The 72,089-nt window shown below is 42.2% G+C and overlaps 2 protein-coding genes across 5 annotated transcripts in view; one reads left to right on the top strand and one right to left on the bottom strand.

The window, feature by feature from the left end:
* dnajc25 (DnaJ (Hsp40) homolog, subfamily C, member 25) overlaps positions 1 to 6,704 on the top strand; it is a 13,068-nt gene extending 6,364 nt beyond the window's left edge. The window contains exons 2-5 of one of the 2 annotated variants that reach the window (XR_004570531.1): positions 1,114 to 1,266; positions 2,142 to 2,609; positions 3,948 to 4,047; positions 5,616 to 6,704. Coding sequence is in view for 1 of the 2 variants with exons in the window: in XM_034231604.1 (XP_034087495.1) it covers positions 1,114 to 1,266; positions 2,239 to 2,609; positions 3,948 to 4,047; positions 5,616 to 5,738 (747 nt within the window). In the remaining variant the exon portion in view is untranslated. The remainder of the gene's footprint in view (positions 1 to 1,113; positions 1,267 to 2,141; positions 2,610 to 3,947; positions 4,048 to 5,615) is intronic. The other variant, XM_034231604.1, reaches the window with a different exon arrangement.
* A 17,528-nt stretch (positions 6,705 to 24,232) lies between these two features.
* LOC117556304 (spindlin-Z-like) lies at positions 24,233 to 40,821 on the bottom strand. 3 transcript variants are annotated; one of them, XM_034231606.1, is made up of 7 exons: positions 40,670 to 40,821; positions 33,139 to 33,237; positions 32,251 to 32,304; positions 31,968 to 32,097; positions 26,398 to 26,515; positions 25,703 to 25,939; positions 24,235 to 24,688 (listed from the first exon to the last, which is right to left on the bottom strand). In XM_034231606.1, exons 3-7 carry the CDS (start codon positions 32,262 to 32,264, stop codon positions 24,489 to 24,491), a joined length of 699 nt encoding a protein of 232 aa, XP_034087497.1. In that variant the 5' UTR covers positions 32,265 to 32,304; positions 33,139 to 33,237; positions 40,670 to 40,821; the 3' UTR covers positions 24,235 to 24,488. The 3 variants fall into 3 exon arrangements, with proteins under 3 accessions (XP_034087498.1, XP_034087497.1, XP_034087499.1); XM_034231608.1 differs by having other exon boundaries at positions 24,238 to 24,688; positions 25,703 to 25,936; XM_034231607.1 differs by lacking the exon at positions 33,139 to 33,237 and having other exon boundaries at positions 24,233 to 24,688; positions 40,670 to 40,799.
* Between the last annotated feature and the right edge of the window lie 31,268 nt (positions 40,822 to 72,089).

Genomic DNA, 72,089 nt, shown 5'->3' on the forward strand with positions numbered 1-72,089 from the left:
AAACATTAAGGTGCAGCTTTTCGATTAACTGAAATAATCTGTATTTGACCTGTACTGAACTAGCACCTAAGCAGCCAGTTTGACATTATGACTTGCTTGTCATTGTATTTCCATGTTTTTTTAAAGAAAAATGAACTTGTCCACATTGCTTGCCGACAGGGCAGATCTGCTGGCACTAACAATGTCTCCTGCTGTGGAGAACACCCTCTCTAGGGACAGGTAGCAGATACAGCCAGGTAGCGCTTTGCTAACATGGCAACATAAGGATATTTGGCGTTTGTAACAGCTTTGACTCGGTCTGAACTCTCTGCGAGTGGTGGAGGCTTAAATGCTAGTGGGAGTTGGGTTTGCACTTCTGTCTTTTTTCTTTTGGTACCGGTGATATTCACGTTCGTGATGCCTTTTCAAGAGTGTGCAAGTTTGATGTATTGCCAGCCGCGTAACCCATTTTAGTTGAACAATGCCGACAAACAGCTTTGGTTCGGTCCACCTGTCTTTGTCCGTCATCCTTGTACGTAACTGCGAAACCAAAATGTTCCCAAACCGGAGACTTCAATGATGCTGGAGGATTTTCGAGCTCAACTTTATCTGCGTTCGCCATTAATTTTCGACAGTTCCTCAAATTACTGACTACATTTGAACGCATCCCTCTGACCAGTATTAGTATGCCTCTCATCCAATGAAATGACTTGCTCGCTCTATGACGCGTTGAACCCAATGTGAGCAAATTACTCTGAATGCTGCGACGCAGCACCTGAGATTGCTTCCAAAAAGTTGTTCACGTTCTCAATTTTTTACGTTTAACGTTATATTCGTTCGGTACACTTCGGTACACACCTGTACCGAACCGAAGGGCCCGTACCGAATAATTTCGGTACGGGTACGTGTACCGTTACACCCCTAATATCTTGTAAATGATTACTTGTACATTTTCTTAATAAATGTAGAGGTTTTTTTGATTTGCCCAAATAGTTTGTTAAGCAACAAAAATAAAGCTGCAACATTTATTTCTGTGAATAAAGCTTTGAACCTTTCAGTAAAGACCTGCCTATGTCCTCATGCTGATGAGCCTTTATTAAAGATGAAAGTGATTGTGGGTGTGTGTGTGTGCAGGATGAGGACACTCGGCGGGACTACGACTACATGCTGGACCACCCAGAGGAGTACTACCAGCACTACTACACCTACTACAGGAGGCAGCTCACCCCCAAGGTGGACGTGAGGATCGTCATCCTGGTCACCATCTGCGCCATCTCCATCTTCCAGGTACTAATCTTTTTTTATTTATTGAAAACTGATGAGTTAGTTTGGAACAGTGATGAATTGCTTCAAAACATATACAACAAGTGGAATTAACAGCTTGGTATAGAGGCGCAAAAGAAAAACGTAAGGAATGTTAACAACTCGCTTATAAAATAATAACAAATGAGAATCTACGTTTAATTCAGTATAAATGACTGTATTATAGTGGGGACTATAAGTTACATCAGTTCCTTAGATTCAGGTTTAAAAAGTTGTACAGAGAGTGACTCCCTCATGTAGAGGAAACTTCTGTGTAGCATGTGCAGTGGAGTCACCGACTCAGGAAGGAGACACGGGAAGAGTCGGAGCTTTGATGTCAAACCACTGTGATTTATTTGGAGTTCCTGGCTTGAGTATTCACATCATCAGTCACGGTGAGACTGCACGGGTGGGTTGCCACGTCAATTCTGCAGAGCCTCTCTCTTGCTAGCCCATTTAACTGGTTCCACAGAGAGTCATCAACATGTTTTGATAAGATAGCTTTAGATAGTTTGGGCACACTAAGTTACCAGCTTCCACCACTTATGGCCTTGGATATGTCATGCCCTGGAGTCCTCAGACAACAGAGAAGGAAGTGTCCCAGTGTACCCACAATACAGACCATCTGTGACCTAGTGTTGACCGGTCACAGAATGGGAACAATAACATTATTGGCTGAAGCAGCCTGTGTCCTTAAAGGAGGTCAACAGACGTCAAGGTTTGTCCTGTATGTCACATCTTGGCGTCTATGATAATTATTTCCCTAACACCTCATACATGCCTTTCGGAATTGCTGCAAAATCAAAAACACTTGGGTGGATGTTCAATAACATGTAATTGTAAAATTATTTTTTCTCCAGCTGTCTGCCTCTTTCAAAATAGCCCGAAAAAAAGATACCCAACTGCATGGCAAATACTTTGTCCATGAGTGTATAAGAAGTAGATTTCCTCCTCCAGTTCTACAGCTGGCACAGCAGCTACAACGAGGCCATCAACTACCTGGTGACGGTGCCCAAGTACCGGATCCAGGCCACGGAGATCGCCAAGCAGCAGGGGCTCCTCAACCGCAGCAAGGAGAAGGGCAAGAACCGGCGCTCCAAGGAGGAGATCCGGGAGCAGGAGGAGGAGGTGATCCGGGACATCATCAAGACCAAGATCGACATCAAGGGAGGCTACCAGAAGCCCAACCTGTCCGACATCCTGCTCTGCCAGATGGTGCTCTTCCCCTACTACCTGACCACCTACCTGAGCTGGTACGCCTCATGGATCTACCGCTTCACCCTCTGCAGGGAGGAGTACGGAGAGGAGGAGAAGGTCTACCTCATCAGGTCAGTGCTGGAGCTTCACCTCACACAGGATACACAGGGGAGTGGGGAGAGGTACTCAGAGCTGGTACTTTAGTAAAAGAAGAAGTACTCATATCTTGTAATTAAGTAAAAGTAGAAGTACTCAGATCTTTTACTTGAGTAAAAGTAGAAGTACCAGAATGTAGGAATACTCTGTTACAAGTAAAAGTCCTGCATTCAAAATATTACTCAAGTAAAAGTATAAGATAAGATAAGATAGTACTTTATTGATCCCAATTTGGCAAACGTTTTTGTTGCAGCAGCATAAAAAGACATGGCATTGGCATAGAAAATATACATGTTGAATTATTTTATATAATAATTATTATCATCAAAATATAGTTAAAGTACCAAAAGTAGTCATTGTGCAGATTGGTCCATTTCAGAATAATATACAGTGGAGGAAATAAGTATTTGATCCCCTGCCGATTTTTTAAGTTTACCCACTTAAAAAGAAATGAACAGTCTGTAATTGTAATGGTAGGTTTATATAAACAGTGAGAGAGAATATCAAAAAGAATATCCAGAAATGTACATCATTTAAGAGATAAAAATGGATTTGCATTTAATTGTGGGAAATAAGTATTTGATCCCCTTGCAACTAACAAGGATTCTGGCTCCCTCAGACCGGTACATACGTCCATTTCCTTTAGGAAAGTATTCCTAACATCAACTAGTTACCTGTATAAAAGACACCTGTCCACAGAATCAACCAATCAGATTCCAACCTCTCTACCATGGGCCAGACTAAAGAGCTGTCTAAGGACCTCAGGGACCAGACTGTAGACCTCCACCAGGCTGGGACTGGCTACAAGACCATCAGAGAGCAGCTCGGTGAGGAGGAGACAACTGTTGGTGCCATTATTCAGGAATGGAAGAAATACAAAATGAGCATCAGTTTGCAGGGGATCAAATACTTAGTTCCTCCACTGTATATGATATGTTTTATAATGATTGATCATGAAAGTGTTCTCAAAGCTGGTAAAGGTGCAGCTAGTTTGAATGACTTTGTATACTGCAGGGTAGCTGGTGGATTTACTCCAGGTGGAACTAAAGTCTGATTTAACACTTGATTATATTTCACATCATTCATCCACATCTGAGAAGTAACTAAAGGTATTAAATACATGTAGAGCAGGAAAAGTACACCATTTACCTCTGAATTGCAGTGGGGTAGACGTACACAGTAACATAACATTGAAATAAAGTACAAGTACCTCCAAATTGTACTTGAGCACAGTGCTTGATTAAATCTACTTAGTTACTTTACACCATTGAGTATAGTTCAGTGCGTACTCAGCCCTCACCTGGTCTCCTCAGGAGGAACATGAAGATGTCTCAGTCTCAGTTTGACAGTCTGGAGGAAAGCTCCAAGCAGACGTTCCTGGAGAAGCGGCTGTGGATCAAAGACAACTACGAGGTGCGTATCTGAAAACTGTCTGTTAGATCCTCAGCATCCTTTCTCCTTTTCTTTTTCTCTTCCTGTTCTCCTCTAGATTCTTGCAAACCTGTCAGTAAGAGTTATTAAGAGTATTGATCCTTATAGCGGCAAAAACTTCAGGAAATAAAACTGAAAATGAACTCAAAAACCTGCCACTGAGGCACCAGTTAGTAAATCTCACACAGTCCAACAGGAACATCACTTCGTATATTGATTAGCATGATCCAATATCAACAAAGACACTTAACAATGTTTTCACCTTTTCTTGTCCTGTAGCCTTTCCTATGGCTTTACTTGTTTCACCCTAGTAAACAATCATATGCCTATACTGGTGTGCCAAGTAAAGCATAAAACAACTACCTCAATTAACTTGGATTACACCAAAATAAAGGTAAATGAACAATAAACAACTAATTGAATAACATAAATCAATATAGCTCCAACTATAGAACTGTTTCCTCTTCAGAATCCTGCCAATATGTGACCCGCTCTATCGAAATCAGTCGGAAGTCGCAACGGCTCATTTCAAAATAAACGTGGATTTGCGTAAGAAACCATTTTTTCGGGGTTCGGGTGTTTTGTTTGATTTTAAATAAACAAAGTCTTGGCTTTCAGAATATTAAACTTGTTTCGGCAAATTCAGATGATAAATACAACTTTGAAGCTTCGGCATAATTACAAGCGGAGAACGGAGTAACTTAACGTCACAGCAGGCATAACAACAGCCGGTGTTTCTCGTGAGTGTTTTCCCCGGGAAACAAACGCAATATACACAAACGCAAAATTACACAAACACACACACGTATACACACACACACACACTCGCGAGCTTCCCCCAGACCAGTAATCCAAACGAAAATATCTTCCCTCCGTAGTATTTTGATCATTTGCTAATAACCAATCAGATCGATGGATTCCAGAGAAGAGGAAACTTTAAAGGCCTTTTTCTCAAAATGATGACTCGGTGACAGTCATTATATAATGTGACATATTTTGCTTAATATTTGGATTACAACAACAATCCTGATATCATTAGAAAGCTCGGAATCTCCTCTTTCCAACAGTGTATACAACTCAAAATGTGTCTTCGGGTCAATGCGACTGATTTCAATAGAGCAGGTCACTTATGTCAGTAAGAGTTTTGATCGTCTTTGAGTCGGACACGATGTGATTCAGTGTCTCTCTGAGAGTGGTCACATGATGTTTAATGTTAGATTATGGAATGGACCCACGCCAGGGGAAGAATAAACAGCTCTTGGCTTTTTTTTAAGACTGCCACTTTATGATGCAACTTCCTTCTTTTTGTGTATATGAATGGTATGTTGTACTGTGTGGGGAGTTTTATTTTATCTGATTTGCCAAAGACACATTTCATTATGTTAATGTAATGGACAATAACGTTTTCTGAGTCACTGATGGAATTACATGTGAGCGATTAATGTGTGTTTCCATAGTGAGGGTTCGCCTCATTTGCAGCACTTTAAGTGTGTGTGTGTGTGTGTGTGTGTGTGTGTGTGTGTGTGTGTGTGTGTGTGTGTGTGTGTCAGGTGCACCAGAAGCAGCAGGAGGAAGAGATGAAAGTGAAGATGGCGACCGACCCGAGGATGAAGAGGTACCGGCGCTGGATGAAGAACGAGGGGCCGGGCCGGCTGACGTTCATTGACGACTGAAGCCCCCCCCCCCGCTCTGTCTGTCACATACACACTGCCTCAGTGCCAACACACACGGAGCACACACACCGTGTGGTGTGCAGAAAGATCACCTATGCCTGTTTATAGAGAGATATTTTCATAGCCACTTCTGAGTGGAATAAACTGTGTGGGGGGCTTCAGATTTATCATTTTTTTCATCCTGCAATTTCCCCCCCCCAAATTCAATGTTATTGACATCTTTTGTTTTTGTCCTGCTGGTAAAAGCAGACGATGGATGCATTTTTGTACGACGGCTTTCTGCTCACTGACATCAAACAGCTGCGAGACGATAAGAGCCAGAACCACGAGGAAACCCTCTGAATGCCACCTGCTCACTCTCAAAGGGAGAGCAGTAGCATTTATTTCTCACATGATGAATGCACCAGGGCCAGGGAGTATTCTTGAAAACAGTGATGTTTGGTTAAATCCTCACTTTGTATTCCCTGTGTACCTGGATCTTAGCTCTGTCCAAAGTGAGAAAACACACCTTCAACAACGGCAAAGCTTTGTGTGTGTCATGCTCTTAACCTGTACTGAACACGTGTTAAAAAAGGTAACATGACTTGCTACAAGATACAAGAAGGAAGTGGTGAAGAGATGAAATGATATCCATCTTCTCACGTTGTTGACCACAGCAACATGAGCTGCAGATCCTCTGTTGGAACGTTGCTATCAGAACAAAATGTCTTACTGTGTAATGGAAGCCAAAGTCATAGCTGCCTGTTTGTGTAAACTGTGAATGGCAGATATTTATCACAAGCACTTTGGTATTGTGCTTTCTGCTGTTTCTACAGAAGTCCAACAGTTGGTTTTAAATGATGTTATTTATTGCCTCACATTTCTCTGTTCATTTGGGGTCTTTGGTGAATCATTCTGTAACTACACCCTCATACAGTCTGTGGTTTGAACAAAATGTAGTTTTTTAATAAATACATTTAAAAACAGTTTAATTGTTGCTGACTCCATCTTCTGAACAGCATCAGTGGTTGGGCTTGGTTTCCGTGACAACTTCACTGCTATATAAAACTGCTCATAATAACAAGATCTGTGCATTATCTTAAGATGCCAGAGGCCTGTACTACGAAGCCGGATGTTCGTTAGCGGGCTAACTTCAGGGGAAACTCTGGGTTTCCGGTCCTACGATGCTGGTTCACTTCTTACTGGGCTATATCTCCATGGTAACTTATGCTGAACGGAGCAGGTTTGTTTCCAGGATAAGAGAACAAGTCATATTACAGGATAAAGGGAATACAGAAAAACTGCCGTTGCAGGAAAGACGGCCAGCAAAGATCTGTGTGAACGTGAAAATGAATAGAATATCACCTCCCATCTTCAGAGCAATCTGACTATTATAACATTAGCGTTAAGAAAGCTTACTTAAATATCTGCCACAACATAAGTAACCGGATCAGAGTAACAATACTTACAGTCCGCGGCACTGTGTGTCCCATTATCATTAATATCACATCATAATGTAGGCCTATCATATTGTAGCCTTTATTTATCCAGTTAAAAAATCCCATTGAGATCAACGATCTCTTTTACAAGGGAGACCTGCCACACATTGGTTACACACAGAAAACAAAAAGGACACATACAACATGACAGGGGTACAATTTACAAACGTATTCACAAAGACAATGTAAGAGTCGGGGAGGGCTGATAATTTATTCCGGGAAATAACTCTGACCTACTAATTGACCTGACCGAAGTTATTGAGTCTATGTAAGTTTACTGCTTGGCTCAGATCCACCAAGGTCAGCAAGATCTCACCTCTATTAACTCCTGAAGAACCAGGTTCAATTAACTGCTGTTTCAATTCAGACAACTCTCTTAAATCTGTTTAAGCGATCCCGAAGGATTTTGATATCAGTAAATGAGGTGTGTTCCTATCCTAAGTGTGAGTGTGGCAGGGTGCAATCTTACCTTTGAAGCAGGAGAGGAGAGCGCAGATGTATTTTAAGTTGTCCCAGTCCAAAAGGTGGGATCAGTTTATTTGAAGAAAAATAGGTCCAAACTAATACAGGGTTTTTACCTTCTCTCTTTACAACATTATAATCATACTAAACCTATCATGCTGTGATCATGTTCTAATATGAAACTTTAAATTAGTTTTACATTTATTACCATAATTTGTAACTTCAACTGCCCAATTCAGTTGTGATATTTAAAATCTCCCGATATAATTTAGAGGCATTTCCTCATAAATGACCGGTGATAATAAAAAGCACATTCAACTTTTCATTCACCAAATCAATTCACATCAATTCCATACCTTTTTTCCGACACAGGTGGCGGGTACTAACATCCACAAACACATACCTATCTCCCGCATGTATTCGGAGGAAGATCCTCACAGGTGGCGGTTACTAATACTCACAAACACACTCCTATCCGACACAGATGGCGGGTACCAACATCCACAAACACATACCTATCTCCCGCAGGTATTCGAAGGAAGATCCTCACAGGTGGCGGTTACTAATACCCACAAACACACTTCAATTAATTCCACTCATTCAACAAAGTAATTTACTCAGCATTCAACCAAGACATTTGAGATATGTACCAAGTCTGAAAGAACCTTGCCGAGAGCTATTAACCCAGCTCTGAGGGACAGAGCTTACCAAGAGAGATCATACCAGGGGAACCCCCCCTCTCTCTCTCGCTCTCTCCCAAAAAGCCGGTGTCTTAATGCTCAACAACAGGATATAAAAACCTAAGACACCTCCTCCACACCCATATTTGTAGAAACCTGGGCATGGCCTCTGATGTACAGGACTGGACATATTCTATTGGCTATGGCATAAGACACACCTTCCCATGTTTGTGTAAAAAGGACATGACCAGGCATATTCTATGGCTATGACATAACCACCTTTTTGAGGCCTCAATATACACTGAACAAAAATATAAATATAACACTTTTGTTTTTGCTCCCATTTTTCATGAGATGAACTCAAAGATCTAAAACATTTTCTATATACACAAAATAACCATTTCTCTCAAATATTGTTCACAAATCTGAAATAATCTGTGATAGTGAGCACTTCTCCTTTGCCGAGATAATCCATCCCACCTCACAAGTGTGGCATATCAAGATGCTGATTAGACAGCATGATTATTGCACAGGTGTACCTTAGGCTGGCCACAATAAAAGGCCACTCTGAAACGTGCAGTTTTGCTTTATTGGGGGGGTCTGGGGGGGTCCGAAAACCAGTCAGTATCTGGTGTGACCACCATTTGCCTCACGCAGTGCATCACATCTCCTTCGCATAGAGTTGATCAGGTTGTTGATTGTGGCCTGTGGAATGTTGGTCCACTCCTCTTCAATGGCTGTGCCAAGTTGCTGGATATTGGCAGGAACTGGAACACGCTGTCGTATACGCCGATCCAGAGCATCCCAAACATGCTCAATGGGTGACATGTCCGGTGAGTATGCTGGCCATGCAAGAACTGGGATGTTTTCAGCCTCCAGGAATTGTGTATAGATCCTTGCAACATGGGGCTGTGCATTATCATGCTGCAACATGAGGTGATGGTCGTGAATGAATGGCACAACAATGGGCCTCAGGATCTCGTCACGGTATCTCTGTGCATTCACAATGCCATCAATAAAATGCACCTGTGTCCGTCGTCCATAACATACGCCTGCCCATACCATAACCCCACCACCACCATGGGCCACTCGATTCACAACATTGACATCAGAAAACCGCTCACCCACACGACGCCACACACGCTGTCTGCCATCTGCCCTGAACAGTGAAAACCGGGATTCATCCGTGAAGAGAACACCTCTCCAACGTGCCAGACGCCATCGAATGTGAGCATTTGCCCACTCAAGTCGGTTACGACGACGAACCGGAGTCAGGTCGAGACCCCGATGAGCACGACGAGCATGCAGATGAGCTTCCCTGAGACGGTTTCTGACAGTTTGTGCAGAAATTCTTTGGTTATGCAAACCGATTGTTGCAGCAGCTGTCCGAGTGGCTGGTCTCAGACGATCTTGGAGGTGAACATGCTGGATGTGGAGGTCCTGGGCTGGTGTGGTTACACGTGGTCTGCGGTTGTGAGGCCGGTTGGATGTACTGCCAAATTCTCTGAAACGCCTTTGGAGACGGCTTATGGTAGAGAAATGAACATTCAATTCACGGGCAACAGCTCTGGTGGACATTCCTGCTGTCAGCATGCCAATTGCACGCTCCCTCAAAACTTGCGACATCTGTGGCATTGTGCTGTGTGATAAAACTGAACATTTCAGAGTGGCCTTTTATTGTGGCCAGCCTAAGGCACACCTGTGCAATAATCATGCTGTCTAATCAGCATCTTGATATGCCACACATGTGAGGTGGGATGGATTATCTCGGCAAAGGAGAAGTGCTCACTATCACAGATTTTTTCAAATTTGTGAACAATATTTGAGAGAAATGGTTATTTTGTGTATATAGAAAATGTTTTAGATCTTTGAGTTCATCTCATGAAAAATGGGAGCAAAAACAAAAGTGTTGCATTTATATTTGTGTTCAGTGTGTTTCTCCTTAAAGAGCCTGTGACACGAGTTTCCCCCATCATCCAAACCCATCAATTTGAGTAAATATTGTCCCCTTGAAAACCGTTACTGAACTGATTTTGGATATTTGTACTTTGATAACCATTAATCTGCCCTTCAATGTTGACCATTTCCTGGATCTGCTCGGGGATTCTTCAAATCCCGCCAAATTACGTGTGACGTCATTGCAGGCACAGCGCTCCAGCTGCACCGTTCAGGATCCCAGCATCTGCATGTAAACGCACAATGGTGCACACAGCAGCAAGCTCAGACAGCTCAGACAGTTTCATTTTGAACGTGTCTGAGAGCTCATATGAGGCTGAAGGGTCGGTTTATGTTGTATCTGTTAGAAGTTTAGGAATTAGGTGCGTCAATATGGGCGATCATACGGTCATGTAGCCAGTGGTGGAATGGGACTAAAAATCATCCCGGGACTCTCGACCGGCCCACTTCAGTACCGCTAGTAAATTGTCAACGGGGGGAGTGGGGGATGTCAGGGGCGGCGGGTGCTGTAGATAGTAAATGTAAATATGTAAATATTTGTGTCACTGCATCCTGGTAAAAATACAAATATAATGCAATGTCTGTGTCTTTGACATTAGCGCTGCCAGCCACCTGTGCCCTGTACTACGAAGCCAGTTCAACAGACCCTGGATATGTTTGAGTAACAAACAAACTAACAACAACAAACTAACAAACGAGATCTCGCTAAGCGGTCCTACGACGCTGGTTATCAACTCGGTAAATCAAGCCAGGGTTTCTCTCACCAGCTGAGAGCGCGTTCACGTCTAAGACACGAGTGGATCTGACTTTAATTACATTTGACTGAGTGTTTCGTCAACATAATGTGTTGCTAAAAATAATACTTCTGCATACAGTATGTGACACTGTAAGTGTTGCACGGCCAGACACGGCAGATAAGGAAATATATGATATATTATGATATTATATGATCGATGATCTGATTGATGATGTAATATGAATGATAAGTGCGACACGTCGGCGTCTTCTCTGCATAGACCTACGGCAGTTTAAACTGTATTTCCTTTATCCTGTAATATGACTTGAGAGATTTAAACTCCGCACACTGAGTTGATCTCTTTTCTATAGACGCCGGAGGCGGGCAGCGTCAGGTAAAAAAAGTTATTTAGCCTTCCCAAACCTGAGCCTCACGCGCCGCCTATGGGGGATGTGCTAGTGACTTATCCGACCGGCCCACTTCGGTACCGGCCCATCGGGATTCGTCCCGATGGCCAGTCCGCGACTGCACCCAGCCCACGTAAACTGTCAACGGGAGGAGCCTCGCTGCGGGGAAACGGTGGACCTAGTGTCCCGATCGGAGTGGGAATAATAATAATAATAATCCGTGCATTTTATCCATTAATTTCCCCAACATTGTGGTGAAAAAAACACACGTTTAATCCATGTTGGTGTACTACAACTACAAAAAGCATCGGTTTGTTTTCTCATCAGGAAATGCAGACCGGCTCAAACAAACGATTTTTAATCATCATTCTCACGATCATTTAATCTATCATATGTTCGCCGAATTGACATGAAAGCACTAATAAATGTAGTTTCATCCACTTGAGTTTACAACTACAAAAATAATCGATTTGTTTTTATATCACATCCTACGGGAGGAAATTCAGTAGCTCTCACTACCGATTTTTAATCCTAATGTAATCATCATCTTCACCACGATCATTTATGTTTATGTTCGCCGAATTGACATGAAAGCACTGACAAATATGAATATACTGTAGTCAACTTCATTAAAACGTTATTAACGTGCCTAAACTCAGTAATTCACCATTTCTACGCATGACAACACACTTTGTCCGTGTTTGGCTCTCTCGCCGCACAGTGAAGCGTTCCCGCATTGACGTCACTTCCGGCTTCCCCCAAAACTTCAAAATGAGTCGAAGGAATTTCCCCGCGATGTTCGAAATTATTGATATTTAACGGAACGGTATCGCTTTTTCTTTTTTAAACTGACGGTTCGAGATTACTAGTAGCCCAATATTTCATTGCACAACAGTTGTTGGGATGCTGTCACAGGCTCTTTAAGTCCGGAGCCCCCCTCCCTGTGTATTGCTGTGAGAGGAGAGGGAAGAAACTGCCTACTCTCTTATCAGTGACACCCATACATCATTATAGGCCTTACACTCAATTTAACAAACCACTTGTGTTTTGTTTATACTGTAAATATAGAAAACCTAAAATATGAAGCATTTTCATTGTGGGTTATACAAGAATATAATTGATTATATTATTTGATTACAACTAACTTTCGTTTTAAGTATTCAACATACTATGAAGATCTCAACAACAGGTCAAATATCATTTCATCCAGCTGTGCTTTAAAATGATGCAGGGGAACCAAAATGCTAATTTTCAAAATGTTTTGCAGAGTGTTCCAAGCTAGAGGAGCTGCACACATAAAAGCTTTAGTGCCTAAAACAGTCCTAGCACTTGGTACATGTAATAAAAACACATCCTGGGATCTCAGGCAATAGCTACTTGCGACTCTCTGTGATATCAGTGAGCAGATGTAAGGTGGTAGTTTACCCAACATGGCTTTATAGATGAACATGTACCAGTGACTGAGCCTCCGAACAGTAAGTGAAGGCAGACCTGCCCTGGCATGCAGGGTACAGTGATGAATAAGTGCTTTTTAATACCAAGGTATTTATACCAGGTAACCACTTCAAGTACTTTTCCTTGCGTAGTAACAATATTCAAAGTTGTCTCCGGTGTCTTTTTGGCTTTTGAAAATAGCATTACCTTGGTTTCATCCACATTTAAAAGAAGCTTAAGCTCCGTGAGCTGCCTCAGGATAATATTAAAAACAGCCTGTAATTTAACAACAGCCTCCTTAATGGAGGGACCTGCACAGTACATCACGGTATCATCAGCATAAAAATGTAAAGTAGCTTCATTCACATTTTCACCTAAACTGTTGGATGGAGAATAAAAGTGGACCTAAAATGCAATGTTTAACCACTCAGAAGACAGCCCATCAAAGTGAACACATTGGGACCTTTCAGAGAGGTAGTTCACAAACCACCCACTGCATGGCTGGATATGCCAATACTGACCAGCCTCTGCTTCAGAATATGATGGTCGACGGTATTGAAAGCTTTGGAAAGATCAATAAACAGAGCTGCACAACTCTGCTTATTGTCTAAGATACCCGCAATATCATTCACCACTTTGTGGCAGTGATGGTGCTATGTTGCTTTCTGAAGCCTGACTGATGTTTACATAGTAGGTCATTGTTACTTAAAAACACCTTTACCTGTTCACTCACTAGGCGTTCAAGAACCTTGGCCAGAACTGACAATTTAGAGATGGGCCTATAATTATTTAATAAAGTAGCCTCCTCACCTTTTAGTAGAGGAAGGACATAAGCGGACTTCCATATTTTTGGAATTGTGTTAGTGCTGAGGGAGAGGTTAAAAAGAGTAGTGAGAGGTGGAGCAATAAAATCTGCAGCTATCTTTAAAAAGAAAGGTTCTACGTTGTCCGGGCCAGCCGGTTTCTTAGGATCTAACTTGGTTAAGGCTTCATGAACGACTTCAATAGAAAAAGGAGAAACTGAAAGGGTTTTCCAAACCACGTTTTTCAGAGTCACAGATTGTGGTGTTCACAGAAGCAGAGTTAGTAACAGAATCAAACGGAGAGCCACAAAATGCTCATTAAAGCAATGTAACCTAGTGGCCCTGTCCGATATAGAGCCAGATGCTAAGGCAAGGAGGTAGCTCATTACGGATCTCACCGGTGGATATCGATTTTATGGCTTTCCAAAATGTTCCAGGATTATTCAGGTTTTCTGTGGTAACTGACAGATAATACTTAGACTTAGCACTTTTGACATTTGAAGTGAAACTATTTCTTAGCTGCCTAAAACGCAGCCATTCTACCTCTGAGCCTGATTTCCTAGCCTTTGCCCAGGCCTTGTTTCTCTCATGAAGGAGACTAGACAGTTCAGCAGAAAACCAAGGATTGTCTCGTCCCTTCACTCTAAATGTACGCAGGGGTGCATGTCTATCAATGATCTCCATAAAACCAAGATAAAAATAAAACCATGCAGTTTCTACATCAGCACAGATCGATTTTTCCCCAATCAAACCCAAACAGATCATGAACAAAACCCTGCTCCACAAAATGTTTTATGTCTCTCTTAATGATACCCTTTTGGACTTTTGTGTCCCTAATTGTGGCTACAACACAGTGGTCACTCACATCATTTGCAAATACTCCCACAGATGAGTATTTATAGGGAACATTAGTTAGAATGAGATCAATTAGGGAGGATTTATTAGGGGACTTAATGTTAGGGCGAGTAGGACTATCAACAATCTGAGTAACATTTAAAGAGATACAAAGGTTTTTTAAATCCTCTGACACTGTAGTTAACCAGTCCCAGTTAAAATATCCAAGTAGCACTTTTTCCTTGTAGTCTAGTTGCGATAAAAGATTTGCTAGCGAAGACAAGGAGTCCTTGACAGCTGAGGGGGGTCTGTAACAGCCCACCACCATGACCTGTTGACCCTTTGCCATGATATTTAAGGCTAAACATTTTAGTTGTTTACTAATTGATTTGTAAACTAATATGGTTACACTAAACTTATTCTTCACATAAATGGCAACGCCACCACCTTTATTAAGTTGGTCGGTACGATATATATTTCCTTATCTGAGTCAGCTTCCTTGAGCTTCTTGAGCCGTATCTGGCCGTGCAACACTCACAGTGTCACATACTGTATGCAGAAGTATTATTTTAAACACATTAAGTTGACGAAACACTTGAGACAAATGTAATTAAAGTCAGATCCACTCGTGTCTTAGACGGGTCAGTGATATCATAAACCTGTTAATGTACGCATTCAAACAATTTTTTTTTTACCAGCTGTATTCACCTTGCAGGTTTTTTATCCTGGATAAAGTGTTTAAGTCATGGATGGTTAAAGTTGAACTTCTTCATATTTGAAAACTTATCTTTCGATCCCATTTGAATTGTGCCATGAATTACACTTATGATGATTGTCAATCTTAAAAAATAATTTCCATGTCAAAAAAGTCAGTTTGTCGTAAAACTGTTGAAATATTATAAGACTAAAAATACGCAACTAGAAAGACTACAAATCCCAGAGTTGCGTCAGTGATGTCATAACTGATGTCACAATTGTTTTCCTACACTAAATAAAAGAGATAGCTAAGATAAGATAACTTTAACAAGATGCCTGTGTGCTTAGTACCAGGTTGTATTCATACAGCAATGGGTCTTGCTCGTTCTTTCGCTTCCCGTCTGATGAAAGGACCAGGAGTGGCTGGATCAAGTTAACTACCTAGCTAGTAGTTTCACTTTACGTTTTTTAATTTTTGTTTTGTAGGCAGACCATGCAGGCCAGCCCGATGGTCACCGAGGTTCATGTTTTAATAGCATTTTTACAAAAAAAGCCCAGGCGAGCCTAACATGTGAAAAAATGGCTTAGACCTCAGAGTTAAACTTAGGCCTGCAACCATAGTTTTACTGTATTTTGTTTTGAAAATCCACAGCGGAGATTTGTGTCGTACTACATGCGGTGTATTTTGCATATCTCTCAGTAGCCAACGATCTGTGAGTCTGTTGGATAGGACATACACTCCGTAATAAATGTAGTCTACATTTCATAAGAGGTAAAACCATAGGGTAAAACCTGTGAGCATTTTAAATCGCATTTGAACTAAATGCTTATATAATCTGTAGTTGTATTTGTATTGTTGATTTATTGTGTGAACGAGGCGATATAGAGAAGGTTAAAATGTCATTATTAGGCTGTTATGTACTGTTGGAGTGGTAAGCAGGCCTATTGTTTTTGGATATTTGTGGATATATGTGGATATAGGTGGCCTGTGAGTGTTTTTTATTGGTTAAGTGGTCCTTGGTATTGGGCTGCTCGATTATGGCAAAAATCATAATTCCGATTATTTGGGTCGATAATTGATATCACGATTATTATTATAATATAGGAGGTGTGTGGCGCAGTGGGTTGTGCATTGGTGTTCGGATCAGGGATCACAGGTTCAAACCCCACTGCAGTCAGCATGTCGTTGTGTCCCTGAGACACTTCACCCCAAATTGCTCCTGTGTGGATTGTCCACAGTATTGAGTATGTTGCTTTGGATAAAAGCATCTAACAAGCAGTGGCGACTGGTCATTAGGGGCAGGTGGTCAGCAGAAAGTATTAAAAATAATGATTAAAAAAAAATATATTTTAAGATCATGTTTAATCATCTGATTCGTCTGTACATTGCTGTTTTAGTCTGTGTTCTTCTAATTAGTGTCTACAGTGTGTGCCTATTGAGCTGTTTAGAGCCATGTGGGACAAAACCCGATCCTGCCCCTCCCTCTCACTGTCTAAGTGAACGGTGACTGTAACAACTACACTGCGCATGCTCAGAGCATTGTCCTATTTAATGTGTGTGGCAAAAAAATAATGACCATAGGGGCATAGTGCTGCCATCCCCACCATACGTCATCTCACATAATTCAGAGCTGATTGGCTGTAAGTACGTGTGCCGTGAAAAGTGTGGTGTGTGAAGAGGAGACGAGAGAGGTGCAGTGACGCATCCTAAAACCCGGAAGTAAGCTGCGCATTGGGTTCCCTCCACAAAAAAGCAATGAGATTTCTCCATAGGATTTTAGAAAATAGCTCCAAATAAGATCTGTGGGAAACGTACCTGTTAGATAAATGCACATTTTGTTCAGCCGGATAATATCCACATGTCTACCCTACTTTTATAATTTTTGAATCATAAATCTATCGATTAGATTTATGATAGACTTTTGAAACTACAAGAAGATAAGGAGGACTTTTACAAAAAAGTAATAGAGATTTTTGTCCAGAAGGATAGCATGGACTTCATCTTCAAGTCAAGGTAAGACCACCATTGTATTGAAAATGGGATCTTACTAAGAGAGAACATTTCAATATTTAAATGATAAAATTACCTTTTTTGGGTATCCTTTTGTTGAACTGTCTGTTTAAAATTAATCGAAGCATCAGACTAAAAAAGCTTTTGAAAATAATATTATACTTTGATTTAGGTCAAAATATAATATTTGTAAACCTGAAGAGTCAGAGCCAGCCATGAACCTTGCTGCAGAAGCTTATATATAGACATCTAAGTTTTTTGTGCCCCACCACTTTTGTACATTTAAAAACGACACTGCTAACAAGTAACATGTAATGTAATATTAAAAACGATTATCCATTTACTTTGAAAACGTCAATTTATTTGAACAGTATGTTTTTAACAGTTGATTACCCTGAACTTTAAGTATAATTCAACTGAAGAACCAAACAAAACAAAAAAAAATAGTTTTATTTTTATTATGTTGTTTTCATAATCGTTGCAAGCCGAAATCGTAATTGCGATTAAAATACGATTAATTGAGCAGCCCTACCTTGGTATGAAAACGTTTGAGAAACACTGAGCTAGTGGATTATCAACGGGGGGAGCCTCGCTGTGGGGAAATTATACAGATGGCCAGTCCGCCCCTGAAAAAGTTCTATGCACACGTTGTTATTATTAATAATAATCAAAAGAAATTGATAAAACATTTTTATTATTTTATTTTAATTCTTGTAATCATCTCGCGACCTCCACTCAGGGTCTCGCGACCCCCCCATTGTTCATTGTGTTGATAGTGAGGGTAGTGTTAGAAATTAAAATCAATGTTTTGATGGCATAATGTACCTTAAATGTACTTTTAGTTTAAATGCTGTTTTATACTGAAAAACCAGAAGTTCTTGTGCACAACCAGTTAGACTTTTATTCTGAAAATCCTTCACCTCCGGTTAGCATTTAGCATGAGGCTAATATACCATTTCCTATAGAGGTGAATTTAGCAGCGATATGATATGATGTTGCACACCGAAACCTACTGATTTCAACACTACAACTATAGACGTCGAGATATTATTATTGTTGGATATTAAATGAAGGTACAGTTTATTTGAGTACGTTATCGTTTACAGATATGGGTAGCATGTCACAACATTCGGAGCGACCGGAAATCGAATTGCTGTGAAGGATTTCCTGTATTTTTTGGAGTGTTGATTACAGCGTTTAGAATGTGTTGAATGGAAAGTCATGAAAGAGTTAAGGAGGAGAAAATAAGTGTTTAGATATATATTGAATGTACAATGTCTGTATACTGTGATATGTGTAACAACGGACATTAAATAGTCGGAGAGCCGGCCCCCAGGGAGGAGCCATGAGAGGCTATATAAACAACGAAACCTGAGGGGTTCGGCCTTTTTTCTCTGCTAGCGAGGGCCAGAGACAGCTGCTTTTCTGTCGGACAATATCCTGTTTGTGACTTTACCACGCTTTTTATTAATTAAAGTACCAATTTGAAAACATCTCAGAGACTCCATTTAGTCTCCTTTTTAAGCTTCTCTTTCCTGGACACGAGAATAACCATCACAGTTAACAGTAGTCAATCCCTTTTTTGGCAAGACAGTATTGACGGCCATCTTGGTGACGTGTGTTGTTGTGCGAGACCAGAGATGTAGTTCATTGAGCGGTCTTATTAGCGAGTTTTACACAGTTTTACGGCAAAATATTTTTTTTAAACTTGCAAAATTATCTTTTAAATCAACAAACATATGTGACCCGCTCTATCGAAATCAGTCGGAAGTCGCAACGGCTCATTTCAAAATAAACGTGGATTTACGTTAAAAACTATTTTTTCGGGGTTCGGGTGTTTTGTTTGATTTTAAACAAACAAAGTCTTGGCTTTCAGAATATGAAACTTTTATTTCCAAACTCACACGATAAATACATTTTTGAAGCTTGTAAAGGGACGAAGACAGGCACCTCTCACTCGCAATCTGCTCTTCCGCAGCGCCGCCCCCCCTCCCTCCGGCTGAAATTATTAATGTAAGAGTATAGTAATCATAAATAACACGGCAGGGTCCGTTACAATTTGTTTTCATCTGATTTCAATTAAACAAAGTCTTGGCTTTCAGAATATTAAACTTGTTTCGGCAAATTCAGATGATAAATACAACTTTGAAGCTTGTAACGGCATAATTACAAGCGGAGAACGGAGTAACTTAACGTCACAGCAGGCATAACAACAGCCGGTGTTTCTCGTGAGTATTTTCCCCGGGAAACAAACACAATATACACAAACGCAAAATTACACAAACACACACGCACATACACACACGTATACACACACACTCGCGAGCTTCCCCTCCAAACGAAAATATCTTCCCTCCGTAGTATTTTGATAATTTGCCAATAACCAATCAGATCGATGGATTCCAGAGAAGAGAACACTTTGAAGGCCTTTTTCTCAAAATGATGACTCGGTGACAGTCATTATATAATGTGACATATTTCGCTTAATATTTGGAGTACAACAACAATCCTGATATCATTAGAAAGCTAGAAATATCCTCTTTCCAACAGTGTATACAACTCAAAATGTGTCTTCGGGTCAATGCGACTGATTTCGATGGAGCAGGTCACATATGTGTAATTTGTGGCACAATTCAAACGGGATTGAAAGATAACTTTTCTCTCGCCATTGACTTCAATAAATCATTTTTCCGAAATAAGGTCCCATGGAGGTCCACCGGAAAGGGAGGGACTTCGCCTCTCCATAGTTCACTTTTCATTCAGGAAGTATAACGCTGCGCTGTCAGTACGCTTGTCCCTGTTTGTGATTGGTCAAATGTTGCTAACCCCGCCCCTTTCATGTTTCAACGCGCACTCAGCCGGACAGAGAAACCCTGGCTTGAGTCACCGAGTTGATAACCAGCGTCGTAGGACCGCTTAGCGAGAGCGCGTTTGTTTTGGGTTATGTAAGCCATATCCAAACATATCCAGGGTATGTTGAACTGGATTCGTAGTACAGGCCTCTGGTCATGGTTAAGAGACTTTTAATTTTTCAAATATATATTTTTGTCTTTGAGTACAGCAGGTTTCATTATCATGCAGAGCTCTCTGCACCCTGCCACTCATATCAAAGTTACTTTGTAAGGCAAGGTAAGGTTATTTATATAGCACTTTTCAGCACGCGACAATTCAAAGTGCTTTACAAAACAAATGTAAAAGACTTTTTAGGAATAAATACAACAGGCATTAAAAAGCAAAGATAATCAAATAAACACAACAGGTATACAATACATGTTTAAATGGCATACTGTAGCGTGAATATGAGCAGCTCAATTAAAAGCAGCGGCAAAGAGATATGTAACCAGTCTCGATTTCAAAATAGTAAGAGTTTCTGCAGACGTGCATGATTTGGGTAGTTGTTCCAGATTGTCGGGGCATAATAGCTAAACGCTGCCTCTCCATGTTTTGTTTTTACTCTCGGAACCGATAGCAGACCCGTCCCAGAAGACCTGAGGCACCTTGATGGTTCGTAATTATGTAGGAGATCAACAATATACTTTGGTCCATGTAATGAAAAAAAACCTAGCAATAGTACTTTAAAATCAATTATTTGGCCAACTGGAAGCCAATGTAAAGATTTCAGATCCGGACTGATGTGATCCACTCTTTTAGTGTTAGTGAGGACACGTGCAGCAGCGTTCTGAATCAGCTGCAGTTTTCTGATGGATTTTTTTGTCAGCCCTGTGAATACACTATTGCAGTAGTCATGTCTACTATAGATTAAAGCATGGACAAGTTTTTCTAAATCCAGTTGTGACATTAGTTTTTTTAATCCAAGATATGTTCTTCAGGTGATAGTATGCAGACTTAATGACAGTTGCAATGTGACTGTTAAAATTCAGGTCTGAGTCACACCTAGATTTCTAGCTTTACTAGTTGTTTTGTAGTCTGCCGACTGAAGCTCTGCGATTACTTTTAATCGGTCCTTCTTTGCTCCAAAAACAATGATCTCAGTTTTTTGTTTGTTCAGTTGGAGAAAGTTCTGAGTCATCCAGTCAGTGATGTGCTCAATGCACTTGCTCAGTGTTCTAATCGGAGAACAGTCTCCTGGTGTAATTTTTAAATAAATCTGGGTGTCGTCTGCATAGATATGATAGCTGAGATCGTTGTTTTTAATAATTTCAGCCAGAGGTAGCATATAAATATTGAAAAGCAAAGGTCCTAAGATGGAGCCTTGAGGAACCCCGCATGACATATTTGTCAAGGTTGATGTGTAGTTGCCTATTGAGACAACGTTTTTTCTGTCCTTTAAGTAGGAACTAAACCAATTTAGAGCTGTTGCTGAAACTCCCACCCAGTTTTCTAGACCAGTGGTTCTCAACTGGTGGGTCGCGGACCCGTTTCGAGTGGGTCGCAGATGTGAGTGAAGAAAAAAAAAAACTTTTTATTTTTGGGTGGAAAAAAGTCAAACTTTTATTTTGAAGGCCCGATTTTCTAACGCTGTGACGGAGCTTACACACGGTGGCGTGCGTTGAAGCTTGCCGGCGGGCATGTCTGAAGCTAGACCAACAACCAATCACCTGAATCTCCCGCCCCGGACACACAAGCAGCGGTTTGATTGGCAAGAGCTTGTACTGGCATATGATTCGATTGGCTGACGCTTCCGTCGAAGCTTCAAAAGTAGAACGCTTTGCTCCCACAATGCAGTTCGGCGAAGCGTGATGTCACCCCTTTCAAAGTGAATGGGCAGAGTCCAAGTCATCGCACACAAGAATTCACGAGTCCGAGTCCAGTGCCGCGGGAACATCAGCTGGATGGGCCGGATCATGGGTCGTGAAGCAGTTCTGAAGGTTTAGGCGAGGCGGTGAAGTCAATAACTTTTAACTTTTTAACTAATAACTTCAATAAGCTCCTGCGCACCACCTCAGACCACGACTGCTGATGGCGAGGTGTTGAGCAGTCGGAAGGCCTGTCCACGGACAGGTGGAAGGATCCCACAGAACTGTGTCATGTGTAGCTACTGTAGTAGAAAACAATATATAATATATTTTTAATAGATCCTTTCAAGAGACTGCATTATAATTGATAAACTCAGTTTATTTTATTGTGCAGAAACTAAATTGTACAATTTAGAGTTTTGTGGGAAGTGTACTGCAGGTTCCTCTGACTCGAGTGACATCACTTGAGGACATTTATCAAATTTAGGCCAATATAACTTTTTTTTTGTCATACTCCAAAGGAACTGTAAACAACATTGATGTGTTCACTCTGGTGGAGTTTGATTTAAACAAAGAGAATGATAGCAGTCTTCTAATTTCAGTGTTGAACTGCTCCTTTAGTCAGTATTAAAGCACGGCCTTGTGGAATGTTGAATCAATAATTTAATGCATTTATTTAGAGCGGGCTTGATGCTGGGTTATCAAAGACGATTTTTTGTTTTATAATATATTATCCATTGCAAATATTAATAAATACAATATGGACCTCACAGCCATTTTTGAAGGATCCCTTACATTAAAATAATTTGAAAATGATACTGAGATATGTATTTTACAATTGCAAACTCTCTGGCTGTACAGTTCTTAACCAGATGATTCCATCCTTAACCGCTGCATGTAACTGAAGTGCACATTGACAAAACACCTCTGAGATATTACCTGAGAAAGAACGGTGCCAAAAGAAGAGAAAGCATACCATGTCAGGGTTTCCATCAATAATAACACATTATTAACATACATTTAAAACATACAAATCAAAGGAAACAAGGCAGTGGGCCAACAGCAACACTGAAATGAACTGACGGAATGGAACCACGCCATGTGAAGACATATTATCTCATTCATTAAAACAGTGCTGTTGAGATGATCCCAATCATACCTGTCTTTGTAGAAAAACCCCAGGCAGACAGATATTTGACTCTCCTTTATTCCCCTGCCTTCATCTCAAACAGGCTGAAGGCTTCTCCTCTGTTCTGAACCTCAGGGAGCAGTGCATGACATTAATGATTTTGGGAGATGGCCCTGTGGGCCATCTAAGCTAATTTACAGATGGCCCTGAGCCCAATAGAGATTGCCCTGAAAAATGCGCTCACGAAGGGTTTGGGGGGCCTCCCCCTAGAACATTTAGATTTGTGCAGGTCTGGTGCATTCTCTAGACTGAATTATAAGATGAACACCACAATATTATATTGTTCAATTTTATTCTTCATTTCACTTGTTTGTTCTTGTTTGTGTTTGCTCGCTTGCATGCCCTGCAGCTATAAGAAATACTTAAGTTGTTGGTCAAGACACTTTCCATCTGATGAAGGCACTTCCCAGATGTAAAAAAGTAGAAAACATTACATTCAGTTATAACTGCCAAAACAAACATTATTTACACTATTATGGCCCCTGTTAAAAATGTTTGTAATGTTATCTACTGTAAGTTGGTCGAACGAATGCCTCCTCATCCGGAAGCTGACCGAGCAGACCCGAGCAGCAGTCGAGAGGAGCCGAGCGCATCCGCGAAGCACACAAAATGGCGACGTCAGAGTTCCCGTTAGCCGGCAAATCTAAATCTCTTCGGTCAAAAATAATTTCCTTTTAGCGCAATACCGCTTCAGTTGCGCCACTTATGTGACAGACAAGAATAGTCAATTCTAATGTCGAACACGTAATGTGGAGAAAGAGATGTCCTCATGGGTTGATTGTGCGTTGATCTGTTGGTAATGTGTCGGGGTTCCGGTGGGCATGTAAACAAATGCATAATGCTGAGCTATACTTTGTGGCCTCACCCGGTTGCATAGCGACACTTATTGTTTAGGTGTCTTTTAATAAGCAGGTATCATATCATTAGCTAGAACTAGCTGGATCTGATCGATATGGACATAAACGCGAGTGAAGTCTAATCTGACGGGAGAGAGAGATCAGCTGCTGCTGACGAGTCGACATGCAGCTCTGCATAATCACCTGCAGCGGTGAGCGGACAAAACACACACTTCAGGTTAGAATATCACACGTAGCTATTTTAATTACCTCTCAAACTACCTAAACTAGTTATACATGTTTAGTTTTACTGTCGGGTCACTCATTACTGGATCCGCGAGCTGCATGATACTGGCATAATAGATTGCCCGATCGTGCAACCAGCAGGTGAGGCTTCATTGCCCGAGCTAAATACTAGATGGCCCCGGGCCACCTTAGACTCAGTCCTTAATGTCGAGCCCTGGGGAGTGAAGCTCGGCTCCTCACACTTCATCCATTTTGGAATTAAAATGACGAGATGCCTGCAAAGTCTTACGAAGTTTTGAGCAGGTCGTAAACGTAGATAAGGAAGTCGTCATCAAACTTGATGAAGTAGACGGAGGGCTTGGCCTCCACCTGGTGGATGACCATGCCGGTCCGCTTGCCTCCGTCTTCCCTGGCGTACTCCACCTGTTTCCCCACCAGGCTCTCCTCCACCTCCCCAGGCTCCCGCTCCGAGGGGGCGCTGTCGTCTGCAGGCCCACACACACATTATTCATATTAACATCATCTTGCATGCTTCTGACTCTCCATGTGAAACTGGACAGATTAAAGCTTTCTGACTGAATTGATATTTCTATGCCATCTTACTTCTAAACTAAAACTAAAATGTAAACATAACATTTAAATAAATTATGTGAATGCATTAAATTGGCATAACCATTTTTAAGTTCATAATATAAAATAATACACATAGAATTATTATTTTTTACCACAGCACGCCTGCCTTTTAAGAGGAAGAAAGTAACTAAGTAGATTTACTCAAGTACTGCACTTAAAGGTGGGGGATGTAATTTTGGAGAAACCAGCTCGAGTGCGCTAGAATTTGAAAGTACACAACCGGAAAAAATCTGCCTCTGCCATCCAGTTATTTTAGCCGGGCCGGCTTGGTTAGGCCGGCTTGGTCTTGCTTTTTACAGTGCTACGGCTTCCACAGATGACATTTTTGTATGCATTTATCGTCAAAGCATTTAATATATTCATTGCTATCGGGATGTTAAGAGCATTCCATGGAATATAACAAAAAGTGTTTCTGAAATAAATGACATACCCCACCTTTAAGTAAAACATTGTCATATTTGTACTTTACTTTTTTCTTATTACTCACTACATTGATTTTACAGATTAAGTTACTTCTTCATTTGCAGATTTAGATTATCAATACAAAAAGTAAATCAACTAATACATAATCAATCATATATCATAATTAGTTAAGCTGCCCAGAAGTATATAAAGTAATTCAAAGGGTTAGGTTTAGGGTTAATGCGTCAATAATTATAACACAATAATTTAAAACATATGGATTACTTCTACTTGTAGCAGAGTACTTTTACACTGTAGTATTACTACTTTTACTTAAGTAAATCATCTGAGTATTTCTTCCACCTCTGAGGAATACTCATTCAGATATTATCCAAATGCAGGTGAAGGGCCCTCCTCTCTAAATCTCCACCTCAAACTGTGTAGAAGCAGCTTAGTGAACTCACTGGAGTCAGGCATAATGCGGAGGTCTCCCTCTTTGTAGTCCTCCAGCAGCTGGTACATGTAGAGGACTGGGTCCTTCTCGTAGGTGATGTAGAACCAGGTGGTAATGATGGGGGCCCGGGCCAGCACCATCCCCCTCCACTCCTCCTTTGGCCCCTCCTCTGTCTCGAACATGTGCTCTACAGCTCTCCCAATCATGGTGTCCGCCAGGCTGCCGTCTGAGGCACGGGACTTAGCTGCTGGGAGAACGGGAGCCGCTGTGACAAATTTCTGCTCTTTTCCTTTAGTAGGCAAAGTGAATAAAGCTCCCCCCCCCACCACCAAGAAGGACTTGAAAACAAAATGACTGGATGTGACCTGTCCGGCTCAGCTTGTCATTCAGCTTCACACTTTCATCATGCTAAGCTGGATGCCAATAAGTATATCCATAAGCAGGGGGCAATTATTGCTATATGTGTTAGCATCAATAATAAGCTAAATGTTCTGCGCCAGTTCCACTTATTTTCGGCGAGATGTGTCAACCAGTGAGGGGCCTCCAGGAAAATCCAGACATATTACACACAGACAAAGACTACAGGCAGCACTTTCAATTAGACATGTGAGAGTAAAAAGGGTATGGATAATAAACTGTTCACCGGCAACAAGAAGTGAAAAGACTGCTAAACTAGCACACTAACTGAGCAGCTTGGGGTCTTACCTAGTCTGTCGGGGAGCACCTCCAGGCCCTGAACCCTCTCGTCTTTATGGAGCTCCAGACCATAAACACAGTCGAAACCATCGTACTTTATCAGGAAGAGAGACGGGTTCACTGGCACCTGATGGACATACATTCAAATAATTAGTTCCTTGTCCCTGAGCTTCTTTCCACACACCCTATAGATCCTTTAGGTTGGTGTCTTTGCGTCAGCAGTGATAAACACTTTAAGGGTTTGGAAGCAGGTAGTCATTTTAAAGCTTCCATTACCAAATAAAGCTTTGAATGTCATATTGATCGTCATATGTTATGACGTCATCACCCTACATTACATGTATCTTTATCAATAAATGTGGACTTGCATCTCACACCGTATTTCCCTATACTGTGATCATGTGTGCACCAAAGCAGCTTCCATGCATAGCTGTGGGAACCAGGGGTCGGTCCCTGTACAACTTTAAACACCCATATGAAAAAGATCGGTTTACATTTTAATAACCAAATAAGTATGTGGACATAACCAATAACCCATAGCCAATAACAAATACATGTAACTTATTTTATTGTTGTTGTTCATTCATATCTTATTTTACCTAGTTAACATTTATTTATTTATGCATATTTTTTAATCCCTCCAGTTTTAAATATATTTTTGGTTTACTGTCCTATAGTATACATTGAAATGATTTCAAACCTGTTTTTATTCATCCTAATAATTATAAAGGTGTGCCTTGTGGAAATATTTGTTTAGCCTACAAACCGTTTGAGTTAGTTCACTTTAGTCTAAGTTATCTCAGAGTCCAACTTGGCGACTTTCTCGCTAAATCGGGCGACTTTCCAACCCCTCCGGCTACTTTTTTTTGTCAAAAGCGACTATGACAAATCCAGCTACTTTTTCTGGTGTTATTGGAGACTTTTCTGGTGTTTGGAGAATCTGACGTGATAGCACGTAATCGTTACGCAGTTACTTTCCTCAACGAGCAGCGGGTGCTGAGCCCCTCCGCCGTCCCATAGCACTCACAGGCAGCCTCGCTAAGCAGCTGCACTCGAGCATAGAGGTGGCAAAGTGACCCAAAAGAGACACACTACGCGTCCAGACCATAGGTCCAGACTGAATATTAATCGCGCATGCGCAAAGCCATTGCTGATCCCGCCCTGGCTTGCAGTGTGTCTCTTTTGGCTCACTTTGCCAGTCCCAAGCCCAGATAAAGAAGGAAGGTAGCAATTCCATCCAACATAACAATTATTTTTGATTAAATGTGACTAATGGGGATGTTGGCTTATCAGGCGCCCGCAGCTCACAGCCAAAGTGTGAGTGAGCGTGGGAGCGAGCACCGGTACCGGCGCTGTTGTTATTAGCATCTGGTGCTAGCTGCGCTAACGGATATAAGAAGAAGATGTTTCTACAATAATGTGGAGGGAGAGTCCTCTCCAGTCAGACTGAGAGGCTGATAACTACAGCTCAGGTGAGGTAAAGGACTCTGAGTGTTTAGATAGTTCACTTAGTCTAAGTTATCTCAGTGGGTTTCAAACGGTTTGGTCACCATTTATGTAAACACATATTTCCATTGGAGCCAGCCAGTGATTAGTAAAATATGCATGAATAAAAATTAAAAAAGTTAACTAGGTGAAAAAAGGTAAGATACACTTTTAAAAACTTGTTGAGAGCTAAAACTATCTTTGCTGCTGCCTCAAATAGGAGAAGGGAGAGGAGGGAGACAGGAGAGGCTGATTCAGGAGCCCAGACACACTCACAACTATAAATGAACCATAAATAAATAAATAAACAAGTTTCAGTGTTTTTTCATATTGGATATGGTATGTTATTGGTTATGGCCATGATTTTATGATTATTGAAATGTGTACAGTTCTGTTTCATATAGGTGTTCCCATAGATCTAGTCTCTTTATTTTCCCCTCAAAATGCACCAGATTGATGCATTTAACTTTTATTTAAAAATGCCCCCGGACCCCCCTAGAGGATTTGAGGTCCACCCCCACTTAAAATCACATGAATAGGTTCCTAAATACATTTACCATTGTTTTTAAATAGTAACCCATGTCCATATGTTTATTTGTGGGTGGTAGATTTAAACTATAGGGCTATCACTATGGGCCCTGCCTGTACCTGATCGCTCTGCCATGGCGTGAAGGGTCTGCTAACAAGCGACCAACTGAAAGGTTAATGTTAATGTTGTTGCACGTCACAAAGGCACGTTACCTCAAATCCCCCCGCTACCACCACCCCCCCAAGTATATTTCAGATCTGTGGGAAACACTGCTGTTACCCGTGCTACCCCTTGTCACTCCTGCAAAAAAAGCAACCTGGTCTCACCAGAATGCGTCTCCACCACGACTCCTTAACACCGCATTGCGTGGTGGAGTCACGCACTCTGCTACATTTACGTGTCTGCACCACGCAAAAAACCCCAATGTAAAGTGAATGAGGCTCCTTTGTCGTGGTGCACACCATACTTGCCAACCTCCCGATTTTCGCGGGAGACTCCCGATTTCATAGCCCTCTCCCGGTTTCCTCCCGGGGTCATATTTCTCCTGCATTTCTCCCGATTTCTGACTAAATCAGATTTACTCAGGACTGTTTCCACTCGGACTTTAATACAGCTACACCATTGTTTGGTTTCCATGGTAGCATGTCTCTTTAGTCACAGAAAACAGAACAAGAATCGACAAACATAAAACATATTTTAAATAACGTTAACTAAAGGGAACAATCTATTTAACACAGCTGAAGCTCTGGCCTTCCTTAAAAACTAACTAATTTAATAAAAATCACAGTTGCATTACACACAATGCACTGTTTTTTGAGAACAAAAATTCGTAACTAATGTAATTTTTACATTCTGACGAAAAATAAAAATTATTATGAATACAAATAAAATAAAAGAAGCCTCCCGTGAGTTACTACAAGCTATAAAGTAGATTTTAAAAACGTTTTATAGAATAAAAGCTCACTGCGGGACGTTGTAGAAATGCGTGTGTCTACCACGACAAAGGAGCCTCATTCACTTTGCATTGTTTTTTTTTGCGTGGTGCAGACACGTACATGTAGCAGAGTGCGTGACTCCACCACGCAATGCGGTGTTAAGGGCTGCAGTCAAATAGTCCATTTAGCTTAGGAACCTTCCTAACCGAGTGAAATGACCCGGAAGTCCCTCAGTGGCAGCCATGATAAGTGCCGTTCGAATTCTCTAGAATGATAGGAAAGGAGGTTTTCAAACTTCCTTTATAACCTCCTTTAGCTTAGGAACCACTGGACCTCCCTAACCGAAAGGAGAGGAGTAAATGCTGCCCCACAATGCCTTGTAGCCACAGCATTTCACGTCACACAACAGTCGGCCGTTCACAGACACAAACGATTATGACGGAGAAATTATATCATGAAAGTTACGGTGCTTATTAAGCATTTTAAAACGTATGTGGTAAGTTGCCAAAGTGCTTTGTTTTGAACGTTCATCAGTATTATAATCAAAAAGAGAAATATGAACGTTAGTTTTTACTGAAATGATCAAATAAAGTCAACATTTCACTGAGCTGTAGGGTTGCCAACTTCGGGACACATGCATGTGTCCCCCGTGCGTGTGCACGCGAAGATTTTTGGGTTTCTGGCGGATTTAGTTACTTTTTTTTGTTACTTTATTTCGGTTTTAGGGTTAGTGTTAGGTTAGGGTTATGTTATTTAATTATTTTGGGGGAGCCAGCCCCTAGGGTTCGAAAATGTTTTGGGGGGTCAAACCCCCCAAAACCCTCAAAATGCATAGAAAACTATGCATACCTATAACACATTACAAACACAATGATCTTACACCTGCATTAGGCTACTACATCACATTGTACATCAGCATGTTCAAATCGGATAGGTGGGCACTAGGGACATCTGGGCACCTCGATGTACAATTGGCTATTTTGTCCAAAATGTTAAAAAATTAAATATTTGAAAAATGGTATTAAGTAATGCAAAGTATACATGATGTGAACATGCACGGTACATCATTATTAGACTTAATGTTATCCTTCAACCAACCATTTTCCCATCAATCAGCTGACTGACTCTCTCTCACACACGTACACACACGCCACACAAACAATGATGCCGCGCCCACAGCCCACCAGGGTAAATCTCACACACACACACATACGTGCGAGCATTGTGCCTGCCCTGTCAACTGAGCGGTCCTAGCGCCCTTCGCATCCAGCACACAAACATACAGGCACGCAGCCAGACACACTGCATTGCGCGCAAACAAAAAAATATTTTTTATTTTTCCCTTTAGTCCGGGACAAACAAAGTCCCGTACGGGACACGCCCCTTTTGGCTCAAATACGGGGCGTCCCGGCTAATACGGGGCGTCCCGGCTAATACGGGGCGTCCCGGCTAATACGGGACGGTTGGCAACCCTACTGAGCTGTGTGGGGTTTGTTCAACTTCTAAAAGATGTTTGAATGGTGATATACACAGTGATAGATGTTAAAGACTAACGTTTATAATAAATACATTTGTATTGATTTTAAGATCTTTTCATAGTTCATACAATCATACGTATTGGGATCATTTGTATTAATGTGGACCGGAGGGAGAGGGTGACGAGCATAAGTTTCACTTTTTTATTTCAATTCCAACTTTGGTCATGAAGAATATGTTTCTCTGTTGTTCATAAAGCATAAAGCAACAGCATCAGAGCACGGTGCAGTCTCTAGATGAGTCCGTCGTTCTTATTAAACATCCATGTTGTAGTCCGCTGTATAGAAAACTGTAGTTTCCATAGTTCCCCCACAGCAGCAGACGCACAAAATGACGTCCGCTGGCGCATCATAAACACGTCGGATAGTGAAAGTGCATTCGGATTCTCTAAAGTACCGCAGTCTCTTCTCCTAAGTCCTTTTGAATTCTCCTATCCACTATCCCTTAACTATGGGCTCAGAACAGTCTCATAATACACACATGCACACAGAAGGATTCACACTTGTATTTCCGGATCCATACTTGTGTTTTTCAATGCACACACAAATGTATTCCGTTTCATATACATGTAAATAAAATCCAAATACAGAAAAAAGTTTTACATATGTCTTTTTGATCCTCACTTATTAGTTTCCCGTTTAAATCCCCTGAACCTGCAAACACAAACCACTCTCTGTGCACGGATCGCTGTGCATTCGTGTGTGGGTTTTTTGAGACTCCCCTGACGGTCAGCCGATTCGTACTTGTAATTTTTTCTATCTATAGCCAATCAGATGTCTCCTTCATTCTAAGCCAATCACATGAGCGCGCCCATTACTACATTACTAAAATAAGACTAAAATGCTCAGACTTTTAGTCGACTAAATCTTGACTAAAATGTTTACTGTTTTAGTCGACTAAAATAAGACTAAAATGCTCAGACTTTTAGTCGACTAAAACTTGACTAAATAAAAACAGGATGAAGGTGACTAAATATGACTAAAACTAAAAAGGAAATTTAACACAGGACTAAGACTAAAACTAAATAAAAAAATAGCTGACGAAATTAACACTAGTGCTGACACACATGGAGATACACTGGACTCTTTCCTCACCTGGTCCAGCACGGTTCCTTTCCACATCACATGCCCCCCCCTTTCCTTCCACACGTGCTGGATCCTGCAGCCCACGATGTTACGCTGCATCAGGACCTTGGAGTTGGGACTCAAACTGCTCTTGTGATTCCTTCAGGGACAAATGGAACAAACATTCAACACTGCTGTCATGTTTACTGTTCCCACTGATTGCATCTGTTGAACTCCATCATTTGGGAACAGACACATTATTTCAGATTACTAGTTTGAGTCTAATTAGTTTTACAGAAATATCTCAACTTACTTATGGGGACTCATTGGGGATAATTCATCATATTATCAGAAACACCTGCATGCCCTGAGGAGAAAAATAAATCACAGCAGATTCACCAAACACTGTTCAAAGTGACAACGTCCTGCTGTCTGTTAAAAGTTAAGTTAGAGTCATGCTGTCAAGCAGTTGTGAGCATAGGCGGAGATTAAACTGTATATGGACGTGTTCATTGACACTCAAACATCCACATTTTTGGGAAATATCAAAAAACGTGAACACACTGTGCTGTGTACAAATCAACCCAAAAGACAGTATTGCACACTGTTCAAACGCGGGCAGGGTGAGAGGTGTGTGCATGTAGCAATAGAGTGGCATAGAGTCAGCATTTTACCACTTCCCGGTACCTTGTTTCAAAATCTAAGTTTTTCCCAAATCTTTTTTGGTTGTTAGCCTGAAACAAAGTCTGTGGTAAACACAAGCTGAAGAGATTTTGTTCTACGACATAAAATACAGAGATTATTTTCAGCCATAATCCATGAAACAATTAAGAATCCCATAGCTTTTTGTAGAGGGAGCTTGCAATGCTAACTTCTGGGTCGGTCTACAAAAATACTTCATCACTGCACCACTCTATTTGGTGCATTTAACTTGGTTTCAGCAGCCAACTCAAATCGTATATGTTGTTGTGTCCTTAACCTCTGCCTCCTCTCGGTCTGCCTCCCCACATGATGATTACCCATCTTTGATAACAAAGATCACAGCCGTAGTGAATAAACTAAATCTCTGCAGGTTGATTTTAATACAAATGCCCTAAATCCAACAGAAATTGTTGGAAAACAAAGACCACATTCATGGAGTGTGTGTGAATTATGTGTTAGTGTTATGACTGTGTGTTCTGGCAGTGGGATGACCTCTGACCTGCATCAGCTGTGTCCCGGAGAGCTCTTCATTCATCAGGAGGCAGCAGGCAGCCAGGCTGCCCGACACACAGCTATAACACACACCTGTCCGCTCACACTGCAGGAGGGGAACACACACATCTCCTGTGAGGTACAACAAAATGACTACTGGCCAAAAGACATCCCCTCTACTGATGTCTGCTGGTGAAAATCAGGAACAACAACAACAACAACATCAACAGTAATTAAGACTGCGGTCGCAGATGTGCGCGCAGTGATGAGCGGGCCCTTGCGTCCGTGCGCCTGTCGGGGAGAGCAGCCGGTCGTCCCGGCGTCAAGCAGACGCGCGCGAGTCCTGGGAAATGAGCCATTTCTCATTTCTATAATTTTTGCGTCCCAGACTCCCAGGTCCTCCGGCAGCGACCCGGAAACGGATGTCGGCGCGCCGCCTCAAAGGAAAACAAATTTCTCTAAAGGCTCGTTGAGGATCGATTATCGAGGAGGCTGTCTGGAGGAGCCGTAACCGAGGATACACTGATTTAGAGGAGAGAGAAGTGTCTCTAGAGGAGCTATAACCGAGGGTACACTGAAGTATTCTCCGGAGATTAATTTCGGCCAACAGTGATGTTTAAAAGAGGCGTGACGCATGGCTGGATTTATGTCAACAAAGCACAGCTCTGCAAACTGTTTCCATTGTGAATATAAGTTATTTAAGATGATGAAATGTGCATCAGACTTTCTGCCCTTTACCGTTTGTTTACTCACTAATCACATCTCCCCTGGATGTTAGGCTATTTTTTTGCATACAACTAGTTTCATTCAGACACGATGTTTACAGTGAGAACAGCAATAATATATGTAACAGGCCTACATTACACACTTTATTTGTATGCTTTAGTAGATATCTACAAGTAAACAGTAGATATTTTTTATGAAACCATATAGTGCTTCACATAATAAAATATACAAGGGCTGTAGCCTGATATACATTATATGCTTTAGGAGCTGTATGTGTGTGTTGTACAGTCAGTAGGTGTGTGTTGTGGAGTGTATAGATGTCTGTTGTAATTGAATTTGCCGCCAGCAGAGCCGGTGTGTGTGTGGGTTAGGGGTAACCCCCTAATTAAAAAAAGTGTATAGGCCACGCCCACATTATGCATTTGTTGCGACACTTTAAATCTCAGTTCGTAGTCACCCCCAGAGTATGTGTAAAAATAAAAAATAAACATTCGTCCAACCGTTCTTGAGTTATAAATTGGTGGTGTTTTTGGCGCTCCCTATTGTCCAAAATGAAAATGCTTTGGTGTGCCTATTCCCGAAGACAGACTGAACCTATCCACCAAAATATGTGATGTTTGGATACATTGTTAATGAGTTATGAGTATTTCTTTCTAAGCCCCGCCTTTTTGCGAGTACGTTTTGATTAATGGCGGCAATATGTATCGTCTGAACATGCTAATTTTCTACGGTAATGTGTCTGACCCTCCACCGATGCTGTATACGAAGTTTGGTGTTGAAAATCTGAAAATTGAAATTTTAGTGAATATTTAACTGTTTATGTAAATTATGCTAATTAAAATGTAGGCGGAGCTTAGGGTTCCAAGAGGATTATTTGTAGAACAGGTCCACCCGGATATGTGTGCAAAATGTCATGTCATTCGGAGTTATGACTTATGACTTTGTAAATGTATTCCGAAATGGGATTTTGACAGGTGGCGCTAGTATCAATATCTCAATATGGACTAGGGCAGGGGTTCCCAACCTTTTTTCCCAAGAGCCCCCCCAAATGACTCCTGTTGGAAGTTGCGCGCCCCCCCCCCCCCCCCTGGTGCTAGCTAGCTGCGCTAACGGATATAAGGAGCTGTTTAAATGAAAATAGACGAGCGACATTTCGCCGACAACTGCGCCGAGCACTTGACTTTATGCATGAAGCCAGTCAGTGGGACATTGTACGAAAAGTCAGCACACTCAGCACGGATAGTGCGAGCAACATGATTGCAGCGTCAATGTTCGAGCATATGCCTTGAGTTGCACATAGCTCCAACGATCCATCACAGTGTCTACACACACACACACACACACACACACACACACACACACACACACACACACACACACACACACACACACACACACACACACACACACACACACACACACACACACACACACACACACACACACACACACACACACACACACACACACACACACACACACACACACACACACACACACACACACACACACACACACACACACACACACACACACACACACACACACACACACACACACACACACACACACACACACACACACACCACTTCAGGGGATATTACATTGACTTACATGTATTTCCTGGAGACTTATCCTAACCTTAACCATAACCAACACATGCCTAACCCTAACCCTAACCCTAAACCTAACCAAGTCTTCACCCTAAAATTAATGATTCCCCTTATGGGGACCTCCAATTTGTCCCCATAAGGGAGGCGAGTCCCCACACGTGACTGTGTAAACAGATTTAGGTCCCCACAAGTATAGTAATGCTAGGCCACACACACACACATCACTTCAGGGGACATTACATTGACTTACATGCATTTCCTGGAGACTTATCCTAACCTTAACCATAACCAACACATGCCTAACCCTAACCCTTACCCTAATCCTAACCAAGTCTTCACCCTAAAATGAATGATTCCCCTCATGGGGACCTCAAATGTGTCCCCATAAGGGAGGCGAGTCCCCACACGTGACTGTGTAAACAGATTTAGGTCCTCACAAGTATAGTAATGCTAGGCCACACATACATACATACATACACTGTATTATTGTATTGTATGAGAGAGGTACCAGGTTGAATTGAGGGGGATATTTTTAATGTTCAGAGGTTGTTATGTTTAATATTCATGAGAATATTTGTCATTGATAAAATGATAATAAACAAACATTTGCATAAAGCATATGTCCACTCATATGTTGATAAGAGTATTAAAAACTTGAAAAATATCCCTCTAAGGAACATTTAGAACAGATAAAAAATGTGCGATTAATTTGCGATTAATCGCGATTAACTATTTTAATCGACTGACAGCCCTAGTTATTATACAGGACCGCCCAGTGGCATCGCCTAAAGCTCTGAATGTTTTTTCTGTAATATAATACATTAACCGTGCTTTACCTGAACCTCATCATGAGAGGACGGCAGAATTGTAATTTCCCGTGTTCAGTGAATGCAACAGAGGCAAGACACCAGACCAACCAGAGAGTTGAATGGAAATAAACATCTGTCTTATTGGCTGACAGGTACCTATCCTGTGAGCTGGGACAATGTTTAAACTGTCAGTCGGACTCAAGAGTTTTTGAAGATGGACATAAGAACATTTTTTCTTAAAAAAGACGACAATTCTCAAGTGGTGGCTCACACAACAACCCCAGAGTCACCACTTGAGCCAGATAAACAAGGAATGTAAATGTCAGTAAACTTCCAAGTTATGCGAACATGTAAGCAAAGCATACATTACAGCTACGTTGACGTTACTTTGAATCGCGGGGGGTACGCTAAATCGTTAGCAAGTAGCTATAGCTAGCCAGATATATTAAATAAACACTTTGTCATACAATCTAAATGTAATGTTTTTTAGCGTTACCTGGTGATTTCAAAGAAAGCTCTCTGGGAAATGTTGACTTACTGTTCGACATGAAGCTAGAAGCTACCTTACAGTTCACAGTTGATCCGGAGTCCTGTCAGTTAAAGTGTTTCATAGTTATCTTAGCTAAGCATCAACCTAGCACTGAAATATATGGATGTTATGTGACAGTATTTCTGAGAAAAAGTCAGCTGAAATGGTGGCATAGTTGCCACTGCTTTACGTGTCGACAGCATGTTTGCATGTATTTACAGCAGTAAATGTGGCTGTTTGTTCACTGACGTTGCCATAACAACACCTGAATGTAAATGTGCAACCTCTTTTTGCGACAGATTTTTGCATTAAATTATAATTCTTCTGAATGATATTCCTATTGCCAGTGAACATTGTGAGATGGACAGCCAGAGAGAATAAACAGTTGTGAAATACTATATGACAGTAAAACAAGAATAGCCTACAGTTTAAAAGGGGAGTGATTTGTAAAATATAAGAAAAATAAAATCTGCTTACAGTTCTGTTTCATATGGGTGCTGAGTAGGGGTGTAACGGTTCACAAACATTTCGGTTCGGTACGTACCTCGGTTTTTTGGTCACGGTTCGGTTCGGTACGTTTTCGGTACAGCAGAATTTTTTTTCACAAAACAAAACATATATATATATATATATATATATATATATATATATATATTTTTTATTATTATTAAACTGTGAATAATGTATTCACTCAAATAAATACAAAATATAATAAAATAAACATTAAGGTGCAGCATTTCGATTAACTGAAATAATCTGTATTTGAACTTTACTGTAGGCTACTAGTACTCACAAAACATAAACTATTCGTTTTGGGTTTTTAATTATTATTAAACTGTGAATATTCACTCAAATAAATACAAAATATAATAAAATAAACATTAAGGTGCAGCTTTTCGATGAACTGAAATAATCTGTATTTGAACTGTACTGTACTAGTTCCTAAGCAGCCAGCTTGACATTATGACTTGCTTGTCATTGTATTTTCATGTTTTTTTAAAGACAAATTAACTTGTCCACATTGCTTGCCGAAAGGGCAGATCTGCTGGCACTAACAATGTCTCCTGCTGTGGAGAACACTCTCTCGCTAGGGACAGAGGTAGCAGATACAGCCAGGTAGCGCTTTGCTAACATGGCAACATAAGGATATTTGGCGTTTGTAATAGCTTTGGCTCGGTCTGAACTCTTTGCGAGTGGTGGAGGCTTACACGCTAGTGGGAGTTGGGTTTGCACTTCAGTCTTTTTTCTTTTGGTACCGGTGATATTCACGTTCGGGTGATGCCTTTTCATATGAGTGCAAGTTTCATGTATTGCCAGCCGCGTAACCAATTTTAGTTGAACATTGCCGACAAACAGCTTTGGTTCGGTCCACCTGTCTTTGTCCGTCATCCTTGTACGTAACTGCAAAACCAAAATGTTCCCAAACCGGAGACTTCAATGATGCTGGAGGATTTTCGAGCTCAACTTTATCTGCGTTCGCCATTAATTTTCGACAGTTCCTCAAATTACTGACTACATTTGAACGCATCCCTCTGACCAGCTCTCATAGTATGCCTCTCATCCAATGAAATGACTTGCTCGCTCTATGACGCGTTGAACCCAATGTGACCAAATTACTCTGAATGCTGCGACGCAGCACCTGAGATTACTTCCAAAAAGTTGTTCACGTTCTCATTTTTTTACGTTTAACGTTATATTCGTTCGGTACACTTCGGTACACACCTGTACCGAACCGAAGGGCCCGTACCGAATAATTTCGGTACGGGTACGTGTACCGTTACACCCCTAGTGCTGAGAGATGTATCCATAGATCTCTTCATTTTGCTCTCAAAGTGCACCAGATTGATGCTTTCAACTTCAATATTAAAAAAAATACATTTTGTAGAATTCATCTGAGTATTAAACAATTGCGTGAGTGTGAGAGTATTCAAATAAATTGGTCAGTAAGTCAGGGATGTGCAACTATATTTAACTTTTTGTTTTACATTTTTTTTTATAAATGAGTGCCCTTTTTCTCACTTGAGCTCCCGCCCCCCACAATGTCTGTGCACGTCCCTGACTGTAATGTTTTCTGCTGTAATCCTCAGAGGCTGCTCAGCAGAGATAGATAAAATGTGCAAGATAACGTTTATGTAGCATTTCTTTATTGTCGAAATGATGACATTTCATAATGGGATCAAATCAAAGTGAATGGCCTGCTGCTGCTGAATGCATGGGGCAAGTGACTGGAAAAAGTTTTAAAAGTTATTACATCGTTTCAGATAATAATAATAATAATAATAATAATAATACTACATAATAATGATAATTCATTCTATTTAGGGGCGCCTTTCAAAGCACCCAAGGACACATTACAATTCATAACATATTCCAAGGAAAGGTTTTAAGACAGTACAAAGAATGCAGTCCGGGTGATGTTTTTTTACAAATGTGTATTAACTATACAGTCATCATTTAGACTGAAAAAAAGAGCCAGCAGGTTGTGCAGGGCCAGTGGCAGCCATGTTGCCGCCTTTATACTGTACAGGCCCAGGAGGTTAAGGGATAGTGGACAACCGAGGGACTATCTAACAGCATTTCTGCGGGAAAGGCAGAGGTCTCCCCGGCAGAGAGACAGCACATCAGGCTCGGGGCCCATTCCAATAGTCCATTTAGCTTAGGAACCTTCCTAACCAAGTGAAATGACCCGGAAGTACGTCACTGGCAGCCATGATAAGTGCCGTTTCAATTCTCCAAATGAAAGGAAAGGAAGTTTCAAACTTCCTTTATAACCTCCTTTAGCTTAGGAACCACTGGACCTCCCTAACCGAAAGGAGAGGAGAAAATGCTGCCCCACAATGCATTGCAGCCGCAGCATTTGCGGTCACTCAACAGTCGGCCGTTCACGGACACAAACGATAATGGGAGAAATTATATCATGAAAGTTACGGTGCTTATTACGCATTTTAAAACGTATGTGGTAAGTTGCCAAAGTGCTTTTTTCTGAACGTTCATCAGTATTATAATCAAAAAGAGAAATATGAACGTTAGTTTTTACTGAAATGATCAAATAAAGTCAACATTGCACAGTCTTTACTGAGCTGTGTGGGGTTTGTTCAACTTTTAAAAGATGTTTGAATGGTGATATACACAGTGATAGATGTTAAGGACTAACGTTTATAATAAATACATTTGTATTTATTTTAAGATCTTTTAATAGTTCATACAATCATACGTATTGGGATCATTTGTATTAATGTGGACCGGAGGGAGAGGGTGACGAGCATAAGTTTCACTTTCCTTTTTTATTTCAATTCCAACTTTGGTCATGAAGAATATGTTTCTCTGTTGTCCACGTTCATAAAGCATAAAGCAACAGCGTCAGAGCACGGTGCAGAGTCTCTAGATGAGTTTACAGTAGTCCCTCGTTCTTATTAAACATCCATGTTGTAGTCCGCTGTATAGAAAACTGTAGTTTCCATAGTTTCCCCACAGCAGCAGACGCACATTCATGACGTCCGCTGGCGCATCATAAACACGTCGGATAGTGAAAGTGCAGTCGGATTCTCTAAAGTACCGCAGTCTCTTCTCCTAAATCCTTTTGAATTCTCCTATCCACTATCCCTTAACCCCGTGACGTTTCACTCAGAGGTCAAGGAATAGGAGTTAGGGTTAGAATTTAGGAGCTAATTTTTGGATTATCGGAACGCAACCCCAGTCTCGCTGTCTGAGGCGGGCTGCCTCCCCCGCCCCCACCCACCAGACCAACCGTCGGCGGGAGACCGCCACCGACAAAACGAGCGCTCAGTGTGTCACCTGTGGCTGTTCACCTGAGAACGGACTGCTAGCTAACAGACAGGTGCATGTTTGTTTCTGTCTTACCGTTATTATTATTTTTTAAATGGAGGTCTCAGCAGCACACTGCGGCAGGTTCTCTCCTGCTGTCTGTCCACAGAGCCCGTTTGACTTCAGGAACCAGCAGAGACGCCACAGCCATGATATCACTACAGAGAGTTAAGATACACATAACACACTACACCCATCCGGTTGAGTCTTTCACAATAAAAGCGCTAGTGACTAAGGCAATGATAAGGTAAAAATGAATATGAAGTGTTTAGCCTAGTTTAGGCGCACAAAGCCTGAGAACAGGGTAAAGCTAGGTTTGTTGTTTAACCCTAGTATCTGGTGGAATTTTTCAGTTAAAAAAGCTGCATAAAAAGATAATTATACAATTTTATGATTTGACAGACTGCGATTTCACACATTCCCAACATGGATTAACACAGGTGATAATCATACTCAGTATTCAAATAGCTGTTGGAGGCTATTCCTTGGATAACTATATTTATATCTAATTAATGTATGACTAATACCAGTTATTTAATAATTTTTGTATGTAAACTGATGCTTTTTGTGAAATTAAATGTCACATTGCATTGCCAATTTTCCAAAAGCAGAATCTACATAGGTAATAATAAATAAATATGGGAGAATACGTATTTAATGACACATTCAAAACAAACCCTGAACATAATCAGAATAAATATGGAAGGCATGGGAAAGACTTTGGTTATTCTGTGAAGTCAAACACTGAGCTTTTATTTATTGTTCACTTCCAGTCGTATTGCTGCGATAAGACACTCCTCACTCTCTCTCCCCGCCCCTCCTCTGACAAATAGTGCAACCGAGAGGAAATACAGAGACAACGTCTGGCGCAGTGCTCTGTTTGTCCCTGCTTAAAAGTTCCGCCTGCTGTTGAATGTGACAGTGGATGAGACAGGCAGACAGACAGACAGACAGACAGGCAGGCAGGCAGGCACACAGTTATAGAGAAGGACAGAGAGAGAGATACAGGCAGACAGACACACAGAGAGAAGGACAGAGAGAGAGAGAGACAGGCAGACAGACACACAGTTAGAGAGAAGGACAGGCAGACAGAGAGACATAAATTAACATGGCACAAAGTCAGATGTTACCATTCAGCCATCGGGATCAGTATGGGACAACATAACCATAATCTTTGATCCAGATATGTGTGGCAACCAACTTGTTAAAACTTTATTAACAAAAAAAACACTGTGAAAAGGTTTAACTTCTAAAACCAAAACACAGACAACACTCAATGGAGTATTCTTTAGATTGTACCCTGAAGCACACTCTGCTTCCTCGTCTTTTTTTACAAAAAAATGGGACATAATTTACAGATCAAGAAAATAATATCGCCAGTCAAGTTAGAATCGTGGTCAATTAATTAATTCTCTAAACTAGATTAAATCTGACTTCTATTTGCAACCAGTGGAGTGAACCTACGCTCGCCACTAGAAAGAATGCAAGTTTAAAAAATATGTAATAATCATGAGATCAGGTCACCGATAATCTGTGAGCCATTAGATTTGGTCTCCTTATTACATAATTGGCACAACAAACTTTTTTTAACCCTTAAAGGGGCAATCACATTAGGAAAATTACATTACATTACATTGTTATAAGACCCATATTACACCCATGTAACACCTATAATGACGATAATTACATTGTTATAACACCATAATTACACTGTTATTACACCTATATTTAACATCTTGCATCTCTTTTTATAAAGGCAGGCTTCAGTAAGTAGTTAAAGTGGAAACATGAGCAGCTGAGGTAGATTTGGCAGGCAGGCAGGCAGGCCAACACACTCTCACTCCCTAACGGAGCGTCCACACTACAGCTTCAAAAAAAGCTTGGAGCTGGGCGTGTCTGAAGCTTGGGGATTTTATTCGAGCAACGCGACCAACAACCAATCACATGAATCTCCCACCCCCGACATACAAAGCAAAAAACCCCGGGGATTTTATGCGAGCAATATATATATATAAACTCCCCAAACAGACGAAAACCTACCAGTTTCACCCACTGTCTCTGCCACCTCCCTCCATGCCTGGTTCCTCCGGTTTGTATCCCGGTAGGTGAAGAGGTTCTGGTCATACAAAACCGGGTGATTTGCTACGGCGATAATTAGTTTCTCCTCCATCTTTTTTTGAAATATAGAAATGAACGGCGGGATATCTCTCCCAGCTTAGACGCGGTTTGATTGGCTAGCGCTTGAGCTGTCAGATTGTCAGAAACGGGATTTGATTGGCTGGCGCTGGCTACTCCGGCGTCTCCGGCGGAGACGGACCGCTATGCTACCCACAATTCAGTTCGGCGAAAAGCGAGGCAACGTGACGTCACCCCATTCAAAGTGAATGGGCAGACGCGTTGGAAACTGTTTTTGAAGCTGTCAACGCTGTAGTGTGGACGCAGCTTAAGCGTCCAGGAGCGACGCTTGGTCAGGGTCCCGTGGCGTGCAGTTGGGACGCGCCAAGGCTCCTTCAGCTTCATAAACGGACGCAAAGAGCTTTCAACTGATTGCAATGTATTCCCATCGGCGGCGGTATTTGACGCTCAGGGAAGCACCGCATCCATTTATGTCGGCAGCTCTTAAAGACAATGTGAGCGTCCATTCCCATTGGATAACGGAGAATTGTACACCCGGAAGTAAGTATTCTCCTTACTGTCGATTGATTTGACAGTGATATCTGCACTACTCTAAGGGCGACTGTGGCTGCAAGGGAGTGCGGTCGTCTTTCAACCAGAAGGTTGTGGGTTCGATCCCAGCCCGTGCAGCCAACATGTCGATGTATCCTTGGGCAAGATACTTAACCCTGAGTTGCTCCCGATGGCATGGCCAACGGTGTGTGAATGTGTGTGAATGTTAGGTCCTAGAGCAAGTGGTACTGCTCTGTATGAATGGGTGTGAATGGGTGAATGACATGTAGTATGTAAAGCGCTTTGAGGGGTCGTAAAGACTGGATAAAGCGCTATATAAGTACAGTCCATTTACCATTTACCATCAACTCAAAAACACCAGATTACCTTTGTTAATTAAACAACATTGATAGGTTTAAATTGTGTACAATGCTTTTGTGTTTTTCCCCTTCAATTCTGAGAAACAACTTGTTTTCTCTGAAATGTGGAGCGCCAAAGAGACTACACTACCCACAATCCCCAGCTATTGTTGTGACGACGCCTGTCCGCTTTGCGACAAACCCCGTGATTAATATTCAAGCTCTGATTGGATGTTGGAGTGGCAGTGCGCCAAGGTTACGCCGACCGTCAAACAGCTGTTTGAAATGGAACTAAACCACGGCAGACTATCCAAAACTGGACTCAAACGCCCCCCGAGAACTACACATGCTGGCTATTGTGTTTCGCAACATGGTCTCTATGGCACATCTCTACTGGGAATTGTAGTTTTAAAAGACGTTTTCCCCAAAATTAGAAGTTGACAGCAATGACAGTATTAAACTGTGTACAGCCCTGGAGGTTTAGGTGATAGGAAACAAATTGGTGTGTACACATTTAAAACATGTAATTACTAAATGGGTGAAAATCGCTTGTGTCCATAATGGGCAGCATTAATATATACCCACATGACAGCTCATTGTTACTTTGTAATTCTACTCCACTACAATTCAGAGGTTAACCTGGTATTTTTACTCCACTACATTTATTTGAGTTACTGCAGATTCTGATTAATGATGTGAAATATAAACAACCCTTAAATCAGACTTTAGTTACACCTGAGTAAAATTCAGGGAAGGTGATTGTCAAGTGCCAACAATCAGGAGAGATATTTGATAGTTGGTGCTTGAGAAGACTAAACATTTATCTGCAGATCTCTATAAAGTATATTCATTACTCGTTATTCTCTACTAATAGTTCATTAAAAACTCTATATAATTGATATTTTGCACATCCCTTTCAAGATTTCAAGATTTTCAAAGGTTTATTGACATATCATATACTTGGGTCACAGGTTCCTCAACAGTGCATTACAAGACATCTATCAATATGTGTGTACCTCCACCATTAAACTGTCATATTCTGCACATTTCTTATTCTATCTACATACATAAGAGTATAATTCATGTGTATAATATCAGTTAAAATAAGTGCTTCAACATAGTTAACATTGCAGGAAAGCAATATATTATACGTTAAGTACTTTGTCAGGCTTAATATTTATCTGTAGATAGATATCCCCAAAGCGTTTTTGTTATTTAAAAGAAGACCTTAATCTAAAGTATTATTTAATGTTAACACATTAAATAATACTTTAGATTAAGGTTAAGGTTAATTAGTTTGTCTGTTTTGCACATCCTCATATTAATATATTTCTACATCGTGCACTAAACTGTTTTATTGTAGAGATCACTTACAGTATGTTCTTGATTTTTTTATATTCTATATTTCTATCATTGACCTTCTACTTTCCCCCTATAAAGTATATCTTATCATATCTTAAGATAAGATATGATAAGATATACTTTATTGATCCCAAGTTGGGAAATGTTTTTGTTACAGTAGCATACTACTTTGTTCTACTCTGTTTGTCCCTGCTTAAATGGAGACAAACAGAGTAGAACTCTTAATGTACTCTTAATATTTTTCATCAAATAACATTATTCAACAAAAAAAATGCAATAACGTGCTTTAACCACTAGGCGGTGCACACAAGGTACACACAGCATACTAATAATAACTTTGTATTATTAGTGTAGGACACTTATGTATGTATAATATCTGAAGATGTGTTTTATTCATGTTTTTACATAATTGTACAGGATATTGCTATACTATTTCTCATGTTTTACTTCTAACATTAATATCTGATTTGTAAAACATCACAGACAGAAAGGTATATCCGTCATTTAATGGTAAGCCATTGAAATTGTGATTCCATAGATGTGTCTCCCATCACCCAAATCCCCTGACTATTCTCTCAACTCAGTATTTACATTCTTATATTCAAAGAAAATCAGTAATATCTTTAAAAACGTGCATTGTGGCTAAAACATCCAATCAGCGAGCTGAGGATCTTTCCTACGTCTGTTTCCGGTATTGTTCCTGTAATGAGAGTTCACATTTATGCTACATTGAAGGGTGGAATTCACTACACATCTTCAGAAACATAATTTGCTTCAGATATAACTCATAGCAAATAAAGTATACAAATATAAGTAATAAAAAGATAAAACACTGGCATGTAATTTACGTTAGAATAAATAAAATGGTTTTGAATAATAGATGAGAGTAAAATATACGTCACTTTACAGCCCCGCCCACTTTAGGGGAAACCAACGCTGTCATTTGAACGGCGGTCAAGCCTGAAGCCACAGAGATCTTCTGTTACTGTCCTTTCTTCTTAGAGGAAGTACAGAAACACGTAACTCTGGATTTGTTTTAATGTTTGAGGTACAATAAACGACACAGCAGCTTTTTGGCATGTTAAAACTATTATTTTCTGCCTCGCTCATGAGAGTAACAGCTGGCAAAATTACAGCCTCGCCTACTGATTTTAATTTAACCATATATCGAGCCCGATTCTCAATTTCAAATGTGTGCTCTAAAATGATATTTATAAATGACTATTATCATTATTATAAGCAAGACAATAAATGGCAAAGATATGTAGAAAATAAACGTATTTGAGATACGTTCACAATAAACGTAAAGTGGGAGAAAATACGTTTCTAGCTAAACGTAATTGAGAATGCAGTTTAGTTCTGTGGGAACGTAATTTTTAGGAGACAGGGTTGGACTTTTTTTGTATGAATTTATGTTTCATACAATCACATAGCTTGTTGACTTATCACGAGGTTTGTCAAAGCGGACAGGCGTCGTCACAACAATAGTTGGGGATTGTGGGTAGTGTAGTCTCTTTGGCGCTCCACATTTCAGAGAAAACAAGTTGTTTCTCAGAATTGAAGGGGAAAAACACAAAAGCATTGTACACAATTTAAACCTATCAATGTCGTTTAATTAACAAAGGTAATCTGGTGTTTTTGAGTTGATGAGTAGATATCACTGTCAAATCAATCGACAGTAAGGAGAATACTTACTTCCGGGTGTACAATTCTCCGTTATCCAATGGGAATGGACGCTCACACCGCCTTTAAGAGCTGCCGACATAAATGGATGCGGTGCTTCCATGAGCGTCAAATACCTCCGCCGATGGGAATACATTGCAATCAGTTGAAAGCTCTTTGCGTCCGTTTATGAAGCTGAAGGAGCCTCGGCGCGTCCCAACTGCACGCCACGGTCACCCTGACCAAGTGTCGCTCCTGGACGCCTAGGGAGTGAGAGTGTGTTGGGCAGGCAGGCAGGCAGGCAGATGGATAGATAGATAGTTCATTCATCACACATTGGGAAATGTGTGGAGAAGGTGGAAAACAAGTATAAACATTGCTGCAGCTCCAGCTCTTTCTGATACTGCACCATTTCCTCGAGCCATTTCTGCTCCAGCTTCAGCTTCTCAGCGGCCGCCTGCTCAAGTTCGCTCTTCATTTTGCGGTTATTCTCCTCCAGGATTTTGACCAGCTCCTCCCGCTTAGATTTTTCTTCCTCCTCTCTGGCCTTCTGGGCCGTGAGCTCTGCCTGCCGCTATCTCTCCAGCTCCTCCAGCAGCTGATGCTCCATGATGCGCTTCTTTTTTTTTGTCTTCTCTTTGTGTCTCACAGTTGAAAAGGTCCAGCTCTTTAGCCAATCTTTCCTCTTGTTCAAGTCGTTTTTTCCTGGCTGTTCTCTCCTCCTCTGACTGGATAAGAGCGGCCTCCACCTGCCTGTTCCTCAGCCCTTCCTTCCCCTGCCTCCGGAGTCTCTGTTCTTCTCTTAACATGGATACCTGTTGCTGTATCTGTGATAACTGCTGCTGCATGCTTCTCCAATGGCACTCCTGAATTGAGGACGCCTTCTTTGTCTGTTCATCTTCGGTGGCTTGAGCTCGAACTAGCATTTTCCCCAACCCTGCTAGCTCCTCCAGCTTCCCTTCAGTTTTGGACTCAGCTGTGCTGCCTGGCTCAACTGATGAGGAGGCTCCCCCCTCTTGGTCCTCCTTACCATCCTTCTTTCCACCTCTCGTCATCATATCACTGTATTGTGGGGCCCAGCTTCTGACACCATTTGTGAGGCTGGCCCTTTAGTGGCTGGATTTGCAGTGAATTAATCGACAACGAGAGGAGGTAGAGTTGCAAACCATGGTGACATTTATTGATCAAAACACCACAGGTTAACAGATAGCCAGCATGTAGGTGTTCACTGCTCCCTCTCTTATGCCCCCTTTTCACACCAACGCGGTTCCAGGGAAAACCGGTTCTTACCAAGCAAAAAAAAAAATCCGGTCTAGAAGCAAGAACCACATACGTCACGCTTACGTCGGAGGGGGGCGAGATTAACTTGAGCTAACAGTTTATAATAATAAAATAATCACACTTTTTTCTGACTATAAAGGTTGTGTCTCGTATGTAGGCTCTAACTGTTAGATAAGCTATCTGGCCATGTGTGGTTTGTGAGGGCTGCGTATAAACAGTGTCCGCTGTTTATGCATATTGGACATAAATCGTACAGACATATAGAGGAACGGACCGACTGTCACTGCCCGTCCCTGAAACCCCTGTTAGTGTTTGTATGTGTTTGTTTCTACTGTGTGTCTGCTGGTCTGCTCTACACGGCTGGGAGCAATCTCCAATCAACCACACCTGCAACCTGCTCATCAGCCACACTATGAAAGCCTGCAGCCTGCACTCATTTCCTGCCAGATTGTTGCCGTGAACGGTTTGTTGCGTGCCGCTCTAGCTTTTTACCAGCATATTCTTTGACAACTTTGGCTGCTTTTGCCTCACACTCATTTGTATGTCTCTGACGACGAGTACTCCATGTACTTCCTGGTTCTCAAGAAGACAGGGGAATAGGCTACATGCACTAGGGTCTGAGACGTACTTCCGCCTTAGCCGTAATACGGCTCGGCAGCTTCCGGTTTGCTTCCGGTCTGCATTCCGGTGTCCCACTTTGTACGGCGTCAGCTAAATTCAAAGGCGTCCTAAGTTTTCATGGCTTTCCGACCGAACTCGAGCTGCGAAAACAGTGGCTGGTTAAAATACGACGCGATAACTTTACAATCTCCTCTCACTCCAAGGTCTGCAGTCGTCACTTCGCTACGGATCAACTAATAGAGCCATTGATGGCCGTAGGAGGCTTGTGAAAGGTGCTGTACCAACTCTGTTTGAGTGGAATCACTTCACTGCTCAAACACCGCGGGCTAGTGTTTGGGAGAGAAGGGAGCGGCCCACTGAACCAGTCTCTCGGGAGGAGCAGGGAGAGCACATCGATGTCCGTGACCATGATTACTGCTCAACCCCTGAACCAGCTTCACTGGACATGTCCTCTCAAGCTACAGAAGACAACTCCAAAACAGTGGAGGATCTGCAGAAGCAACTGCAGGAGTTAAGAGTCCAGCGAGAGTTTTGCTTACAGCGGTTTGCTGGCTCCGACGACAACATCCGATTCTATACCAGGTAATGTTTTGGCTAAATTCTATCCAAGTTTTTGGGATGGGTTAGCTTATAAAGAATCCTGTTTACCTGCCGTTTGACTGCTGACTATTTGCATGCAGTGTTGGAATAAGTAGGCTACTCAACTTAACTGAAGTATAAGTACAAATACTATGGTTTGAAAATACTCCTGAACTGAACATGTAGAATCATAAGTCATGTGTTTTCATATATAAAAAGTAACTAGAAACTATGAAGGTTAACTAAATGTGGTGGAGTAAAACATACTAATACTAACAACATACTGATAATACTTTACTACAAGTGGAAATCTTCAAAACCTTACCAAAGTAAAAGTACATGTCAATATCCACTGCGTTTCCCCCAGTTGCACACTTAAAGGTGGGGTAGGTAAGTTTCAGAAACCGGCTCGAGTGCACTAACATTTGAAAGTACACAGCCGAAACGAATCCGCCCCTTCCTTCAGACTTCCTTACAGAGCACCTCCTCCAACACACATGAACGCGCAATGCACGCCCAATTACGGCACACCCAATGAGGGCACGAGATACATTTGTGCGTGCACGAGATGGAAGGCTGACCGACAGGGCGGCAATCGTGCTTTTTACAGTACCACGGCTTCCACAGATGACATTTTTGAATGGATTTTTTGTCAAAGCACTTCAGATATTCATTGCTATCGGGATGTTAAGAGCATTCCATGGAATATAACAAAAAGTGTATCTCGAGCCGGTTTCTCAAACTTACCTACCCCACCTTTAAGAATGAAGAGTAAAAGTAGTCATTCTGTGTAAAATGTTCCCTGTATGTTTTAGATTATTATTACTGCTGCTTTAATGTAGTTGTTACATGTTACTGCTGTATATTACTATACCTGCACCAAGTGCCTTCTTAATCAGTCTATTTGAATTGTAATGTATTATAGCAAACAAGAGGAAAGCATTAGCCCATGTGTAACGAGTCAATTAATGACTGAAATGTGTCTTTTGTGTACAGATTCCCGAGCTATAACCACCTGATGGCCTTCTGGTTTTTGATTGAGCCTTCCATTTATAAAATGGTTCGTGTTACAAGAGCGATATCAGCTGCCAAGAGGAATGAAGAAGTGGTTACACACGCACGTCCATCAACGGTAGGCTTTGTTTCTTTTAACACACAATCTAAACACAAACTGAAGGGAAAATGTTTCTCCGACATTTCATTGCTTTCGTGTAGGCTAAAAGGCTATAGTACTCAATCCTTTTTGAATACATCAGAGAACTAAAACAACTTAATGTTTTTCCCATGGTGTGCTACATTCATGACATTAATATAGTACCCTTTTTTAGTTTGTATCTTCCAGAGACAGCTGCTTCAGCCAATTGACAAGCTCTTCCTTTTTCTCTGCTTCCTGTCGTTGGGTTTGAAAGAGAGGGACCTTGCAAACCGCTTCAACGTACACCAGTCCACTGAGCCGCATCATTGCAACATGGACGAGTTTTCTTACAACTTTATTGGGGTCACAGTGCATCTGGCTTACACCTGCAGAAGTTCAAGCCCACCTCCCAGAGGCATTCAAAGATTTCCCAGACACAGAGGTGATCCTGGATTGCACAGAGCTGAGGTGTCAAACACCATCCTCAGTCCTCCTCCAAAGTGAAATGTATTCTACATACAAATGTCACTGCACCATGAAAGCCCTGGTTGGCATAGCCCCACATGGCGCAGTGACATTTGTTTCCAGTCTGTATGGTGGTTCTGTCAGCGACAAGGAGATGTTCAAACAGTCTGGAATAGCTGCGTTGTTGACTGAAAACATGGCAGTGATGGTAGATAAGGGCTTCCTGATCAGCGATTGCTGCAAATGCAAAGTGTACTGCCCACCTTTTCTGTCAAAGCAGAAGCAAATGCCAGCCTATCAGGTGAGGGAGACACAGGCCATTGCCAGACTGAGGATTCATGCGTGTCATTAGGAGGATAAAAGAGAACAAACTTTTTTATGGTGTCATCCTTAGGGTTGGGTACCGAGAACCGGTTCCGGTTCGGAACCGGTTCCAACATTGAGAACCGTTAAGAATCGGAATCAGAATCGTGGAAATTCAAACGATACCCAACCCTAGTCATCCTCCTGTCCCATGCCTACAACATCAACCAACTGTTTGCAGTAGCATGAATGCTGTCAAACTATCAGAACAAAGCACTGGTCAAGAAATGGGTGAAATAAGACAAGATGATGACACCTGTGCAGGTAGCTGTGATTAAGCTGGGTGAGCACACCGTAATCCCGTGTTGCCTGACACACGCTAGTGTTTTGTTTGAATAAATGGTAAATAGCAAATTACAATGCGTTGATGATTTCTTACAAATGCAATGATTTACTATTTCTTACAAAAAAATCACTTCACTTTATTGTCTTTTTAAATACAATTGTATATTTATTTACATATATGAAATGTGACAAACAATATATATCAAAAACAAAATATTGAAATCACATTTTGTTGTCATTCAGAACACATAATTGAGGGATTGCCTCCTAAAAACAATGATGGCTGATCCAGGGTCTAGCAGCTAACTGCTTACAGAGTTAACAATGGTTACAGTGCCCACTACTTTTTTAATGACAGGTACTTCGGCATGTATGTGTAAAAAAAGAAAAGTCTACTTTTTCTCTGATTGCTCTTTGCACTTCTGGATCTGTGTATATTCTTTGCACCAGGTAGTCCTCCTGTGCCCACACTACAAAGTCACACCACTGCATCCCAGATACAAGAAGTTGACCCTGTACTTGCCAGTAATAGGCATGGCTTTTCTTGAGCTTAGGGGAGCCACATTCCATCTGCACATATTTGCAGTCGACATAATTTGGGACATTGGGACATTTGAATTCAACAAGGCCAAATTGGGGATATTCTGTTGGGTCAAAAACAACTCCATCAGGGGGGGGCACCAAGCCAGGGCGTAGAGGGGTGAATGACAAGGCCACAAGGGGAGTAGTTCACGTTTGCCAGTCTACTGTATTCAGCTGCTACTGTGGGCTCCATCTCTGCACCTCTCCTCATTTCTGCAGTCTGCCTTGTACCTTTGAGTATTCACTCTGCAAGAGAGTTAGCAGAGCTCTCACCTCTGACGTGACAAATCTCTCTAAACCTAGAGGCAGTAACCCTGGGTTTGCGGATCAGATGCCACTCTGAGCTAGAGCTTTGCTCACGGGTAGCCTCCTCAATTTTGTGAGACATTTCCAAATCAACAGATAAGCTGTTCATATGTAGTTGCTCCTCTTCTGAGCACACCAGCGGTAAATCACATGGCAAGATCACATACCCCTCTATGGGCAAGTGGGGTGTTGGTGGTGTGTCAGTGTGAAGTGTGGTGTACCGAGACGTCAAAGCAGGCATCTGATAGGACAGAACACTGCCCTCCTGCACAATCCCGAAGGCACTTTCCACAAGGGGCTTGTCAGGTCTCATGTTCATTGTGGTCACAAGCGGCCTGTCTTCAATGCTGAATGCTGAGTATGCCTCCGTAACTCTGAACAGGCAGGGATCTGGTAATGGCCCCACCATGCCTCTGTAGAATCCACTCCTACAAAGAATGGCAAAGACAATATAGCACATTAATGTGACAATAAAGGTTAGGAATACAGCACCAGAATTATGAATTTTAAAAACACAGGAAACACAATTTTCCAGCTAAAATGACCATACTCCAGTCTGCACCATCCTATTTGGTACAGGCTTGGTGAAGATCATGGAGTTGATGGGCCCTGGCTTCACACCCTTAAAGGTGGGGTAGGTAAGTTTCAGAAACCGGCTCGAGTGCACTAAAATTTGAAAGTACACAGCCGAAAAGAATCCGCCCCTTCCTTCAGACTTCCTTACAGAGCACCTCCTCCAACACACATGAACGCGCACATGACTTAGGTTAGCTATATAGTTCAGGGGAATTGTAAACCATACAAAACAGATAATTACAATTACCTGTCCAAGAGAAAAAGAGCGACCACGGCGTCAGATTTCAACTCGGTGTGTATGGGGGTTATTCCCTATCTTTATTCAAGAGCGTGGTATTTAAATTTGAGAGCATACTTTATTGATTTCCTTCACTCAAACCCTGTCATCGCACCAAAGACAAACCAAAGAGTAACCGCCTTTACGGGATGCTGTAATAAGTAAAGCAAACGCACCCGCAAGGACACCTGGCCTCCTATTGGTTGAGGGATTTTGACAGGATTGTTGCACAAAAGTTTCGAGCGCGCACAGAATAAATCTGAGAGCAGAAAAAATCTGTAAGCAGCAATATATCTGAGTGCAAGCGTACAGTTTGAGCACAAGCAGAGCAAATCTAAGTGCAAGCAGGCACTATTTGAGTGCGAGGACAGGGTTTGAGGGAAATAAATACATAAAGTATGCTCTCAAATTTAAACACCACGCTCTTGAATAAAGATAGGGAATAACCCCCATAGGTGTGTTCCATCAGTAGTCGCCATCGTTGAAAAGCAACTCCGATATTGACTCTGGTTTGAATTCTCCTAGTTTCCACTTTGTTTTTGTTCCTAATTTGCTCCGTTACATTATTTATTTTGCCACCAGTAGACGATGTTGAACCTAACTCTGCCATGGTGAAAGTGGCCACCTGTTGCTGGCGAGTCATTGAAGTACTGCTGCAATGCACGCCCAATGACGGCACGCCCAATGACGGCACGAGATACATTTGTGCGTGCACGAGATGGAAGGCTGACAAACAGGGCGGCAATCCAATCCGTTTAGCCGGCCCGGCTAAACGGATTGGTCGTACTTTTTACAGTACTACGGGTTCCACAGATGACATTTTTTTAGGGATTTTTTGTCAAGGCACTTAAGATATTCATTGCTATCGGGATGTTAAGAGCATTCCATGGAATATAACAAAAAGTGTATCTCGAGCCGGTTTCTCAAACTTACCTACCCCACCTTTAAGGAAAAGACAATTACTGTTCGTTGAGTCACTTTAAAACAAAAACTCTGTGAAAGATTACAAGTATTTGAACCTCATTGAAATTACCATTGTTCGCGGCTTGTGCCATTGCTGTTCCGATTCAGTACAGCTATGCACAGGTGGCACAACTGGCATGTTCAGTTCAGTGTAGTGTGCTGTTTGGAACAGCAATGCTACTGTGTGATTGCACAAAGCAGTTCCTGCAACACAGGAGCACTGGTTGTGCGTGAGCACCACTGGTGATGAATCACAAAGCGTTATCTAAAAAAGAGAGAAGAAATACTAGTGATTAGTAACCTCACTTGTGGTAAATGAGCCAGGAGGTTATTATGAGTAGAATTATTGCTTAGTTTTACTGACCCATTATCCTAGAAGAAGCATGTATTCCTGAATGCTTAGTCTTACCCTACAATACCACAATGAACTTTCTTTGGAAACTAAGATGCCTTGAAAATTGTATTAAAGCAGTTTTGACTATATATTTTAACCCCCAAACTTACACATCCATAATCAATGTAATAATATCTGACCAATCAGCTGTGATAAAGCAGGGAGAAGTAGGACACTGTTGAGATTCCCTTAAGGTAAACTAATGTTTAACTGAACTGAAACTCAATAAACAGGGGGGAACACAGTGTCAATGCTGCCTGCCTACACTCAAACTGTGTGCTGTCTCGCTCTTCCTCATTGACCTGTAGCACAAGGCTATCACGCTGACCTGCCCTGTCAGCCTGTCTTTATTGGACACTGAATGAAGAAAAACAGAGCAACAGCGTTAGATCTATACTCACGTCAAAACATCTATGGCAACATTGCTTTACAAAAGCTGATACCATTATGCAGTGTGGCTAACAACAAGACAACCTCTAGTTGGCTAGGCTATAAGGCCAGGGACGCCGTAAGGGGGTGACAAGTTAGGAGGATTCTAAGGGCCCGTGACTGACGGGGGCCCCAAAATGTTTAGAACATTAAGAAAAAAAAATGCAAGTAACCTTTCATCAATCCTCAATAATTAACATTAATAGAACGTTATATTGATAAAGTACTCACTAAACTTACGATTCATTTAACTTATTTTCTTCCAAAAGTTAATTATCCAAAGCCTATGTACACCCCCTTCTATTTACATGTAATGGTTTGGTCCTGCCTCCAAACGCGGTGCGGCACCGGCACTTGCAGAGAGTGAAAGCATGTGAGGAGGGATGCTAGTACTTAGCCCATGTACTTGTGTTGTACTATGTTTCAACGACTCAAAAAGTCAGGCTCTAAGAAAAGAAGACAAAGGAGAGAAAGACAAGAGAGAGGGACTAAAGGGCGACAGTATGTCACACAGTTTTTCACAAGAAAAGTTGTGGTCCATGAGTGGTGGAAATTATTCTGTTAGCTAATGTTTTGTTTTTACTAAGCTGACATTAAGTAGGCTACTGTTAATATCTTTACAGAAAATGCAGAGGTTTTTCATTTCACTGCTCTTTTAGCTGACATTTAAAGGTGGGGTAGGTAATTCACTTCAGAAACACTTTTTGTTATATTCCATGGAATGCTCTTAACATCCCGATAGCAATGAATATATGAAATGCTTTGACAATAAATACATACAAACATTTCATCTGTGGAAGCCGTAGTGCTGTAAAAAGCACGACCAATCATCTGAGCCGGCCCGGCTAAAGTAACTGGATGGCCTACCTGCCTGTCAGCCTTCCATCTGTGCACAAACTTATCTCGTGCCCTCATTGGTCATGTGCACGATCGTGTGTGTTGGAGGAGGGGCTCTGTAAGGAAGTCTGAAGGAAGGGGCAGATTTGTTTCGGTTGTGTACTTTCAGATTCTAGCGCACTCGAGCTGGTTTCTCCATTCTTACCTCCCAACCGTTAATAAATGCAGGCACATTTTTAGCGCCTATTCATACTAAATCAGTTGTCCCTCCCCCTGGTGCCAGGACCAACAGATCCATCTTTAGGCTCAGTAGCCCTGTCCCCCCATAAGGCTGAACCTGAACCAGCTTTTCTCCCAACTGAAGGAGGTGAGCAGCATTGTGTTGAATGACATGCCACTTAACATATTTGAAGGGAGACTGGAATACAATATATATATATATATATATATATCAAAACAAAAAGTTAACATCTCATTTTAATTATACATTTCAAACACAGTATTTTCCCACATAGCCAATGATCTATGTAAAACAAAAAACTGCTTTTAGTCTATTTGGATGATGGACAGTTTGAAGCGTTGAGTGAGTCTGTATTAGGTAAACAAAATGTTAATCACCAACATTTTGGTTATGATATTAATACTAATGTTATTATATTAAAGCAGGGGTGGGAAACCTCCGGCCCCCGGGCCGTATACGGACCGCTAGACCATTTGGTACGGCCCTCGAGGTAACTTATAAACAAAGTGGCCTGTGCCTGGTGGTGGGGCCCAATGTGATATATTTTCATGGATCCTGTATAAGGCTATTAAACGATAGTATTTTTTAGCAAAATGGCTAATGTTTTAAATAATTAACACCAGAAACAGTACATAGCGTTACCCAGAGCCCTATAGTAGTCTACTATAGTAGTAGTAGTATAATAGTAGTTATACTATAGGGCTCTGGCGTTACCTAGCTTTTGACAGCTAACCTTAGCGTAACCTGGAGCATAAGCTAGCTGGTTAGTACCTGTTACTCCAGTTACCTTCTTACCTTCATAGTTGCGTATATATGACGCAGCATATAATTTGAAGCCTTTATCGAGTTTGCTGGCTGGGGCTTTAGTCGTCCGGCAAATCCGATGAACATCTGACATTTTTAATTTCGGAAGCTCTTGTAGGCAGCGGGTGTAGAAGGTCGTCATTTTCAAACAGGAAATGAATCGGCCGCTTTGAGTAGAATGCGGAAGTGACTGTGCATGTAGCCTATTCAGACCTATTATAGATCTCCGCAGCCTGCATCGGCACATTGTCTGCAGAAAAGTTAACTATAAAACAGTTACTGGGGCTAGTGCAACCGGGCGATTGGTTCACCACCATCGACCTGAAAGACGCGTACTTTCATGTGGAAATTGCTCCAGAGCACAGAAAGTGTCTGCGTTTTGCCTTCCAGGGGATAGCCTACGAGTACGACAGATTACCGTTTGGCTACTCCCTATCCCCACGCACGTTCAGTAAATGTGTGGCCACTGCGCTCCAGCCGCTGCGCGTCCATGTCATGAGTTTTCTTTTACCTGGACGACCTCATAGTCATGGCCAGGTCCAGGGAACAGGCAATGTTTTGCACAGCACAATTGATCACACACCTTACCAAGTTGGGCTTTGCGATCAATTGGAAAAAGAGCACCCCCATATCTCACCAACAGGCGTTGTATTTGGGAGTGGTGCTCGATGCAGGCGCGCCACTCTGTCAGAGAGCAGAAGTGCGTCCCTGCTTCGGACGGTTGACAGGGGGCGACAGTGACAGCTTTAACTGTCATGCAGACTCATGGGTCTCATGGCGGCTGCTTACGTTGTGGTCCCACACGGGTTACTGCATATGTGCCGCCTGCAGAGGTGGTTCTCCAGCCTGCCTTTGGATCGCAAGAGGCACAAACAGCGGCTGGTGATCATCCCCCCCCTCAGTGGAGGGCAACCTCCGGTTCTGGGGGTCCCCGGATCACCTCCGGAGGGGGTCTCCACTGGGACGGGTGACCTCCTACATCAGTGTTCACGGACGGATCCAGAACAGGATGGGGAGGGACCTGCCTGAAGAGGGCTATAGGTGGGCGCTGGTCTCTAACAGAAACACGGCACAGCAACCTCCTAGAGCTGCGGGCGGTAGTCTTGGTCCTCCAGCATTTCAAGACCCTAATTCAAGGGAGACAGTCAGGAGCGACAACAACACCACAGTGGCATATATCAACAGCGGAGTCCGCTCTGCCGCCTCGTTGACTACAGCGGAGAAACTGTGGTTATGGGCTTCAGAGGTGGTGTTGTCTCTGAGAGCCCTCCACATCCCGAGACTGGAGAACAGGGGGGCCGACCTCATGTTGAGGGGCGGCCCCCTGCCAGGCGAGTGGGTGCTTCACCCGGAGGTGGTGAAGCAGATCTGGGCCCAGTTCGGGAGAGCAGAGGTGGACCTGTTCGCTAGCCGGCGCAATAGCCACTGTGCCCTGTGGTTCTCCATGGCCCTGTGCGACGACCCGCCCTTGGGGGTGGGTGCATTCGCACACGAGCCATGGCCAAGAAAGCTGCTCTACGCCTTTCCACCGCTGCGTCTCATTCTCCCTCTCCTGGGGAGAGTGAGGCGAGAACGTTTGGCAGTCATCCTAGTGGCTCCGGACCGCCGTGGTACTCAGAGATGACACAGATGAAGGTGGGCCAGCCCTGGGCGGTTCCCCAGTTCTGGGGGGCGATGTCTCAAGAGGCAGGTGCAATCGGGGCGTTACCCACTCTGGGCCGTCCTCTCCAGGCTTGGCTCCTGAGAGGGACAGGCTGAGACAGGGTGGATTGTCTGACAGTGTTATTCAGTCTATCCAGGCAGCTAGAGCTGGATCCACCACAGCCTGGCTGGGATTCCAGCGATGGTGTGAGGAGCGGAGAATAGAGCCCCTATTTTGTGAGTTGGGCTCTATTTTGTTAACGTCAGCCAAGAGAGTGTCCGAGTTAACCACTCTGTCGGTGCACCCGAGCTTGTTGATCCGGGGTGACCAGAGCGGGGCGACACTCAGACCGAACCCCTCCTTTGTGCCCAAGAGCCTAAGGAGTGCGTTCAGGTCGAGGGCTATTCAGTTGGGCGGGCTTTAATCTTCCACCCCATAGTGGAAGCTAAACTGCACCTCCTCTGCCCGGTGCGTGTGCTAGCATGTTATGTGGAGCGCACGGCTGCCCTTAGACGCACTGAACAGCTGTTTGTGTGCTTCGGGGGCGGGGTGACCGGGAAAGCTCTGTCCAAGAAACGCCTGGCAGGCTGGCTCTGCGAGTGCATTGCACATGCCTATGGACAGGTGGGGAGAGCCTGCCCCACGGGGGTCTGTGCACACTCTACACGGGCTGTGACTGTGTCAACAGCCTTATTCAACGGTGTGAGTGTGGAGGACATATGCACGGTGGCGTCTTGGTCAACGCCGGGCCCCTTCATAACATTTTATCTCTTGGACATGTCTGGCTCTTTCTCCTCGTCTGTGCTTGCTGGGACAACACAGGACTGGTGAGGAGGGGGGGGGGGGTCTGTGGGTCAGTGGGCATCTGACCCCCTCCCCTGGCATAATACGCTTACGTTTTTTCCGGGCCCCCTAGAGGGTCCCGGGACGTGGTGCGCACTGGGCCCTTACCGGGCTGGAGGGCTCTCCTTGCCTACCTGAGTGTGGGGGACATGGGGCACTTGCGCTCTCCCCGTGCTCCTTAGGGACTCGGGAGAGGTGGTGCATAGTGAGCCCATACAGGGCTGGGGACTCTCTCCGTCTGCCTATGGGCGGACGGGGGGAGCCCTCAGCACTGTTTTCCGAGCACACTTTTCGTGAGGTAAGCACGTCAGAGTGTGCTCTGTCAGCCGCAGCCCGGACTTCTCCACGGTTACAACCGAGGTAGAGGAGAGTGAGGTGCAGCAGCTGCTAACCAGAAAGCCAGTCAGGGGCAGTGGGGTGGAACGGTGTTGTTCAGTGGTGTAGTGGGGATTTTTTTACTGGGGGGGACGCTATTTTAATTAGGTAATCCCAAACAATGCAACACAAGTGCGCACGCGAGCAGTGCACTCACGAAACGGGCAGACAGGTCCACAGAAACTACCGGTATGCTTAGTCCTACTTTAGTTACTGTAGGCCTACTGCAAATAAGCAGACAGTGCTGCTTTTCACACACACACACACACACACACACACACACACACACACACACACACACACACACACACACACACACACCTTGCGTTTTGAAGACTGATACATCCGAAATGGATGAACAAACTTTGCAGCCCAGTTTCCCAGCTTTGTAGTCTAGCCACGGGTGTTCCTGTTGTTTCCTCCGCCACATCTCCTCCGTCCATACCTCTGGGAAAGGTGAGCTTGAGCTAGCCAGGGGAACGTTGCTAGCACAGCTAACGTTAACGTTAGTGCTAGCATTATCCACGTCTTTAGGCGGCTCTTCTGATGATGTAGTACTAGTAGCAGCTTCACTTGTAGCTTCGGTGCTGCTAGCCTCTTTCTTCTTGTGAATTATATTCTTTTTAGAAAATAAGTCAAATAAAAAATGTTTGCCTGCCATTATAGAGCTTTTTCGTTAGCGTTCTGAGGGAAAGAGCTGCCGCAAAATCGGCGGGCGGCGAGCTGGTGTGTACCCCCGCGTCCAACGCCCACTACACCACTGGTGTTGTTGGACGACAGCGCTGCTTGTATACATCGGGCCTCCGTGTGAGAGAGATAACGAGGGGTTACGTATGGTAACCCTTGTTATATAAGCACAGGCGGAGCCCTCTACTCGGGGCACTGTGTGTCCTATACCGCTCACTGAAGAGACGTGTAGGATGACAGTCAGGAGGCAAGGCCTCCTTTTATACGGTGAGATGTGCGCGCATTGGCGCATACCATACGTAACCCCTCGTTACTTTCCATACTGCAGAAAGCAGTTCATGTTTGTTCCCATGTGAGTGGAAGTTAGCTTGAGAGATTTTAAAATGGCATGTGTGCTCCAGTGGAGGTGAAATCTGTTCATCCTGTGCCATCCGTTGTTCATAGCCCTCGAGAAGGCATTACCTGTCAGTTTTTATGTTTTGACATGTATATCTTTACTTTGAGTGCATTATTGTAATCCTTTATCCCAGCTTGCATTTTTGTAGGCTTATTTCATGCTTACCTGGCATATATCAATGTGTTATTATGTTATTGTTGTGTCATGTTGTTGATATTTGCAAGTGCTGTTGTTTCTGTATATTTCAGTTTCCCACTGCTTGCAAAGTAAACTGTGGCCTCTCCTAGAAGTTCACAGCAAATGTCCTTAGCGGCGGGCAGGATCAATTCTTCACCAATAGTGAAAGGTTTATTCGCCTTAGCAATACTGTTAGCCACTGAGTATGATGCTCTCAGTGCACTCACATTTGTTAATGTAGCCATCAGTAATTGCTTCTGTCCTTCTTGTTCATGTTTTTTTCTTTCCAAAACTCCAAAGGCTTATCTTTTAATGCAGGGTGCTTAGTCTCCATGTGCCGAAACAGTTTTAAAGGCTTCATTGCCTCGTTTGCTAGCCTGTCTCCACAAATTAAACAGAGCGGGCTCTGCGCATGAGAATCACCGACTGCGATAAAGTCGGACTTTAAGTAGGACTCCTGATAATCTCTTATAAATCCACCTTTTTGTTTCTTTTAAGTAGTAGGCTCTTCTTCTTCTGTCTCCTCATTGAGTCTTTTCCCCTTTCCAAAAAACTGACGCACTTAGCACAGAACTCAAGGTAAAATACCCTTATTACTTATCGGATCTGCACAAACAAGTTATCGATTAGCAAACTGAGATTCCACAGATTCCAGATGTATAAGTATCATCACTGAGCGATCAGAACTCGGGAAGCAAAACCAGACATCACACCACTGATAATCCATCATTCAATTTTTATGTCAATAATGGAGATTTCATATTAGCTGCTACGATAGCTACTAGAGTGTATGAAAGCTTCCGGTTCCGGAGCATTCTGGCTATGCATCACTCTCATTCACCAATGGGTAATGTTTAGATGGATTTTTAGGAACTTCCCCTCGATTATATTGGCTCTATCGGTTAAAAAGAGGTGTCAATCATCAAAATCGACCGAGATTTTGGTCGATTTTGAAAAAATGCACCCAAATGACCCCAAAAATCTATCTAAAAAGGTCAAATGTCACTTATTTTGCATCAATCTTGATACAGGGTACTTATTATATGTTATAGTTTGGATTCCTAAAGCTTTTAGTGTTTTAAATGTTATAACACCAATGTGTTTCCCTAAACCTCCAGGGATGTACTACTGGCAACTTCTAATTATGGGAAATACGAAAACATTTTAAAACTACAATTCCCAGTAGAGACGTGCCATAAAACCTGTTGCGAAACACACAAATAGCCAGCATGTGTCGTTCTGGGGGGTGGTCTCTGAATCGAAGGGGAAAAACACAAAAGCATTGGACATAATTTAAACCAATCAATGTTGTTTAATTAAGGCGAGACACGGCAGGCAAACATCGTTTTTCATGCACTGGTACATTTTGAGATGTTGTGCTATTTTGATTCCATAACATGTTTTCTTTCAGGCTTTTGGAAGAAAAACGTACAAAATACACATTTAGGTGTTTATTTTACTTTAGTTTGTCTATTTGTGTCTGTAGATTTCTCCTAAATTCACCAAAAGTTAGCATTCAACGTAACATAAAGTACTGTGACCGCTGTTTGCACCATGTAATCAGAGGTATCGTTGGAAAGCTCCGTCTCTCCTGCACAATCTCATCGGATCCAAATATGGTCATTTCCTTTGTATCAGCAACCAATCGTGAAAGTACAAAGGGGTCTTGGTGTCAATTTCTGACTACGTGATTCGTTCTGATGCGTCATGTGGTGTTCTAAAACACTTCCTGGTTTAGCTTACGCCGGAAATTTAAATCTCAAAATGGCAAAAGAACGGCGAAAAACATTTTCACAGAGAAGACGACAACAATTGTCACTTGCACGAAGCAAAGATATACAAAAAAAAAAATGACCCCGAACATGAAACACCTTCACGGAGTGTGTCGATGCGCAAGCTGTCATCCAAAGAACAGGAGGGTTTAGCTAGCGCCTCACAGCAATCTTTAAAGGTCGTTTTCTGAAAACGAGTTTTTTCTCATATTCTGAATGAGAAATGTCCACTTCAGTAGCACGTACATACACCAAACCTTCCAGTTATATTCCTATCAATATTCTGAAGGTTTTTACGGAAGGGTTTGTTCATATATCATTCATAGCCTGAATTATATAAAATGTTATACCTAAAAACATGGCTAAAATTGATATTTTAGGGCTGTTGACAGTATTTTCTGATCTATGGAGTGATAAAAAGAAGTATCCAAAATCCTTTCTGTAAAAACTTTAGATTCTAATATGACTACAAAACCTGGCTTTATCCAATGTTCAGATGTGTGTTCTTGAAATGTATTCAAATATGCGCATTTTTTTAATGCTATTTCATAAAACTTGTCAAATCAAATCAAGTTTTATTTATATAGCACATTTATAAACGATTTTTGGTCGAGCCAAAGTGCTGTACATAAAATAAAAATAGCCTACAGTAGAGACACTTTACAGCAAATACAACAGCACAGATTGTTCAGAATATTAGTATGAGAAAAACGACACCCTCTATCCTTAGACCCTCACATCGTACAAGGAAAAACTTCCAGAGAAAACCCACAGTTTAAGGGGAACATGGGAGAAACCTCAGGGAGAGCAACAGAGGAGGGATCCCTCTCCCAGGACGGACAGACGTGCAATAGATGCCGTGTGTAAATCGAAGAGATAATACATTTTACAACATATAGACCGAATGTTAGGAAATGCATGTGTCTGTAATAAGAAGATGAATCCACGAGGATGTCAGCTACAATCCTGTGGAAGCCTTCAGGGAAGCAGCATGACGAGACCCAAGGCAGGACCGCAGAGACAGGTTCAGCCACGACCCGAAGTCCACGACTTAATCCAGAACTCAGGATAGAGGATCCAAGACACAGGACTACAGCAAGAGGATCAGCCTCGACTCCGGATCCCGGCGTAGATATAGATACAAATCAAGAAAAAAGATTTGGCTGGGTTAATCGGAACAAGAGAATACACAGACACAGACAGAGAGGGAAAAGGTCATTGGATACAAGTTATTCTTGATAACCCTCTAGAAAGATCTCATGAACTTCCCCACTCAATATATCAAGACCCGAGCAGTTCTATTAGATATAGGATAAGAAACAGAGATAGGGAGCACAACAACCTATCTCTTCGTCAGATGCACTCCCCCGCTTATATAAGCGACTCTGTACCCCGTTACCCTTTACAAGACCATAGACCAGCAGAGGGAAAATGGGGGGTGTGTAACGGTAAGGATTTTTAAGAATAAACCACAAGGGTCTAAAGGGAAAAAAGATGAAATATAAGGTACTATATTTTAAGTAATCCTATCTACTATTCCTATATTTGAATAATGTATAAACTATTTAAAAAATACTTTATGAAATCCTATGTTATGTTATAAATATTAAAATAAAGAACTAAATGAATAAATAAATAACTAAATAAATAAATAACTAAATAAATGAATAAATAACTAAATAAATGAATAAATAGATAATTAAACAAAAGCCAAAGAGAAAAAGTGAGTTTTAAGGGTTGATTTAAAACCCCCCAGGGTCTGGGCCGACCTCACATGGAGGGGCAAAGTATTCCAGAGCCTAGGGCCAGCCGCTGCGAAAGCTCGATGCCCTCGGGTTTTAAGACTGGTCTTAGGCACTATCAACAGCAGCTGATCAGCCGACCTTAAGGCTCTGCCTGGGGTGTAGCGATGGAGGAGTTCGGCTATATAGGCAGGAGCCAGCCCATTTAGGGCTTTAAAAACAAATAAAAGGAGTTTAAAATCTATTCTGAACCGAACTGGAAGCCAGTGCAGTGAAGCCAGAATTGGGGTGATGTGGTCACGCTTTTTATGGCCAGTGAGAAGACGTGCAGCTGCATTCTGAACTAGCTGGAGGCGTCTAATTGAGGCCTGGTCCATACCCACATACAGAGCGTTGCAGTAATCCAGTCTCGAGGTAACAAAGGCGTTAATAACCCTTTCTAGGTCTTTAAAAGATAAAAAACTACTTGGTCTTAGCCAATAGTCGTATTTTGAAAAAGCAGGTCTTGACTACAGTGCTAACCTGCTTATCAAATGTAAAGGCGCTGTTGAAAGTCACTCCAATGTTCATAACAGAGGGGAGGATGTTTTTATTGAGGGAGCCCAGAATATCAACCGGGGAGACTGTTGGTTGGGGTCCAAAAAAGATGACCTCGGTCTTGCTCTCATTAAGGGTGAGGAAGTTTTGGCTCAGCCAGGATTTAATCTCTGTTAAGCAGTCCTTCAACTGCTGTAATGAGTTGGCATTTTGATTGAGAGGCAGATAGATCTGTACATCATCAGCGTAACAATGGAAGGGGATATTATGTTTTGTAAGAATTGAACCTAGGGGCAGTATGTACAATAGAAAAAGGATGGGGCCCAGAATCGAGCCTTGGGGAACCCCACAGGTAAGAGGGGCTTTGGCAGAGGAGAAGACACCTAACTGCACTGAGAAGCTACGGTCCGTCAAATAAGACCTGAACCATGCAAGAGCAGAGCCTATAATGCCTGCGGACTGTTCAAGCCGTGACAACAGGATACTATGATCCACAGTGTCAAAGGCAGCAGTTAAATCTAACAGCACCAAAACAGCTGGGCTGCCTGAATCGGCGGCTAAGAGCAGATCATTAAAAACTCTTAAAAGGGCTGTTTCAGTGCTATGCATAGGTTTAAAGCCAGACTGAAATGTTTCATGGATACCATGCGTGGTTAAAAATGACTGCAACTGGGCGTAGACTACTCGCTCCAGGGCTTTAGATAAAAAGGGTAGCTGGGAGATGGGCCTGACATTTGCGAGAATGGAGGGATCGAGATTTTTCTTTTTAAGTAGTGGCTTAACCACGGCATGTTTGAAGGCAGCTGGGACACATCCTGAGCTAAGAGAAGTATTTACAAGCAATAAAACACTTGCTCCAACTGATTCAAAAACATCTCTAAGGAAGTGAGAGGGAATGCTGTCTAAGGTGCAGTTTGTCGGCCGCAGGTGCTTGACTGCTTCCGAAAGAAGAGAGGGATACAGGCTCAGGGCTCTGTTCTTGGTCCCCTCCTCTTCTCCTTGTACACAAACTCGCTCGGATCAGTCATTAGCCCGCATGGTTTTTCTTACCACTGCTACGCTGACGACACCCAATTAATTCTGTCCTTTCCCCGCTCAGAGACCCAGGTCGTCGCACGCATCTCTGCTTGTCTAGCTGACATCTCTCAGTGGATGTCTGCTCACCACCTCAAGCTCAACCTTGACAAGACTGAGCTGCTCTTCCTCCCGGGAAAAGATTGTCCAACTCTTGACCTGACAATCAACATCGGCACCTCAGTTGTTTCCCCGACTCAGACTGCAAGGAATCTGGGTGTGACCCTAGATAACAACCTGTCCTTCACTGCAAACATCGCTGCTACAACCCGCTGCTGCAGATACACGCTTTACAACATCAGGAAGATACGTCCCCAGCTGACTCAGAAAGCGACTCAGGTTCTGGTCCAGGCTCTCGTCATCTCACGCCTAGACTACTGCAACTCCCTCCTGGCTGGTCTACCTGCATGTGCCATCCGACCTCTGCAGCTCATCCAGAATGCAGCGGCTCGTCTGGTTTTCAACCTTCCTAAATTCTCCCACACCACTCCGCTCCTCCGCTCCCTTCACTGGCTTCCGGTAACTGCTAGAATCCACTTCAAGACACTGGTACTTGCTTACCGTGCTGCGAATGGATCTGGCCCTTCCTACATCCAGGACATGGTTAAACCGTACACCCCAGCGCGTGCACTACGCTCTGCATCAGCCAAACGACTCGTTGCGCCCTCGCTGCGAGGGGGACCCAAGTTCCCATCGGCGAAAACACGTGGGTTTGCTATCCTGGCTCCAAGATGGTGGAATGAGCTCCCCATTGACATCAGGACGGCAGATAGCTTGCACATCTTCCGGCGCAAACTGAAAACTCATCTCTTTCGACTCCACTTCGAGCGTTAGAACGATTAACGAAGCACTATTATACTAATAAAGGACTGGATTACCTAAAGCCAGTTGAGGAGCACTTGAAATGTTTGGCTCTATGAAACCTGATATACTTATATGATTCTGTTTTCTTCAAGGTTGTGTCTTCCTGGTCGAATGTACTTATTGTAAGTCGCTTTGGACAAAAGCGTCAGCTAAATGCAATGTAATGTAATGTAATAAAAATGGTCAAGGACAGCAGGGCACAGAAAGGGAGCAGGATCTGGGGTAGCACTAGTATAGGCTAGCCTAAGAGCAGATACTTTTTCGATAAACAAATTAAGAAATGTATCGCAGAGAGTAGTTGATGGCACAATTGGAGAAGCATCACAAGGATTAATGATCGAATTTAGGACATTAAAAATAACTTGAGGTTTATGGCTGTTTTTGGAGATCAACAGAGAAATATACTCTGTTTTGGCTGCTTTGACTGCCGTCTGATAATCGGAAAGGCAAGCACGAAGAATTTCTAAGGAGACATGAAGTTTATCCTTTTTCCATTTTCTCTCTGCACGCCTGCAAGCACGTCTAAAAGCGCGAGTACAATCATTGAGCCACGGCTCTGAGAGAACTTTGGTGCGTCTAAGCGTAAAAGAAGCAACGGAATCCAGTATTAGTGTGCATGTCGAATCAAACAAAGAGATAAGCTCATCCGCACTAAAAGCACAATTCACCTCTAATTTACAAATCGGATAAGTATTAAAAGCATCTGAAAACTGTGAGGCAGTCAAGGGGTTCATTGAACGCAGACAACGCGCAGGAGCACGTAATTCGACTCCTACAGAAGGGATCGAGGTTGTAAACAGAACCGGTGTTATGCCGTAGGTTGAAGCCTTGCCGTGGATTGAAGCCCTGTTCGCGGGGACGCGCAAAGGTGACGTCATCGCCTGTATTGAGCGTTCGCCGTTTTTTCACCCTTTTCAAAGCTTTTTTCTCTCTTTTGAATGATATATCAGATTAAACAGAAAACGGCGGAATAAATAATGTGCATATAATTGCGAGGAGGCTCGTTTTAAGGACACGTTTTTCAGATCTGTCACAATGTTCGTATTGGAATAAACTTCCGTTTTTGAGTGTATAGTCCCACTCTGTTATATTCCTCCTTCCTACAGAACAGACAATGACAGGATAATATGTGATTTGTCAATAGTCCTATTTCTTAAAACCTTCTCTGTTGTTTAAGTGTCTGATAACCACGAACAGTAAGCAATGATATAACAGTAATGATATCACATGATCATGTCAGACACTGTGTTATTTTCAATCAAGCCTACAAGATAATGTGTTCAAACTGGCTTCACTCACTTGAATTGCTCCTTTGAATATCATTTTTATATATCCCTACTCAACACATGTTTGTATTGTAATGCCACTCATATATATATATTTTTTAATTGTATTTTAAGGTGACATTGAATGCTTTGAAAGGTGCCCTAAAATAAAGTGTATTATTGGTGTCAATAGGGAAGATCTGCACTGTTCTCTACATCAGTGGTTCCCAAACGGTGTGCCGCGGCACACTGGTGTGCCGTGAGGCAAGTCCGGGTGTGCCGTGGGATTTTGTGACAACCATACATTATTATTGCAATATACAACTACACAACAAATAATTATTTTTTAATTTACTATATCAGTACTTTGTAGGTTTATATGTACGTAATCTGCGTGATTTGTGCGTCCACATATCCACGTGCAGTGTTGCATAAACATGGCTGAGTCAGCGATAACTTTCGAGAACATTATTTTGAGTTCGTCCCATAGACTGTAGGTGTAGGTTCGTCCGAAGAATAGACAGGAATGTGACGGTGAGGTGCAAACTGTGTCCAGGCCAGAAGCTGTTATCCTCTGCTGTAAACACCACGTCAAACCTCAACAAACACCTGCAAAGAACACATGCTAAGGTGAAGCTACCGCACACGCTATTTGTTGTTTGTTGATATCACGTAGTCTGTTCTTCTTCTCTGTCTTCCGGTTGTTGCCTGTTTTGAATGACAAATACACACTACCGCCGCCTGCTGGTAAGGAAAGTTATTGCCACTCACGCATGCGCAATTCATACGTGCTCCGCGAGTAAAGTAACGAGTTACTTTATGTAGATAGTAACGAAGTAGTGTAATATATTACTTTTTTTTAGTAACGACCCCATCTCTGGAGTTGGCGTTCTCTACTCTGATTTACATGAAGAACAACAGGAGGTCACGGCTCTCTGTTGAACAGGACTTGCGAGTGGCTCTCTCCTCAGTGCCACCAAGGATTAAAACATTCTGCGCGCCCCGACAGGAACATGTATCTCACTAATTTGTAAGTCGGCAAAAATATTTACAATAGTACATGTTTCAATGCTGATTGCTGAAATGTTACATTTATAATTTGTAGTTCAGGACCATGCAATGCAGCTTCCTTGCATTGACAGTTCTCTGTGCTGAATGTCTGCTGAGTTTCCTTTGCCTCCTTTTTAATTTTGTGACCTGTCTGGTTTAAATGTGTGTTGCTGCTTTGATGAAGCCTAATTTGATAAAGTTTCAAATTAATTTCTGAAATACTTCGTTAATAAATATTTCATGAGTAATATAGTTGTCTTTGTCACATTTTATTTGGCATTAGTAAATAATTATGCACATTTACAGATATTGTACATGATATGAGTGATAACACGTGTTATAAGGGCTATTTTGCACAATAGGTGTGCCTTGAGATTTTTACTTGTCCTTTGGTGTGCCTTGGGCACAAAAAGTTTGGGAACCACTGCTCTACATAACATGTTCAGAGCAGGTATTTCTCCTGCCGGATTTGGAACCCCCCGTATATCTTTCTCCAGGATAGTCACAGACTCACCAAAATCACACTGGTGCTTGCTGTCCCCCTCTAGTTTGTGCTCACAAAAGGATTTCACTCTGGGCCCAGCAAGTCAAAAACTAAAGAGGGGCTTCCATATCCGGCAGTGCAGTTGTTAGAGCTGCCGGATTTAAGCCAACATCCCCCATTTTCATCACTTACAGCGCCCATCGTACAGGGCAAATGAAACGTGTAACCGGGGTGAAAAGTACGGTGGCCCTGAAGTGCAAGACACCACAGCATTTCACAAAACGCCACAGCATTTCAGAAAACACCACAGCATTTCACAAAACGCCACAGCATTTCACAAAACACAACAGCATTTCACAAAACACAACAGCATTTCACAAAACACAACAGCATTTCACAAAACACCACAGCATTTCACAAAACACAACAGCATTTCACAAAACACAACAGCATTTCACAAAACACAACAGCATTTCACAAAACGCCGCAGCATTTCACAAAACACAACAGCATTTCACAAAACACAACAACATTTCACAAAACGCCGCAGCATTTCACAAAACACAACAGCATTTCACCAAACACAACAACATTTCACAAAACGCCGCAGCATTTCACAAAACACAACAGCATTTCACAAAACACAACAGCATTTCACAAAACGCCGCAGCATTTCACAAAACACAACAGCATTTCACCAAACACAACAACATTTCACAAAACGCCGCAGCATTTCACAAAACACAACAGCATTTCACAAAACACAACAACATTTCACAAAACGCCGCAGCATTTCACAAAACACAACAGCATTTCACAAAACACAACAGCATTTCACAAAACGCCGCAGCATTTCACAAAACACAACAGCATTTCACAAAACACAACAGCATTTCACAAAACACAACAGCATTTCACAAAACGCCGCAGCATTTCACAAAACACAACAACATTTCAGAAAACACCACAGCATTTCACATTGGACGGAAAGGGTATTCCTTAGGGAGAACACTTCTTGTTTGTGATTGGACAGAGCCAGCCATAGAAGCACTGCTGTGATTGGTTGTTTTTGCTGCCAGTCAAGAAATGACGCTTCGTGATTGGCCCAACACATCAGCCGTTAACTGTTAGCACACACTCAGAGCTCACAGCTACTCATATCTGTTCAGAAACTGGACAAAAGTTCAACATATAAAAAACACAGACTGTCTATGTCATGGTGAATACAGTCGCTGCTTTATTTGTGTCTGTATGACGTTGTTGTGGGTGTGGACGGAGCAGCTACAGGTTAGTTTAGCCTGATCGATCGAGTTTAACCGCGGCTGTCAGCTGTGTTTGCTCCTGTCATTCAAACAAGAGGCGCTGAGAGGGGGCGGGGCGTATCTCCATGTAAATGCTATGGGAGATGCCAACTACAACAAAATGAACATATTTGACCGTGATTTAATTGTAATACACGTTTCAAAGTGATGCCGAAGTAACTACATACTGATAACGGTTAGTAAAAAACCATAAATTAACGCTTTGACAAGTCTGCAGATAAGACGGCAGGCGAAAAGCTTTTAAAATGCGTGTTTTCTGAATGGAATCGGATCCATCAGGCTAAACTAACCTGTAGCTGCTCCGTCCACACTCACAACAACGTCATACAGACATAAATAAAGCAGCGACTGTATTCGCCATGACACAGACAGTCTGTGGTTTGTACATGTTTAACTTTTGTCCAGTTTCTGAACAGATATGAGGAGCTGTGAGCTCTGAGTGTGTGCTAACGGCTGATGTGTTGGGACATATTTCGCTGTCGGGTGTTGACCAATCACGAAGCGTCATTTCTTGACTGGCAGCAAAAACAACCAATCACAGCAGTGCTTCTCTGGCTGGCTCTGTCCAATCACAAACAAGAAGTGTTCTCCCTAAAGGAATACTCTTTCCGTCCAATGTGAAATGCTGTGGTGTTTTCTGAAATGCTGTTGTGTTTTGTGAAATGCTGTTGTGTTTTGTGAAATGCTGTGGTGTTTTGTGAAATGCTGTGGCGTTTTGTGAAATGCTGTGGTGTTTTCTGAAATGCTGTGGTGTTTTCTGAAATGCTGTGGCGTTTTGTGAAATGCTGTGGCGTTTTGTGAAATGCTGTAGTGTTTTCTGAAATGCTGTGGTGTTTTCTGAAATGCTGTGGCGTTTTGTAAAATGCTGTAGTGTTTTGTGAAATGCTGTAGTGTTTTGTGAAATGCTGTGGTGTTTTCTGAAATGCTGTAGTGTCTTGCACTTCAGGGCCACCATAGAAAAGGGTGTTACATTTACTTAATTATGAATATTGTTACATCAAGGCCGAAAATTAGGATGAGCACCAACGGTCAAAATG

This window comes from Gymnodraco acuticeps, unplaced genomic scaffold (genome assembly GCF_902827175.1).
Source record: "Gymnodraco acuticeps unplaced genomic scaffold, fGymAcu1.1, whole genome shotgun sequence".
In the NCBI taxonomy this organism is placed as follows: domain Eukaryota; kingdom Metazoa; phylum Chordata; class Actinopteri; order Perciformes; family Bathydraconidae; genus Gymnodraco; species Gymnodraco acuticeps.

Excerpts from the sequence above, each read along its gene's own strand:
- LOC117556304 (XM_034231607.1), bottom strand. Across the intron at positions 25,940-26,397 it reads GGTGCTCCCCGACAGACTAG|CAGCTAAGTCCCGTGCCTCA; the intron begins GTAAGACCCCAA and ends CCGTTCTCCCAG. Across the intron at positions 24,689-25,702 it reads CCGCATTATGCCTGACTCCA|ACGACAGCGCCCCCTCGGAG; the intron begins GTGAGTTCACTA and ends GTGGGCCTGCAG.